The sequence below is a fragment of the Vigna unguiculata genome, chromosome 5, assembly GCF_037176805.1.
Source record: "Vigna unguiculata cultivar grain cowpea cultivar isolate G323 ecotype 2 chromosome 5, ASM3717680v1, whole genome shotgun sequence".
NCBI classification, from domain to species: domain Eukaryota; kingdom Viridiplantae; phylum Streptophyta; class Magnoliopsida; order Fabales; family Fabaceae; genus Vigna; species Vigna unguiculata.
In genome coordinates this window covers 19,961,323-20,033,411 of record NC_140796.1, presented here as the reverse complement: position 1 = coordinate 20,033,411, position 72,089 = coordinate 19,961,323, and the positions used below count along the sequence as shown (strand labels likewise).

The following is a 72,089-nucleotide window of genomic DNA, read 5'->3' as shown; positions in this document are numbered from 1 at the left end:
AAAAGTTGTGGCAGATTCATAATTAAAGAAAACTTTTTAATGACGATCGACAAAAAATCATCGTTAAAAGTTGAACATGGAGAAACGACGACTGTTGGTCTAGGAACCGTTATGGGAATTTTGAAATATGGCAACTGTTTGATTATGAATCGTCTTTAAAAAGGTTAAAAATATATAAATAACAATGATTGCGTGCAAGTACTATCGTTAAAAAGCTTTCTAGGATTAAAAGAGTTTCACCTTTTCACTTTCCTCGTGCGCACACAGTCTCTTCTTCTTATATTCCCACCGTCAAAGCACCATTGCACCGACACATTTGTCATTGTTCAAAGCATTTTTTGGAGCACCCTTAGTCGTCATTCTTCACAAGACCATCCACATTGGTGTTCATCACGCACGAAGGTGCCTTTCCCACTCGCGACAGCTTTCTCTATTCATCGCTTTGGAACGTCATCGTGGACACCCTTTGTCTCCATCGTCGATGTTGGATAGCGCCGATGTGTGCGGCCATTCGTTATCGGTCTTCTTCAACGATGTTAGACAACGTTTTGGTGGTGGTGGTTCTTGCATTGCAGTGGAGTCTTGGGGCTTATTCTCGCACTACACCGCATTCTTGTCCAATATGCATTCCACATTGTTTTTGCCCCCGTCTTCGCTGTTCATTCCAAGCAAGTTTGTTTTTATTTTGTTTTTATTGTTTTAATATGAGTATTATTTATAAAATTAGATATGATTTAGAGATATTTGATATTATTTAGAGATGTTTTTTTTTTTTAATGTATTGTTATATATGTTTTGTTGAAGGTGTTAACATTGAGTTCTAAAGTGTTTGACCTTTACAATTATTATTTATTGTTTTTTATCTGTTAGACTATTTCATCGAGTAATCTTTAGTTTTCCGTTTGAAATTTAATACATTGATTTGTGTAGTACGTTTCCATTTCTAAATCTTTTCGTATGTTAATTTAAACATTATATGAAAAGTAATGGAGGTTGTACTGATAATAAATGTATTGAATTTTGAATTGTCCAATTGGATAGTTTGAGAAGAGTAAGAACATTTTATTAATTGATTAGTACATAAATTATAATATATATTTCATATATTTTACTCTATTTTTGTGTATTGCATTTTGTGTTATTTTTCGGCTGCATATTATACTACAGAACTTTTCTGTCACCATTTTTATTTCGTGTCACTTGAAGACCAATGCGAAATGTGGTCAAAATTTTTTAAAATATAAGATTATTACAATTTATGTATTATTCAATTACAATAAAAGTGGATTTGATTGATAATGTTGTCGTTGACGTGATTAAATTAATACTACTAAACCATACCAACGTCAATATTGCAAAGATAGTAGCCATAAAAATAGACAAGGTAAAGTCAACACTAAGTTGTTTCTCAACTGGCGTTCTCACTATTAATCAATGTAAATTCTCAATTGGCGTTCCCACTATTAACCAAAATACATTCTCAATTAAAGGTAAGAACTTCGTAGATTAGTCATAGCAAATTTAACCAAAGTACATTCTCAATTAAATATTGTTATGCCTAATCATGTTTATTTGTTTACCTCTAAAATCAAGCAAAAAGTTAATTAAACAAAGTACATTTGTGATTAATTCTAGTTAAAGTTTTAACCTCTAATCAAAGTACATTCTCAATCATTGGCAAAAACACATTCAATCACATGAAAGTTTCTAACTTTAATCAAAGTACATTCTCAATTAAAATTAAAAACCCCTTGAACTGACATGATTGATATGTTATGTAGTTTTAAAATTGTGCTAACTTGCTACAATATAAAAATCATTATTTTTACTTGATTAAATTGGGTGCTTGTGTCTTTTGCTAGCATTTTCCAAGTAAGGGAAGTTATGATTCTTCAAGTTTTGTAGCATATTGTTGGTTTTGTTTGTGATTTGTGTTTCAAATGCCTAGTTGATGTTGTGCCTAAATGAAACTAAGCTGGATGTTCCTTGAACTATGTTTTTGGATGTTGCTCGTGTGAAAACAGGAGAGACCTGCTAAACTCGCCTAGGCGAGTGTTCTTTCACCCAAACGAGAAGCTCTTGCCTAAGCGGGGAGTTCTCGCCTAAGCGAGAATAGCAGTAGCTCGCTCTCTTCTCTATTTCGAGTTATCGCCTGAGCAAAGGCCTCTCGCCTAAGCGAGAGCAATCTCGCCTGAGCGAGATGGGCTAACTTGAGCCAGAACACAAAGTGCCATCTGTTTGAAATCTCGCCCAGCCGAGAGCTATTAGCTTGAGCGAGGCATTCCTTTCGCCTGAGCGAGAGCTGTCAGCTTGAGCGAGGGTGACAATAGTTTGCTTGAAGGCTTGTATTCTACCATGTTTTTAGTAGTTGGTTGGATGATTTGTTTGGATTGCCCTATTTAAAGCATGAAGTGTGTGAATATGCATGTATTATATAATTTATGGACTGGAATTGATGAGCTTGGTATGAATAAGTGCATGAATAAGGAATTGTTGATTGGTTGGATATTGGCATGAGTTTGTTATGCATGATAAATCTATGGTTGGTTGGTAAGACATGGTTGTGGTATGGGTTGGACGTAATCCCATGAACCTCTTGGTGAGATCTCATGGTAGTGCCTTATGTGATGGACGTAATTCCACGAATCTTTTAGTAAGGTTTGGTGGTGATGCCTCAATGTGTATAATTAGGTAAGGATTCAAGTAAGGATTGCATCCTAAAACTCTAAAGAGTCAGTTAGTCTCACGTAGAGCGGACTAACTCAAGTGGTGAGAGTAGCAAGAGGCCCTAGTCTTTGGCAGGATAATGGCCTTAGATGTTTGAAGGCTAACCTTGTGCGTGGTAGGGTGAAACCCATTGGCAATGGCTCTACAGAGTAGTAGAGGCAACCACAAGTGCAAGCATCCAGTGAATCTGACCGATTATATGTATCCAGATAATTAAGTCTTAGAGTCTTGCTTGTTTGTTATCACATGATTGTTTGCCTATCCTGTTGCACATTTATGATCTGTTTTAAGTATCTATGTGCCATAACATGTTAAATGATTTATACTCTAGCTTACCCTTTCTGTTTGCTTGTGGTTGTCTTGTGTGTGGTTTTTCCTCTTTGCAATGCTCATCAATTTATTGATGTGAGTAGATGTAGAAACCCCTAGTGGTCACTAGGGTGATGGAAACTCCGTAGTGTAGCTAATCTTGGGTTGGATATTCTTACTCTGAGTACTCTTTTAAGGCACTATGGCCTATGTACTATCTTGCTCTATGAGCAAGCGTTTTGGATAGCTGTCAAACTTTATTCTTGTTTTGTTCATGGCATCGTGGTGTGCCTTAGTTCCTCTTCGAGTACATTTTGGATGACTATAATGGTTGACACAAATATATTTTAGCTAGGTGACTCTTTATATTATATTGTATGTGATATCTCATTTAATTAAGTTTATTTATTAAATGGGACGTTATAAAATATGGTTAAGACTAAATTGGTTTAGTCCCTAACAAGTTTAGGAATACTAGATGATTATTCTTTTTCTATAGTTTTAAAAATGAATAGAACTATGTATTGAAAATGTAGATAGTAGCATAACTCTTTCTAGCATATACCAATTGAGGATTGTAGATGTCACCCATTGAAAAATATCAAATAATTGAATATGTTGTCTATTATTAATTTCAAATGACTCAAAAACTACAAAAATTATTTTTTATAACAGTATTTTATATTAGTTATAATCTATCATTCATATATACGATACATGTATTGAATACGACATATATTAGATACACCGAAATAATTATTTTAAAAATAATAGAATACAATACGTGATCTACATATTGAAAAATGTATAAAAATTCTTAAAAGCATGATAAATATATGATTATTGTAGTGTGAATGCAAATTCAAATCAAATGTATTAAATATTTTCAACATAAAATTTTATAAATTATCTTCATCATAAAAGTATTGGTTTATATATTAGATACTTCAATGATAAGTATCTGTAAAGTATCCTAAAGTATTAGATACAAATATGTGTTCGACACAAATACGTGTGATAAATGGAAATATTAGTGCATCATAGGTTATGATCTACTTTCTATAATAAATGAAATGGTGGTAAAAATGTAAATAAGTTAACATTTTTTTTTATCAATTGGAGTTATAATCAATATAAAAAATGGGCATGATGATATTTTTGTAATAAAAAAGAAAACCTTGTATATCGGTTCTAGTTATAACTAGTATAGAAAATGAACATGCTGAATTTTTTTTAAGAAGAATACAACTTTCTATATCAAAATTATAACCAATATAAAAAGTAGTTTCTTTCTTTTTATTTGTAAACAAAGACACACACAGAAGATGACATTTTTAGGGTTTTCGAAGCATAAACCATCTTACATTTCCAATACCATTCTCCACAAAATATTCGTATAAAAGCTAAATTTGTAAGAAGATGGATATATAACTTTTTTATGTTATAGAAGTTTGATGAAAAAAGAAATTTCAACCTCTACATAATCAAGATGAGGGCTATTCTTAACAAGTAATATAAGTGGACATTGATTTTGAAGAATATTTCCACTACAAGAAAATACTTCATTAATAACTAATTTTAGTGACCAAAAGTGGTTAGTCACTATAGTGACAAATTTAGATACTAATTTAAAAAATAAAAAATTATTGGTTACTAAAATAGTCACTATTATAAATAAAAAATTATAATTGGTCATTAATTAATCAAAGACCAATTTTGAAACTAAGTAATTTTGGTAGCCAAAACCTAAGTAGCTAATTTTTAGTGACCAATTTCCTTTGGTTGCCAAAACCATGGTAGCTAATTTTAAAGACAAATTTAGTGACCAATGATATTTTTTTTATTTATAATAGTGATGGTTTTAGTAACCAATAATTTTTTACTCTGTAAATTGGTATCAAAATTTGTCACTATAGTGACTAACAACTTTTAGTCACTAAAATTAGTTACTAATGAAGTATTTTCTTGTAGTGTTCACACATAAACAGGTTTGTTTCGAAGTATATGTGAGAAAATAATTGTTGATAATCTTTCTATTGTTATCGATATAAGGTCAATTATGAAGTTGTGAAGAATAGGACATTTCTTGACAAAGTCCATTTGTAATAACTTATTGTTGAAGAGAGTATGCATCAAACTATGTATGGAGGAACGTATGGCACTCAAACCTCACCTTAATGAGCTCAATTATATTTTGATGGACCTTTGAGAAATAAACATCCAAGTAGAAGATGAATATGAAATGATGATTCTTCTAGCCTTTTTCCCATCTTCATATGGAAACTTGGTAAACACATTATCTAAAAGATACACTAACACAAAAATTGTCATCCACATTATTGAATTTATGTCGAATGTGTAGGCAACAAACGTAAAAAATTTGTGGTGACGTTTTTGTAAATAAATGGTCAATATTTATGTATGACATGTAAGGGACAGACATAAAAGAGGATTTTCACGTCTGACCCTTATATGTCAAACATAAATTTACACTGGTAACAAATGTATGGATTTTTTGGGCCACAAACCATTCAAAGAACTAGTAACATAAAGCTTCAAATTGAACAATATATGAAAAAAACGATGACCACCTCATAGGGACGTGTTTACTTGACTCTGCAAATTGAAGCGTTAGTCTTAGTGAGTGTATCTTTCTTTTTTCTTTTTTGAAAGTTATGATAATTGTTCCACTAACCATTTCTCCTTCGTTATAGGTCTCACTAGCAATTAATAGTCCTTATTCTCAAACATTTCCTAATTGTTTGGTTCTAAACCTAACAATGAACTAAAGAACTTAATATAAGTGTAATATTATTACTTTCATATCATCAAATTAGTATATAACAATTATGACTAAAGTGTCTTCAATTTAACTAAAGTTGTGGCTGGAACAAACATTTTATGTTAAAGGAACGGACAAAGACAAGTTCAAATAATATATCCCATGGTTAGATATCATTTAATTGTTAAATTCATTATTTTTGTAGAAGTTGTATGATATTATTTTTCTTTCATTTGTTTTAGTGTAATAAGAAGATTAGTTCTTTGAAATTTGAGTCAACTTAGGTTGGCGTAAATTGACCTAGCCTCGATCCAGTAGAATCGACCTAGGTTGGTCTAGTTGAGTCAACCCTGACCTACGTTGGGTAGGGCCAATGCAGGTCCAAGTCAATCTAAGTCAGGGTGGGTTCACATTCAATCGAGTTAGGGTAGGCCCATGTTGAGTCAAGTTCGATTGAGTACAACTCGGGTCAAGTCTAGGTCAGGTTGGGTGTATGTAGGACCATAACATATTAGTCAGGATTGACCAAATCAAGTTAGGCCAAATCGAGTTAGGCCAAATTGAGTTGGGCCATATCAGGTCAAGACATTGAGTGATGGCCATGTCAAAATAAGTTGGGTCGATCAAGCGACAAGTTAAGTCGAGTTTAACCAAGCTTAGGTTAAGCCGAATCAACCCAAACTTAAGTCGGTCAAACTACAAAAACCAAAATATAAATTTAAAAATGTGAAGAATTTCAAATTTTTACATTTTACATGGGATTTGAAATTCTCTAATGTGAAGCAAACCAACTACTCTAATGAAACTCTAGGAATTCAATTCATTCGAAGTTCCTTATGATGGAAAAGAAATATAAGATCAAAAATAAAATATATTCAAGTATATCTTTAGAAAGAATTGTATACCAAGTATCAATAACGGATTCATCTGTCTAACATTTTCTTAGTACGTGAGACGATACTACTCTTTTTTTGGTACGGAATGCCAAAAACCTGAATACTCAAACAAAGAACGTATCTAACTATTTGTCTCATTTCTCTATTTAAAACTGGTTAAGGAGGTATCAATTTTGTATTCTTACGGGAGTGATCAGGGTTGTCTCGACATGTTACTAAAGAGTCAATTAATCATAAATCATTCACTACAAAAAAAAAAAAAAAGTATTTTAACAGGGCTTTTTTTTAGGGGTTATAACAACCTCCGGTAAAATCAACACGTAATTGAGGCTTTTCAAACCCCTGAGAAGTCCCAATATTATTTTAATGAAGTCCACCAAAGTTTTACATTTTGACTCATTTTCATCTTTTCATTTGCCCGTATTATATTTTCACTTTTCCTCCCGAGTGCTTATCTTCCGCGATGCTCGTAAAACCTAGAAAGCTTCAAATCTTCGTCTCGAATAAGAAAATACATTTTCACGCCGCGAATCTTCGTCTCAAACCAGTTTTGCTCTTCGATTGTGCATTTCTCAATCACAACGTTCAATTAGTAAGGTTTCTTTGCCCTTTTTGATTTTTGAATTTCTCATGCCTTAAATCTCTTATTCGCTCTAATCACATTCGTCTTGCTCTAAATCAGTTTTAAGAGGTTGAAGCATAATAAGAGTGTATTCTAGTTAAGTTCTTTAGGGTTATTATATCACTACATTAGTTTCTGCATTAGTTTGTCGATGTTTATTTGTTTTAACTTTTTTTCTACAATGACTTTTAATTGTTTTTTCACTTAGAAGTGTTCATGAGGAAAATTTTCTGAACAAATCCTTTTTGTCTTTTCTCATACTAATAATGTTTCGGAAACTATTTCTGTTTTGTTTAATTTTTGTGCCTAAGGCTGGTGCCTATTAATGTATGGAGCTGGAAGTGTTGCTTAAATATGATGCTCGTATACTCTAAGGGAATGAAATAGTCAATTGTTTGGCATCGGGGTGGTGTTTTGTGTGATAATGTTTGAAAGGTGTTCTTGTGGTTATGAATTTTATAAATACAAGGGATGAAAAACTTGAGTAAGCTTACTTATGGTTGGGGTTCTGAATGTTGGGTTCTGAAGTGTCACCATTGTAGTGGATGAGAAGTTGTGTAAGTGAATGAGCATGTTTAGTGGATGGTTGGAGTTACACCTATTGAGGATTAGATGACTAAATCTTGCCCGTGGTGGTTTGACTTTTATCTAAATGGTGTGTTTGAAAAATTTGTCATAACACAATGACATTATTTGGCTATCCTTATTGCTGGATGGGTAGATGAGTCATGCTGAGCACTATAAGCTCAAGCTCAATGCATAAGAAAATATGTTGGTCAAGCTTGGCTTTATTTCTTTGAAGAAGCCAAATATAAATATTCAGTTTGATTGGCTATGTTGTAATATCTAGCCTTGTAGAAGATGTGCAATCAATCATGCTTTCAACTATTGTTCACAACAAGAACTGACCTGCATAAGAAATATGTAGATTGCTGGAGTATACCACTAGAAGCATTGTCATAAGGTTGTTGGGGTATTCTGGCTTCAACAAGCCCAAGGTTCTATTTGTCTTGATATAATTTGAATCGTACATCTCATTAAATGTGCATATAATTCACATGAAAGTGTTTAAAGCACCAATTACTTGTACAACCTCTTCATTTTGGGAAATGAACTTGACTTGTTCCTTTGAAAAAATGCGTATACTGGCACATGTGGCCCTTCACGTTTTAGATATAACAAGACCTCCCTTGCCCAAGAGGCAGCCAACCTGTGGTGAACGCACAAGAAGCTTAGCAACAACTGCAGCACTTGGCTCAAACCCAATCTGTGTAAGTCGGCAATGAACACGAATGATAGCTTCTTGTGCAGGGGAATGCTTTTGCTCGAACACCTGCAGAAGATTATATCATGTTTAGTTTGTTTACTTGGCAAATATCATTGAAATTGTATATCAAGTTTTATAATTTTCTGCTACAACACTCTCATAAGCCCAAGATTCTATTTTCTTGTTTCCTTGACTTTGTCTAGTTATATATTATTTTCTTAGTTCTTGCATTTATTAAATATTATATAAATATCAGGTATAAGGATTTCAAGAAATCCCTTCGGGTGGAAAATCAACTGAGCTAGCTAGGCAAGTTGTAGGCTCCCTCATGCTGGTATTGCTCACACTTTTGTGATTACTTTCACTATGGTAAAATTGTGTGTTGATTGTACAATTTAGTCATTTTCACTTGTTATTATCTGATCTAGTTGGAAACTCCTTGTGATAAGCACCCAAGCACTTGGGAAATCCATCCTCAAAAGCTAGTTGTTAAGGATAATACACTCACTAGCTTATCATGTGAGCTGAAATTTAACTTTTTATCAGAAGAATGATTGTCTTATAGTAGTGATGTTTATATATATATATATATATATATATATATATATATATATATATATATATATATATATATATATATATATATATATATATATATATATATATATATATATATATATATATATATATATATATATATATATATAACAAGCTTTAATTATGATGTGCTTTGTTTGGCTCGAGTTACGTTGATACCAATGTCACAAGTTTTATGCTAGTTATTTCATAATATGAAACTAATTTCTTATTTTTTATGTTAAGTTATGGAGAAATAGTTGCTTTCTTTAGAGAAATTTGTGCGAGAACATTTTTTTTTTACTTAACACATGGTTGCTATTTAATTTATATTATAACATGATAGCCTCCAGGTTTCTTTGTTTCTTATTTTTGTTTTAGGATAAGCAATAGTAGTATATGTGGTTGAATTCCTCACGTGAATGATATTTGATTTTGGCTGTAAAAGCCTTCTAATGTTTATTCTAGAAAAATTCCTTTAGGGGGTACTTAATTTAATTTTTAATATATCAAATCCTAGATATTTGGTGTGAATACGGTTTTTCAACTATTACAGACAAATATGCTAGTAATTTTTCCATGGGGTACCAAATTCAAGTTTTAATATACATGAATGCGTAGATTTCTGATTTTTCAATTCTGAAGCTTCTGTAGAAAATGTCTACGATCTGCCTGCAGACAAGTGTAGCAAAAGTGCCCAAATGCAGGCAATTAATAAGGTGTTAGTCTATATTATATTTCTTTCACTTTACAAAAGTACATGTTTTAAATTACTTTCTGCCCCAGAAGCATTCTATTTCAGTAGCTTATATATATATAATCCCTCTTTATCAATTGCAGCAATGGACAACACAATCCTCTAGAACACAATCCAGCTCCTATTTCCCCAAGAAATTGAGGCAAGAAAAGTAGTTGGCTCCTTAAATAGTGAGCAAGAAGCTCAAAATCTGAGTCTTGAAACAATATTTTATGCTAACCTAAGGAATACAAGCATACAACCTTCTGGTGGGGCATTAAGCAGAAACAATTCAAGGATTGTGGCACTAACATCAACAACACAGGAGGACGAGGATGTTGCATTGACTAGAAGGTTAAGGTGAGAAATTGATGAACAAAGCCCAAGAACAACTTGAATGAGGACAAGAAGAATGAACAAAGTTGCTTATATTTTTTATTTTTTAATCGAGCAGTATCAGGCAATGAACCAACCTAATATTGGCAAGCCCAATACCAATAGGGATAATCCAGAAAACTGTTAGAAAGGTGAACTCCTTTATCTTAGTATTGTACAAGTCTTATTAACACACTTTGTAAAAACATAGTTTGTCATTAAATTTTAATTTTTTTAAGGTTAAAATACCTTTTTGGTCCTAATTTTCGTAAGTTTTTTCAAATAAGTCCTAATTTTGTTTGTGTTCAAATAAGTTTCAATTTTCATCAATTTTGTTCAATTGGGTTTTTTTTTGCTAACACTGTTTAAATCATTAACGACCATGAGCAGTGACTGTCATGTATCACTTTTTGGTATTTTTGAATTTTTTTGAATTTTTGTAAATGTACACGTGTCACCCCAATAGCATGTCGTGTGTCACTTCATGGTTTTTTTAAATTTTTCTTTTATTTTTTTTTTGAATTTTTTAAATGTCCACGTGTCAACCTATTAGCGTGTCATGTGTCAAAGTCAATGTTCTATATTCAATTTGGTCCCTATATTTATTATTTTTGTTCAATTTAGTCCCAATTTTTGTTAACATTAACCAATTTGGTCCCTATCAAAGATGAGACCAAATTTAATTTTTATATCAAAGTTATAACGATGTGAATTTTAATATATTATATAAAAATATTAAAACAAATGTGAATTTTAATATAAAAATTAAATTTGATTTCAATTTGGAGAGAGACCAAATTGGTTAATGTTAACAATAATTAGGACTAAATTGAACAAAAATAACAAATATAGGAACCAAATTGAATATAGAACATTGACTTTGACACGTGGCACGTTACTGGATTGACACGTGGACATTTAAAAAAAAATTAAAAAAAATAATAAAAAATTCAAAAAATATAAAAAGAATTCAAAAAAATCATGAAGTGATACGTGGCATGCCACTGGATTGACATGTGTACATTTAAAAAAATTAAAAATAATTAAAAAAACCACAAAGTGACATGTGACCGTCACTATTCATGGTCGTTAATAATTTAAGCAGTGTTAGAAAAAAAGGATTCAATTGAACAAAATTAACGAAAATTGGGACCTATTTGAATACAATTAAAATTAGGACTTATTTGAAAAATCTTAACGAAAATTAAGACCAAAAAGGTATTTTAACCTTTTTGTAACTATTATGAGCTTCTGGAGCATGCTAATTTCCAATATCTTTCTACGTATTAAAAGTTCTAAATATATAATATGTAATTATATATGAGCCCACTAGACCCAAAATATATGTAATTATATATTTTCAGTAGCTTTCGGGAAAAAAAAATCTTGTACTTACAATCAAGGGATGACTAGAGTCTGAATTGTAAAAAGTAAAAAGTTGTTGCTATCTAGTCATAAAAAGTAGCTGATATTTCTCATAGTAGGCTTGGGGAATACTTGGGTTTGAAACCTCTTGGTAATTTACGGGGTTTGTGAAACCCCTGGTAATTTACGGGGTTATGAAACCCCTGGTAATTTATGGGGGTTATAAAACCGTAGAGAAGTTTTGTTTTACTAGGGGTTACTTAAAATCGTCGATAATATGTTAGCGACGCTGGTTTTAGTCGGGAAAAGTTAAACCGCGGGTAACGTGTTTAGTGGGGGTTAAAACCCCCAGAAATGCCAAATATAACTTCCGTTAAAATTAATTTTTTTTGTAGTGATTAATTGAACGATCCAACATATCATGAATCATTCATCAGAAACCTAATATGTATTATTCATAAATTAGTAACAATGAACAATATAATTAATATTAACAAATAATAAAATTTATTGATTAATATATATTAAAATTATATAAATATAACACCTTACCCAAACAACATATTTTATCACCACCTTTAGCCCTATGGATTTTTGAAATATAAGAGTTTAAAGTCAATTTACCTCCTCTTGTTGTTTTTAAATTAAAATAATAATTTTATCAATTTTACTTTTTAAGTTACCATTTCTTTAAAAAAAAATTTCGATTTCACATATTAAACTTAACCATTTTGTTACAAAATAAATAAAAACTAATTATTACCAAAATTACTGTTACTTTAAAATTATAATAATAATAATATTTGATCATCTGGTCTTTTTTGGACAACGGTATATTATTATATATATTATAAGTCAAAACATATGGTATACATGTATAATTACTTTTCTTATTTAGGGTAATAAAAAATCATTTTTTTTTATCATGATTATTAAAAAATACATAAAATATTTATATTATAGATAATTAATTATATATAAAATATTTCAAATACATTATCGAGAATCTTGTCTCAGCCATATATAGACTTCTTCAACATGTAAATCAAGTGTTCTTTGCCTTTTCCAACAAAGCCATTAAGTTGAATCATATAAACTTCCTCATGTATTTCAACACCATCAGACACACCCTGTTTGAGTGCTCTTATTTCTCACAAAAGCTATCTAGACAGTAGTGGACTCAAGAGTGAGAGTTGGAGGCTCTTCCCCTCTAAAGAAAAAAGTCTATATTAGTAATTGTCAGATACAAGTCTAGAGATTCTTTCCGATCCTCAAAATTTGTCCCATTCAAAGTTTTGACTAAAGTCAATGGCAAAAAAGTCGATATCAAAACAACAAAGAAACATTTAATATGAATAGTTATTTTGCAATAAAAAATGAATGTTTTTTAATGCAAAACAAAACATGACTACAATACCAAATTTCCTATCCATTATGATCCCACCTAAGGTACTTAATGATAATAAATAAGAAATATAATTAAGAAATAAAATACAATACACAACTCATGTTATAAAGAAATCTGATACCGATAGGGTACATGACAAATAATTGACTTAAGATAAAATTCAAAGTACACTAAATCAAGAAATAAACAACCAAAAAACAAATATTTTTGAATACACAACCAAAAAGGCCTATAATACCAAATTTCTCATTCATTATGATCTCGCCTAAGAGCCTCGAATAATAATAAATAAAAAATATAATTAAGAAATAAAATACAATGCAAAACTCATGTCATTAAGAAATCTATTACAGATAAGGTACAAGACAAATAATTGACAAAATTCAAAGTACATTATATCAAGAAATAAAATAAAATTTATTAATAACAAAATACCGATAGGACATTATTAATATTAATGTAATATAAAATTAATTAACGAAATAATTAAATTATCTCATTCACGAAAAATTTCATACAATTGTATCTACGATAAGTGAGATCACAATCATATAAAATTATATTACTCATACTTAACAACATATAATAAAATTATATTATGCATGAACAACACATTAAATAATCACAAAAAATATAAACTTGATACAAATAAGGGTCAAAGAATTTAATTCAAGTATAAACAAGCTATCAGAGAAAGTACAACACGCTAACAAATCACCGAAATAACAAAAAACTTATACAAAAAATATTAGACCCAAAAGTTGATAGTACAATATATAAAATTAATTTTTATTCACGAAATAATTAAAATAAAATACCATCATGTATCCAAAAAATACAAAAAATATATCATCCTGACTAATTTGTTATGGTCCTGCGAGTGGGCATGCGCAATGCGCAGTATCCATTATCTCCTTCATGGAGACAAGTAAGAAAAACCACGACCTAAACCCATTTTGACTCGGTTTGATTCCGCCACTATACAGATCATAATGACCCAATTTTCCAGCCACAAAACTGTCATGATGTAGTGAGCAAAATTCCCAAATCAATTTTTGATTCAAAAGAGGAGGAAAAGAAATTGAAAAACAGTAAAAAAAAAAAGGGAAAAACGAGATCAAAATCTATTTGAAATACAAAACAATTCGCACCAAAAAATGGACCGTACAATCCTATTACATTTATAAACAAAATTCCTCTATAAATTTTTCAATCCAAAGGAGAAATTTTAGATCCCAATTTTTTATGCATAGACAGTGAACAAATATGAAATATAGGACACATCCTGGAAAAAAGTTGAACAACTATAATTTATATCTTAATTTAACTCTAATACCAATTGATAGAAAAAATAATTTAAGATACAAAAGTACAATATATTCAAGTATGTATTTAGAAATAATAATGTACCCGATATCAATGATAGATTTATCATTTTGTCGTTCTTTAAGCATGTGAGACGATAGGATATGTCAGAAAACTGAATGCTTAAACAAAGAATGTATTTAACTGTTTGTCTTATTTCTCTATTTAGAATTGATTAACGAGGTATCAATTTTATATCTTTATCAGCAGATACCAGAGACCTCTCAACATATTACTGAATAGTCAAGTTCATCACAGAGCATTCACTTGACAATCCAATGTATCACATGGCATTCATCAAAAGCTCAATACATATTGTTCATAAATTAATAACAATGTAAAATATAATTAATATTAATAAATAATTCAATTTATTAATTAATGTTAATCCATAATAATTATATAATAAAATTATATAAATATAAAACCTTACCCGATCAACACATTTTATGACCATATTTTATCACCACTAGTATATTATAGATTTTTGAAATATGAGATTTTAAAACCAATTCATGGCCTCTTAATTTTTTTTATATTAAAATCATTGTTTTATCAATTTTACATTTTAAGTGACCATTTCTTTAAATTTTACCGTTTTTTTTATTTGACATTTTTTAAACTTAACCATTTTATTACAAAATAAATAAAAACTACCAAAATTATTTTTATTTTATGATTGTAATAATAATTATAATATATTTTATTTATCATAAAAAATAACACACTACTTTATATAAAAATAGGTGATAATCTTATTGTAATTTCTACATAAAGATAATTGATTTTTTAACCACCTTATAATTGTTTTTGTTGCGCATATTTCATTACCAATTTTATCATTATTAAAATAAATTATTTTATTATATTACACTTCAAATTTTATAATTAATTTTATAAATATAATTAATTATCTATAATATAAATATTGTACCGATTTTTAATAATTATGACAAAAATTTTAAGATCCTAAAAAATAGTGTTTTAAAAGTGATAGTGGTTTAAAAATAGTGAGACTCAATTATTTTAATATTAGTTATGTCAGTTTTTATGCACTCTTTAGGCCAGCATAAATCTATTTGTCCCTTTGATCCTGTTCAGTCTTTTACAAATATTCATCAGCAAAAGTACAAGGTGTGAAAAATATGGTAGTTCAGAGAAATTATGATAGTTGTTTGGGATTAACTTGTTAACTACTTTTATTTTGTATTTCCAAGGTGTGAAAAGGTTGATTTCTGAATATGCAAGCAATGAGAGTATTCAGTGTTTTCTGCGTTGGAGGATGGCTTATGATTTACTTTGCTAAGGTTCTTACCACTAAACTTGTACCATGTTTTGCCATAATTGTTCTACAGGTCCTACCGCCTTTGGACATTTTGAGAATAGCAACAAGATATGGAATGGGAGTTTTTTCGTGTGTGGTTGGTTCTACTCACCCAAAACTAAATTTACAATTTTATTTCAGAACCAAAACTGAATCTACTCATGCTAAAGTTTGCATTTTAAAACTGTAAAAAAGGCTAGAGTTTATTTGCCTTACTAAAATGGGATGGGTATATGAAAGTTGTACATGAGTTCTTTTTTGTTTGCTATTATTTAAGCAATTTTTTTTATTTAGTTTATTCCTGTATCATCTGTGTTTCATTTTCTGATATAGGAATTCGTAATAACACATTCTAATATATATATATATATATATATATATATATATATATATATATATATATGTATATATATATATATATATATATACATATATATATATATATATATATATATATATATATATATATATATAAAACCGTGGAAGTATTCAAGTCCAACAAATTTTGTGTGGTGGATTCTGGCATGTCCCTGAAGTTATGCCATTAAAACTTGTCTTTGCTTCCTGTTGGCCGTTAGTACCATTAGTTACTCTAACATCCCGTCAGGATATTACTAATTTATAAATAAATAAAAGCAATAGTTTAAAATACGCAGCAGTTAATAATACCTCATTTTTCCAAAATGTGAGAAAATTTAAAATTTATTAAATAAGTAAACAATGTTCATAACCATCAGTCACCAAAACCAAAATCAATGTTATAATAGCACCCATCAGGGTTTACAATTGATCTGAAAACTAAAGAAAAATAAAACATAAGATTTCCCCGAATCTATCCCCTCTCCGCGACTAAGCTTCACCTGAGTCACCTGCATCAACAACATCTGCTCCCGTGTATCGCATACACGATCATCGCCAATCACAAGCAGATAGGGTGAGCTTAACAAATAATACATATAAAACCAATACATCATATAAACACATTTATATTCACTCATGTCCAAACATCCTTAAAATACCATATATTATAATCACACCATACTTTCGTGTTCTACCTCTCATAGTGATTACTTCAAGGTGTCTTGCTGTCATACCTATCGGCCACAATCGATAGAGCACGTGCGGGAAACAATGCTACGGATCATACACAGTAACGCCTGGTAGAGTTCCCATATACGAACATGGTTCGTATCGTCCTAAGACTACCAAACTCGTCAGCCAACAACTAAGGAGGGCAATCTATCTAGACCCATTCGTACTGGTCACAACCAGCACACTCATACCGGCAACACTCGCCAACTCGAGCCATAACTCAAGGGTTTCTCATGTTCATTCGACATCCCGAGCCACAACTCAAGGAACACCAGCAATCCCACCTTTAAAGCACCACTAGAAGCCTTGTAGACCACACATACGAAATAAAAATTCCAAGCTGTAGTAGTACAAATCGCCTAGCGGGGGACACGTGTCGCCAGGCGCTGCCAGCTCCCAGACCGCCTGGCGGGTGCCGCGTACCGCCAGGTGCACAACGCCTCAAGATCATCCTCCATTTAGGTTCCGCTAGGGTTCCACCTAGCGGAACGCCACTTGTTGCCAGGCGCACGCGGTTCAGTAGTTCCTCTGTTGGGAGGCCATCGCCTGGCGGTACCACTCATGCTGCCAGGCGCACACGAACCAGCTGCCCCTGTATACCCATCCCTCACCTGGCGAATTTGTCCTGTTGCCAGGCGCTGTATCAGTACAGCAACACCCCATTTGGGTTCCCTATCACGAATTTTCAAGGTTCACAGATTTTAGCACCCACTGCACTTCTCACTAAATGTAACGCAACAATTCTAATAGACTTGGCTAGTCACAATGTACCTGCATTCCTTGGAATACCTTACTTGAAACCATTTTCACTTTCTAGACTCACTTAAGTTTCCCCTACTCACAACTCCAATCCTGTATTAGTATTCCTACTACTATTCAGTATAATCCATCTTTTCCCTAAACAGTACCTATGCTCATACGAGACTTGTCCCCATTTTCTTCCCCTTTATAGCTTACTTAACTATACAAGTTTATCCTGATATCTTTTATATACTTATTTCCACTAATCTTAGATGTTCCTTACTGCATTCCAAATAGACCCCTCAAGATCACGTATTACACTTACACTATTTTATCACTCATACCAGAATCTCAATTACTTTTATTCCTTATTATTCTCATGTACTCATCTTCGCATAACCTATCCACCATTTAGGCAGTTTCATTTCATAGACTCTCAATCCCATGACTCCAAGCTCTATCCTAATGAACTCATTCTCACACAAAACATCCTCAGACCCTCAATTCCCTCTCAACCAAGCAAAATGCCGCCTCTGCACTATTGCCTGGCGGCGCTCCGCGCCGCCAGGCAATGCATCAGTTCCGGGAATTTCCAGATTTCTGCACTGCACCAACCGGACTCCAAATCTCGCCCAGTTCACACAATTTCACATACAAAAAGTCCCTTATATGACTGTACCTACTCCACAAATTTTCCTTTCAGAATTTCCACACAAATGCACTTTACAGTACCAAATTTCCAAATTACACGACAATCAATAGTATTTTCAACATCTGATCATAACTCAATATAGATTTTTCCCCGATTGGAAATCATCCAAAACCCTAAAAAAACATAAAAATCAGGACCTGCCGCTCGCGTCGCCTGGCGGCTAGGTTAGCCCCGCCAGGCCCTTCATCCAGAAACCTAGAAACTGATGTAACCCAAGCGTCGCGTGGCGGCTGGGAGTGTGCCGCTAGGCGGTTCCCTTCCCAGAACCCCAAAACCAACTTAAAATAAATGAGTCGCCTGGTGGTGGTTCATCACCTGCTAGGCAGTTTTTGGAAATTTTTCAGAAACGCAGAATTTCGTGAATACAATAGCATATAGGCATCCAAGTTATCATACATCACATGTTATTATTATTTAAAATAAAACAGCGAAGTCCAGCTCCCCTAACCTGGATCCTTTTTCTTATAATTGGTTTGCTTGAGATACTCCAATGATCACCACGTCTCCCCCTTCTTGGTATTTTCGTGCTCTAATTCAGGTTGCTATTTCAGCAAAACGAAATTTACATAATGATAATGTTAATTACCATTTATTTGGCCTTTATGATCTGTTTTTCAGCTACCCACGGCCCCTTAATCATCTAGGGTTTTTCCCCCAACCTTTGATATTGAATTCAAAGCCAAAATACCAAAAATAAAAGTTTTAGTTTGGGTTCTCCAAGGTTTGAATCCATGATCACTCAATCACAATTCAAGAGCACAACCAATTCAACTAATCATATTTCATGCTTAACAAATCCAATTCAGACATCATACTAGTCCAGAACATGATTACATAGATTTAAATTATAAAAACAATAACACAAAAGTTAGCATACATAGGACTCGAACCCAAATCCTCACACACAATCAAAGTACTCTCAACCATTTGAGCTAGTACTTTTCCGCGTCATACTAACCATAATTTAATGTCATAAATGATTTGTCCACCCGCATTTATTAATTAATTATTTATTTAATTAATTAAATTTCACGGGTCTTACAGTTACCAAGATCACATTGCTTTAACGAAGACTTTTTTTTTTCTCAAGACCACATTTATACATTTTTTCAGCATTTAATACTCTACTGAACATTTATAAAATTTAGTACTTTACTTAATAAATTAAATTAGTTTATTACAATAAATATTGAAATTAAATAACTTACAAGTTTTATTTTTAATTTCAGGTACCGGATGTTGGAAGGTGGTGTTCCATCACTGATTGGTGTAAAAAGATCAAGTGAGGGAAACAAGACTAGCTAAGAACGTAGCTATTGAAATTTAGGATTTTTTTTAGTGTGTGAGCAACATCAATGTGTATTATAGTGATGAAAGAATTTTTAATTTTTTGGTTTTTAACATGCAAACCTTTGGATGATGTTGGATAAATAACTTTTGTTTTATATGAATTATGAATGAAAATATGTGATTGAAAAAATTGTCTATCTGATATTTTTTTTTTAACTTTTTTTGATTTTACGAAAAAAAGGGTTAAATAAATAATGAATTGAAAATATAATTTTACATTCAAATTATACAATTTGAAACATTGTATTTCATTTATGTACAGTGCAAACAATGACGTTTTTATGTGTCATTTTTGGCATTAATTCTTTTTAAATAAACAAATTATGGCAGTTTTACCTACCATTATCTGCGCATCAAATTCTTTTAAAATAAACAAATTACGGTAGTTTCACTTGTCATTATTTGCGTATTGAATATGGCGGTCTGAAATGCCATTATTTGCGTAGTGCATAAAATGGCGGGTGTTGTGGTGCTTCGCGTGAAATCGCCACATTATACCTTGTGGCGGCAGGATATATGGCGGTACTTGAACCCGTCGCAGTTGCAAAATATGAAGGTCATAAGCGTCATTTTATATCACAAATAATTGCCGTAATTAACAAGATTTTTTGTAGTGTTTTCTGATTTCTGTTGCATGCGAGCCTTCTTTTGCTTGCATGTGACGTTTTAATCATCAATATGAGTCTCTATTGATCAATGATCATAACGGTATGTCCTGATCGTTCTTGTGATGTTTCTATGTGTAGATAGAGTATCCTGTGGAGTTAGAGGTGTTGACGTTTTAAGGCGTTGACGTTTATAAAGTTGTCTAAACAGGATAACAGGTAAGGGAAGCTAACTATTTTGCTTGAATTTCGTATAGAAATCATTCTGATGACTTTGAATTGCATGATTAAGTGTTGTATGAGTGCTTAAACTGTGTAATTGAGTGTATGATTCGATTGTGCTAGATTTCTGGACTGTTGCATGTGAGAACAAATTAGGAATCTGGTATTTTCGCCTAAGCGAGCAGCTCTCGCCTAAGCGAAAACACCAGAAACTCATCCCTTTCTCTGCGCGAGATCTCGCCAAGGCGAGCTAGTCTCGCTTGAGCGAGAGTCACTCTCGTCTAAGCGAGACAGCTTAGCCTGAGTGAGAATTCGCCCAGAGTTTGGGTTGTTCTCTGTTTCGAGCTTCGCTTAGGATAAAATGAGTCGCCTAAGCGAGAGAACCCTTTTCGCCTAGGCGAGACCTTCTAGCTTGGGCGAGAACCTCTGCAGCTGAGTGTTATTTATCTATTTCTAATGGATGAAGCTATGTTTAAATGTTAAAAATGTGAACTTAGTTATGATATGCATGAATTGTTATGACTGATAATATGTGAGGTGAAATTGCATGAAGTTGGAATATGAGAAGAAGTGGTTAAACTAGGATTTCAAGGGAAATTCTAAGGGGAATGTTTTAGTGTATGTAAGGACATAAGGACTCCATATTGATTGGTATCCTGAAACTCCAATAATCATTCACGCTCAGATAGAACAGAATGGATTATGTCGTGAGGAGTAGCAGGAGGTTCTAGTCTTTGGACTTGATCAAGTCTTAGACGCGAAAGGGACTTACCCTGAGAGTGGTTGGGTGATAACCCCTTGTGTCCAAACTCTACAGAGTTTGGGAACCTTCACAAGAGCAAGCCACCAAGAGATCCGATGTCGCTTACATAATCCGGATATCGAGTCTAGAGTAATATATTTGTACTGTGTTTGTGGTGGCCTATTTGATTCTGGTAAAAGTGATAAAGATTGCATGATTTGTTTATAATTGAATTGCATGATTTTTTTCTTATCAGATTAGCTTACCTTTGCTTTTTGTGTGTTTGTCTCGTGTTGTATGTTTTCCTTTTGCGATGATCACCTATTCGGTGGGAGCAGATGTGATTGCAGTGTCAAAAGTGCTTCTGGAGGATGAATAGCCATTGTTTTAGTGTTGAGGAGGAGGTTTTCAGTGGGAGCTTTAGCAATGGTCAATTTAAATATAATGTTTATTAGTTTAGTTTGAGTGTATAAGTGATATATTTTTATAGTCACATCTTTTGTAAGACTGTATTAATATGTATTGTGTACACCAGACTATATGTTTTGGAACTATGATGAAACTCCCTATTTTTATTAGTTTTAAGCTGTTAAAATTGGGATGTTACAAAAATAATTTCTTTATTACCGTAAATAAGAAAAGTAAACTACCAAAATTATTTTTATTTTATTATTATAATAATAATTATAATATATTTTATTTCTCATAAAAAATAACACACTATTTATATAAAAGTAGGTGATAATCTTATTGTAATTTCTACATAAAGATAATTGATTTTTCTATCCACCTTATAATTGTTTTTGTTGCCCATATTTCATTACCAATTTTATCACTATTAAAATAAATTATTTTATTATATTACACTTTAAATTTATAATTAATTTTTTAAATATAATTAATTGTCTATAATATAAATATTTTATCGATTTTTAATAACTATGATAAAAAATAATTTCTTTATTACCCTAACAAGAAAAGTAAATATACATGTAATATATATATATATATATATATATATGTGCTTTTGGCTAATAATGTTATAATATACATCTGAGAAAATAAGATAATTTAATAAGTTTAGTATTATTATATTAGTTATACGTGAGAAAAAAAAGTTGTTTTGTGATGAGGTAATGAAAGACGTAAACCAGAATACATAAGCTTTGGATTATTTATTTAGTGTTGGGTAGTTAATTACATCCAAAGCATATCGTAGACACGTCTCTCACATGGAGAAAGTGTACGATTTTTCATGGATAGTGCTTCATTTAGATGCAACAGACGAACCTGGCGCAAGAACAAACTCGAATGGGGTTTCTTGATTGGTGGCCAAAAGCCTGTTCCCTGCATCATCCCTAACGATCCCAACATTACTGCAGGAGGTGGCGTCGTCATTTGAACAGAACTGAAATTTATAGCTATTGACTGAGGAAGTTCTGTGAATAGTGAAGAAGCCTGGGAGGGAATTTGGGTACCCCACTTTAACGACGGTTTTTTCAGCCTCACCCTCAACGGCGGTCCAGTAGTTAGAGGGAACACCGGGTTGTTGAACATAGTCGTAGCTAATGTAGATTCTGCCTTCAGGAATAAAAGCGGAAGCGAATAAGGATTGAAGACGCCATGCTTGCCCTGGATCGGCCGTAAAGGGAGATTGAACAACAGAGAGAGGGGAAGTTTCGTCTCCAGTTATGGCTCGTTTAATTCCACCGCCGCCGCCTCCCCAAAAGCGTGGCAATATATAGTATGTGCCACCATTTCTAACGCTGTTACCATTGGCGTCCAAGACAGGTTGAGCGGTGGTTGAAGGAGGGTAGAAGCTTAGGGCAGAGAAAAGGAAGAGAGCAAAGAGCGTTGCACTCCTCATTTCTTTGGCTGGCTATGAAACAGATTAAGCTTTTTCTCTTCTTTGTTGAGTTCGGTTGTGTGAATAAGCCAACATGTGAGAACCCATTTATACAGCTACGTCCTGGTGATAAGGTGAACTCTTTTGTGGATGGAAATGAATATAATATCTTTACAACTTTTAAACATGTGAAAAAGATGAAAGACGGACAATAATAGTAGTTAGATTTATATATATGTTTCGATTTATTTTAACACAAGTTTTTTTACAACTTTGCTTCGTTAAAAATATATATTTTAGATATATGTCTATCAATTTTTTTATATATTTTTCAATTTTTATAAAATGACCATTTTTTTATTTTATTGCGTAAAAATAATGTTTTAGTTCTTTTAAAGTAAGTAAATAAAATTTATTTTAAACCTTTATCACAACAAAAAAACAATTTTTATCAGAAGATATTTTTTGCACTTTTGGGATTTTAACCCTCATTAAAGAAGTTACCGTGATTTATTTATTTTTATTTAGAAATTATCCCTAGTATTTACCATGGCTATAGAACTAGCTTAAATTAATTTTTTAGCAACATCTGTTCCACAAACAATCCCATAAAAATAATATTTGACTTGTGTAGTATTTATATGTTATACAAGTTGATATATAGTACTTAATGAACTTCATTGGATATCTAATACAATCCTCAAATACTTTTCTTGTTATCATCCTCTGACATGTTACTATTAGAGCTTTATCCCTGATCCTGCATTTGTCTCTTCTGCATCTTTCCTATTGTTGTCATGTTTCTCATTCTTCTTGCACTATGTATTGTTCTTCATACATCATTTCACCTGATATGGAAACACAAAAAGATTGTTATCAATGTGTTTACACTCGTACTTGGATACAATTTCTCACTATCCTTGGTTGCAATGTTAACAAGCAATGGAGCAAAAGGGGCAAAATGTTTCTCATCCAAGGAATATACACATACATTATTTGTCAACATATGATTAGGGTAACTAAAAATAATAGTTTGAGCTACCCGGATTGGCAATAAAGACAATGTCATCACCACTATAATTGCTATTGTTACTATAGCTACTTTCCTGAGAAATATACTGTGAAGAATTTGAGTTGTGAGCATCTAAAGAATAAAACATGTGAGCTCATATTCACCACCTTCAGGACCAACACAGAAAAAGGCTTGCTGTGTCACAATGTTCAGTTGATCGCCCCCACCAAGCAGAAGAGGAAATTCTTGTGTGAAATCATGCTCATGATCAAACTTAATGACCTATACACAAAGAGAATATAAATACTAGATAACAACATACTAATAACAGTTATAACTACATACTAAGTTGTTTTCACCAAGTACCTTTGGTTGATTGCTTTCGTGAACCAACCCATTTAAAGCTTCCTTCTCTTTAAGTGTAGCACTAGTCACACTCTCGCCAAGATTAGCAATCTAAGCAGCTAGTACACATATAATTGCTTCATGTGAACCAACCTGTTTAACAATAAAAACACAGAAGCAAATCAAAAAAAGAATTTAAATTCATATATAAAGTCATCACCAACTGGCCATAAAAGAATAAATACACACGTAAAGATTCTTCTATACTTGTAGTAGAGGTGATTTAAATGGGAGTCAAGCTATGTTCCCTAAACTTGTAGGGCCATGATGTTTAGTCGCATAATAAACCCGTAAACAATAATGTTCAATATTAAAAACAACTGTATTAATTTGAGTCAAGCACATGAAACCCTTGATAAAAATGCACACAATTTGAGTATATTTGACTAGAGGTAGTCATATTAAAAAAACAGAGTAAAAGTATTTCATAGCAAGAAGTACTGTATCAATTTTAACTATGAATCTAGAAAGAAAAACTTTAACTAGGTTTGTGCTACCAGAAACAAAAAAATTGATGAAGAATAAATTTGACCCCAGTTTAGTAATTGTTGGAATTGCAAGATTGAAACTCTACTGTTAGTCTACATGCCCAAATCAAAGTTAAATTGTTAAAGTTGTTTACCAACATAGTTTTATATACTATCTGAAGTGAAGTCCTCCACAATATTTAGGTTCTGGAGTGAAGTCCTTAGTTGACTGGAGATTGATGCCCGTAATGCCTCCTACCAATCGAGATGCATTAGGCTGAAGAAAATAAAATAGAAGTAGTCTAAACGCATATAACCCTAAAAGAATTAGCTAACTTTTAAGCAACATAATAGATATCATATTTAAGGGCATTACCTTGCAAGTTACATGAGCCAAGACCATTAAGTGTGCTGCATTAAATAAGTGTGTCTGATCAGATTCCATGGTATTATCCTGCAAATGATTCACACAAAGTAAATTCAAGCAAAAAATCTACAAAATTTGTTTTGTATAGAAATTTAATCAATAGTTAAAAAGATATTAACAGAATTAAAAAAGGTGGCGTTTTAAATCATAACATCTTCTATTTATATATATATATATATATATATATATATATATATATATATATATATATATATATATATATATATATATATATATATATATATATATATATATATATATATATATATATATATATATATATATATATATCCAAATGGAATTAAATTCTGAATTACAAAAAATCCAGTTAGAAGCTAGGCATCACAAATATGTAAACTTTTAAAACAAGCTCCTTTGCAGTTTGTATTGTTATAGAAACACTACGCTACACATACTAGTCATCATCTCTTTGATACCTCTATCCACTGCAGGGGTACCAAATTGTAATAAAAAATAGTATCCAAGTCGTGCATAAATTCAAACAAGAAGAATATAGCGATATCACCATACCTTTGAAAAGCATTTGTAAACCAAAACCAGTGAGCTTTAAATTAATAATAACATGTATCCCAATATTAGGTATTTGTGGTTGCATCTGGTAACCACAAGAAGCAACAACTAGCGATGCTTAAAAATAACCTAATATTAATCTATAAATAGTCCATCAAAAAAGGGAAACAAAATTTTGGTTCCAAACCTGGCTAAGAGAAAACGGTGTTGTGGCAGAAGTTGCTTAAGTAGAGGGAAGTTGATCAGACCATCCCAAAGATGTTACTTTTTCATCATCTATTAATGCAGTCAAGGACATATGAAGAAGACCAACATACTATCTGTTCCTGCAGAAGAACAAATAAGATAAGTTAGGCACGAGTATCACCTTACCCTGTAGTCCGTTATCTCTTCAGTAGGCCTCTTCCCATTCGATACATGTCGGCTTGAACCTAGGAGGGATTACCTGCAGAAGAATCTCCGAAGCTCAAGTAAGTCAAAGCTCTCAAAGAGTCAAATCAGCAATTAATGAATGTGTACCTTTAAATGATGGGGTCCACGTGTATTTATAGAATATTAATGACGTTTGACCATTGCATGGGCTGGGTTTTGACTTGGGCCCCAACTTGGGCCATGAGTGGGCCTAGGCCCCAAAACAGGCCCTGGAGGCCTATTGAAGGCGGGGTATTGATGTTAGTTGACCTTCTAGACAAGTAGTCGGTTTCGACCGGCTACCTGGCTAGATGGCTTTGTGCTGGTGGTATCCGGGTACTAGATGCTAGGCGGTTTTGGTATGTATATTATTTACTTGATTGAGTTCGGCTAGGTACGGTACACCAGCCCCCCAGCCTTGTCCGATATGGGTTGTCGGTCAAGGATTACATGTGTTGGTGAACTAGCAAAACCGGCTAGGTGTGATACACCAGTCCCCCAGCCTTTAAGTGTGGTGAACAGTGTTAAGGCTTAGGACTTACAGGTGTCAGAAGGTAGGTGCAATGGTGTCAGGTGGTCACATCGTTAACTTTTGGCGCCGTCGTTTTTATCCTTCATAATGATGGTGTCGATTGGTATGGGTTTTATTTTGGCGGGAAGAATTTTAGTCGTTTGGGATCGTGGACTATAAATATGGGTTTGAAAGCAATGGGGGGTTTACTTGGTTCATTTGCGAGAGTTTCGAATTCAGGGATCTTTTGCGCATCATACTGTCTGACTAGTTCCCAAATTCAGCCGCCATCTTTCCGTTAAAACGATAACAGGTATGTCTAGTAGCGATAGCACATCGTTATCTGCGTCTAGTAGTAGTCGAAGTACTGAGTCAGATAGGATTAGGGATGACCGACTTGGCGGAGAAGGTATGAGTGCTGGAGTTGGCACAAGCGGAATGCCGATGGAGGTGGTGAGGGAGGTTCGAGAGGATCCTCCTGAGGAACTGGAGGAGAGTAACTGGCCGCCCAAGGGTGGTTATGCATGGGTGGCTGCTGACGTTCGTGACCAGTCATCGCTGTTTAGGTGGTCTCGCCTGTTAAAGTCTTGGCTAAACTGTACACCTGTCATGTCTAGGGGGGTCAGCAGAGATATTGTTTCGCTGGAAAGGGTGAGCGCCATCGATCGTGTATGCCACGGGCAAGAAGGTGCTACCGAGAAGTTCTTTTATATGTACATGTATCATTTTTCTCAGCTTCACGTACGACTACCCTTCGACGACTTTACTATGGGGGTGCTGCGGGCGTTGAATGTGGCGCCTACTCAGCTACATCCTAACAGTTGGGCTTACTTACAGGCCTTCCGCATCCTATGCGAGTCATTGTACTTGGAGCCTTCCCCTTATGCATTCTTGTATTTTTATGACACCAGACCCCGGAGGCCGGCTACTTGGCTTTCATTAATCAGTCGTCCTAGCATTAGCAGGTTGGATGCGTTCTCCCAGTCTTTCAAGCACTTCAAAGACGGGTACTTCAAGGTCGTAGTGAAGGATGGAGGTGAGCCGCATTTTCTTAATGCGGATGGGAGTACCAAGTTCCCTTTTAGCTGGACCAACAATCCTTCGCGTTACAAAGACATGGGTGTAGAGGAGTTGTCGGCTGGAGACAAGGAGGTGGTGGGGATGTTGTTGAGATTTGTGGATAAATTGCCCACTAAGGGCTTAGTTAGGGTTTATAATTCGGTGCATCCGATAATAGATATTGAAGGTATCTGTTTATTACTTAAGCTGTGTTAATGATGCTAAGTTGTTTTGATCCGATTTGTGATATGTTATTGCAGGGAACATGGCACAATCTGGGAAGAAGAACTTGGCGCTCTTTTAATCGCTAAGGAAGGAGATGGCCGCCAAGGCCAAGGAGGCTGGGAAAGTTGGTGTTCCCAATTTGCAGGAATCCGTTGTGGAAGTTCATGTACATGGCGGAACGAAGAGGAAAGCTGAGCTACCGCCTCGTCCTGGGAAAGGTAAGGACGTGAAGAAGATAAGGGCGGCTATTCTTGGGTCAGGTAGTGGGGCTGGATCGGCTAGTGGGGAGAAGTTGCCGGAGGCCGGCTTGATTGAGTTGCCCGAGATATCAGTGAGGAAGGACATCGCGATAAACCTCCCGGACACTGTTGTGAACTCTATTGATAACATGGAGGTTGATCACATCGTGAGGACAATGGTTGAATTTGGAAGTAAGGCATTAGTCTTGGGTCGACGGGTGGGGTCCCTTTACCGAAGGGAAGTGAAGGAGGTGGCAGAGTTACAAGGTAAGGTGGACAAGCTTGCGGAGGAGAAGGCAGCGCTGGAGAAGGAGAAGGAAGGATGGGAAGCTGAGAGGAAAAGGTTGGCGTCATGGAGGGTGCGTTGCTTAGATTCCGAGGAGAAGCTGAACAAGCGTATAGGGGAGCTGGAGGAAGACTATGAGGACTTGAAGGACAAATATGACGGAGCTGTTGGGGAGTTGGATGACTTGAAGAACAGCGTTATCCAGGAGCATATAAATGGGTTCGAGAAGGGGTTGCGGCAGGCGGCTTTCTTCTATAATGACGTGGATGCCCTGGATTCGAGGTTCGATGTGGATAAAGATGTGGTTGGCGGAAAGTTGGTAGGGGAAGATGAAGAGGGTGGGGAAGAGGTTGGGAATGAGGCGGCCGAAGAGGAGAAGGATGTGGACGCGACCGTGGAGGGTGATGATAACAATGCAGCTTAGGATGTAGTTTTTATGATGTTATATTTCGCATTAAATCCTAAGTCTGTAATAACTCGTACAATATTTTAACTTTGTTTTTAATGTGATGCACATTGTGGATATATATGTTTTGTGGTTGTTGACGATAACATATGTGATAAGAGCGTGTTTGTTGGATATTGATGTTATGTATGTGATATGTTATGTTGTATGCGTATCTTCCTATGGGAGTATTGTTGATGTTTGTATGCTAAATTAGAGTACTCGATCCTGACCGCTTACGTGTGGGGGAGGTGATGAACTAAAAAGATTTCGATTTAAGTGAAGGGTGTTCGACCCAGGCCGCTTACTTGTGGTAAAGGTGGGGAATTTAAACGAATTAACCACGAGTAAAGGGTGTTCGACCCAGGCCGCTTACTTGTGGTAAGGGTGGGGAACTCAAACGAATTAACCACGAGTAAAAGGGTGTTCGACCCAGGCCGCTTACTTGTGGTAAGGGTGGGGAACTTAAACGAATTAACCACGAGTAAAGGGTGTTCGACCCAGGCCGCTTACTTGTGGTAAGGGTGGGGAACTTAAACGAATTAACCACGAGTAAAGGGTGTTCGACCCAGGCCCCTTACTTGTGGTAAGGGTGGGGAACTTAAACGAATTAACCACGAGTAAAGGGTGTTCGACCCAGGCCGCTTACTTGTGGTAAGGGTGGGGAACTTAAACGAATTAACCACGAGTAAAGGGTGTTCGACCCAGGCCGCTTACTTGTGGTAAGGGTGGGGAACCTAAACGAATTAACCACGAGTAAAGGGTGTTCGACCCAGGCCGCTTACTTGTGGTAAGGGTGGGGAACCTAAACGAATTAACCACGAGTAAAGGATGTTCGACCCAGGCCGCTTACTTGTGGTAAGGGTGGGGAACCTAAATGAATTAACCACGAGTAAAGGGTGTTCGACCCAGGCCGCTTACTTGTGGTAAGGGTGGGGAACTTAAACGAATTAACCACGAGTAAAGGGTGTTCGACCCAGGCCGCTTACTTGTGGTAAGGGTGGGGAACTTAAACGAATTAACCACGAGTAAAGGGTGTTCGACCCAGGCCGCTTACTTGTGGTAAGGGTGGGGAACTTAAACGAATTAACCACGAGTAAACTAGTATAGAGTCATAAAGTAGAGAACCACTCATTTTATTTATTCAAATGGGGGTGCCTCGTTAAAACCTCCCTGGCCAAAACCCTCCTTAGGGAAAAAAGACCAAGTGAGGAAAAAGAGTACACCCGTGGTTACAAGTTTGAGTCCGCTTATAGTGTATGTTCAACTGAAATAGAACTTGAGATGGGATACATTCCATGTGTTGGGGATTTCCTCCCCAGATAGTTGTTCCAGGCGATAAGCCCCACCTCCTGTGTCTTCTCGTATGCGGTATGGGCCGTCCCAATTGGCGGAGAACTTGCCATCCTTCTTTCTAGCACTGCTAGCCATTCTCCATACTAGGTCTCCAATGACAAACGATCGTGGGTGCAGGTTTGCGTTATATTTCCTGGCAGCTCGCTGTTTGGCGGCGAGATTGCGTATTTGGGCTTTCTCTCTGAGTTCGGGAAGGAGGTTGAGATGTAAGGTCATGTTTTGGTGGTTGTGAGTTGGGTCGTGTAGTTCTCGGCGCAGGGATGGTTCGCCAATTTCTACTGGTATCATGGCGTCTGCACCGTAGACCAGGCTGAAGGGGGGTTCATTTGTTGATGATTGAGGTGTGCATCTGTAGGCCCATAGTACTTCAATTAACTCTTCTGGCCATCGGCCTTTAGCGGTATCCAATCTTTTACGCAGCTCCACGAGGATAACTTTGTTTGCCGCTTCCGCCTGCCCATTGGTCTGTGGGTGTTCTACAGAACTTGTGATATGTTTGATTCCTAAGCCGGTGTAGAATTTTGCTAACTCCTTGTCAATGAATTATCGGCCGTTATCTGTTATGATGGTATGTGGTATACCATATCTGCATATGATGTCCTTCCACACAAACTGCTGGACTTGCTGGGCCGTGATGGTGGTCAATGGCTTGGCTTCAATCCATTTGGTGAAGTAGTCAACGGCTACGATTAGGAACTTAACCTGTCCTTTGCCGGGTGTGAAGGGGCCTAGGATGTCCATTCCCCATTTAGCGAACGGCCAGGGGGACAATATGTGGTGTAGCTGTTCTTGTTTTTGATGTATAAGATTGCCGTGCTTCTGACATGGTTTGCATTTTTTGACGTAGTCTTGGCAGTCCGCCTCTATTGTGGGCCAGAAGTACCCGGCTCTGAGTATTCTTGTGGCCATGGTGCGCGCGCCTGAATGGTAACCACAGATACCTTCGTGTAGTTCCTTAATGACGTACTGGGCTTGCTCAGGCGTGACACATTTAAGTAGGGGTTGGCCGTATCCGCGTTTATAAAGGTCGTCGCCTACCATAGTGTACCTGGCGGCCTTGGCCAGCCAAGTTTTGTCCGCGTCGGCAGGGGGGTTGCCGGTTTTGAGGTACTGAATGTAAGGGGTGGTCCAGTTTGTGTTTTGGGTGGGGGTGAAACTGTTTGATGGTGTGTGGGTTAACGTTTGGCAAGTGTGTGTGACGGAGGGTGTGGATAGTGTTTGCTGTAGCAAGGACCGATTACGGTTTTTTAGTTTGGTACTGGCTAATTTGGAAAGGATGTCGGCTCTGACATTGTCGGTTCTGGGTATGTGTTCGACGCGGACTTGTTCAAAGGCGGATTGGATGGTTGCGCGGACCAGATGGTAATATTGTTGGAGGATGGGGTCTTTGATTTGGAACTCGTCGTTCAGATGACCTACTGTGAGTTTGGAGTCGGTTTTACATGTTAACTTTTTGACGCCGACTTCACGGGCTAGAGAGAGCCCGGCCAGGATAGCTTCGTATTCAGCTTGATTATTCGACGTTTTGAAATCGAAATGAAGGGATTTCTCAATTAGGATTTCGTTGGGGCCTTCCAGTACGATGCCGGCACCGGCACCCCTTGGGTTTGAGGAACCATCTACATGAAGCGTCCATTGGTCCTCAGTAGGTGTTTGCTGTAGGTCGTTGACGAAGTCCAAGAGACATTGGGCTTTGATGGGGCCGTGTGGTTCATAGCGGATGTTAAATTCGGAGAGTTCCACGGCCCATGATGACATGCGCCCGGCTAAATCCGGCTTTTGCAGTATTTTTTGGATTGGGTAATCGGTCTTGACGATTATGGTGTGGTTTTGGAAGTACGGGCGTAAGAGGCGTGCGGCGTGGACCAAAGACAGGGCTAGTTTTTCTACCATTTGGTATCTGGTTTCAGGATCTTGGAGTGTCCTGCTTACAAAGTAAACGGGATGCTGGGTGCCCTCTGCTTCTTGGACAAGGGCAGCGCTGACGGTGTGATCGGTGGCCGTGATGTATACTAGCAGGGGTTGGCTGATGTCTGGTTTGTGAAGGATGGGAGGTGAGGTTAGGGATGCTTTGAGCTTGAGGAAGATTTGTTCACAATCTTCAGTCCACGTGAACCGGGCGGCTGAATTATGGGTTGAGTTTGTTCTGCTAGTTTTGGTAGGAAGCGAGATATAGCCGTGAGGCGGCCAATTAATCGCTGGACTTCCTTGATGGTGGCGTGGCTACGCATCTCGATGATGGCCTTACATTTTTCGGGGTTAACTTCTATGCCACGCTGGGTTAACATGAAACCGAGGAATTTACCCCGGTCTACTCCGAATACGCACTTTTCGGGGTTTAGGCGGAGGTTGTATTGGCGCAATGCGGAGAAAACTGCCTCTAAATCTATAGCGTGTTGATGATGGCTTGGGGACTTGACGACCATGTCCTCAACGTAGACTTCGACACAGTGTCCTGTGAGGTGGCTGAAGACTTTGTCCATTAGCCGCTGGTAGGTTGCCCCAGCGTTTTTGAGGCCAAAGGGCATGACTCTGTAGAAGTAGTTGGCATCATCTGTGATGAAGGCGGTCTTGTGCATGTCTGCTGTGGCCATGGGTATTTGGTTATAACCTGAGTATGCATCCAAAAAGCTAAGTACTTTATTTCCTGCAGCGCCGTCTACTAGGCGGTCGATGTTGGGTAGGGGGTAGGCGTCGCGGGGGCACGCCTTGTTTAGGTCTGTGTAGTCCACGCACATCCGCCATTTACCATTGGCTTTCTTCACCAAGACAACGTTAGAAAGCCATGTGGTGTACTGCACTTCATCTATGAATCCTGCGCTCAGCAACTTCTCGGCCTCTATCTTGGCTGCCTGTCTGCGTTCTTCACCAAGTTTGCGTTTTTTCTGGGATACATAGCGGGCTTCTTTGTATACTGAGAGCTTGTGGGATGCGACGTTAGGGTCTACCCCAGGGAGGTCGGCGGCTGACCAAGTGAAGAGATCCGTGTTGTTTGTAAGGATGAGTGTAATTGTGGCACGCTCATCAAGACTTAACCCAGTGCCCAAGTTGATGGAATGGCCGTTGGGGAGTTCCAGGGAGGTTGTGTCTTCGACTGGTTCGAGGCGGGCATCCCGGCCTATTCTGGGGTCAAGGTCCTCGCCGGATAAGGCTATGCGTGAATTAGGTGGTCGTTCGATGTGGTTTGTCTGTTGGATTGGGAGTTGGGACCTTAAGCTCGCCATGTAGCATTCGCGTGCCAAACGTTGGTCACAGTGGATGGTTAGGATGTCACCGGATGGTGCTGGGAACTTCATGGCCAAGTGCGGGGTGGAGACGACTGCACCAAGGGCTACTGTGAGTGGAGCGTATCTGGTGAAACGTGGTTGGCGGGGTTCATGTGGACGGGTATCAGGGCGAGGGTGAGGCTGTGAGATGGGATTGGGATTGGGGTTGGGATTAGGAGTGGAGGTGTTGGCAGCGTAGTCGTTACAGAATTTGGTGTGAAGAGTTTGCATTTCTTCCATGCGAACGTAGTCAGCTGCACGCAGCTTGAGTTCGTGCATGGAGGTGGGTGGATGGAGGTAGACATTGTTGGCGAAGGGTCCGGGTTGTAGGGTGAGGGTCATACATTGAAGTATCATTTCCTGGTTAAGATGTGGTGTACGAAGGGCTGCTTTACTGAAGCGATCGATGAATGTTCTGAGTGGTTCATTGGGCTCCTGTCTGATACCCAGTAAGGACATGGTGGTGGTTTGGTGTGGGCGGCTGCCGGCGAAATGTGTGGAAAACATTGGGAAAGGGTGTCGAAGTTATCAATGGAGTAGGGTGGGAGGGTGGTGAACCATTCTAGGGCGGGGCCTTTGAGTGTTGTGGGGAAAGCTTTGCAGAAGACTGCGTCTTGGGATGTATACAAGGCAACGTGTGTGATGTAAACTTTCAGGTGTTCATCGGGGTCGATCTCGCCAGTGTAGCGGTCGAGGTTGAATGGTTCCTACTGGGCTGGGAGAGGGGTGTTAGCGATAAAATCTGTGAATGGGTGGCGGCGTCTGGGCTGGGGCGGGGGGAGTATGTGGGGTGGGGGTGGGTGGTTGATCATGGTAGGAAAGGTGGAGGTGATGTTATGAGGAGGGATGTGGGTTGTGGGAAGATACGGGGGGTTGTAGGGTGGGACGTATGCGGTGTGGAGAGTATTGGGTATGGTGTGGGGAACGTGGGTGGCTGAGGGTGCTGTAAGTCCTGGGTGACCGGGTGGGAAATGTTGAGGGTGTGTGGTGGTAAGGGGGGTTTGTTGGGTGGAGGTGAAGGTGTGGGGGGTGGGGTTGTATTCACTTTCTTCCTCCGTAGGTTGGAAGGCCGGAGACTTCACAGCTTCAGAAGTCTCTTTGGCTTTTCCCTTCAGGTTGGCGTCGGCCTCAATCTTTCTCCTGAGGCGGGAGTTTTCTTGTTTAAGCGCTTCCATTTCTTCAGCACTGCGCTTCTTCAGGTATGCCAGCTCCTGTTGCATCTTCACCTGGCCGTCTAAGATGGCGGCCAAGTCAGGGGTGATGCCGGAAGGTCCAGAGGGACCAGCATCCACTTGCTTGCTAGCTCCAGCTTTGCTACGGGTAGAAACCATCTTCAGAGAAAAACGGGTACTAAAGGTGTTCGTCTCGTGTCCCACGGTGGGCGCCAATTGTTCCTGCAGAAGAACAAATAAGATAAGTTAGGCACGAGTATCACCTTACCCTGTAGTCCGTTATCTCTTCAGTAGGCCTCTTCCCATTCGATACATGTCGGCTTGAACCTAGGAGGGGTTACCTGCAGAAGAATCTCCGAAGCTCAAGTAAGTCAAAGCTCTCAAAGAGTCAAATCAGCAATTAATGAATGCGTACCTTTAAATGATGGGGTCCACGTGTATTTATAGAATATTAATGACGTTTGACCATTGCATGGGCTGGGTTTTGACTTGGGCCCCAACTTGGGCCATGAGTGGGCCTAGGCCCCAAAACAGGCCCTGGAGGCCTATTGAAGGCGGGGTATTGATGTTAGTTGACCTTCTAGACAAGTAGTCGGTTTCGACCGGCTACCTGGCTAGATGGCTTTGTGCTGGTGGTATCCGGGTACTAGATGCTAGGCGGTTTTGGTATGTATATTATTTACTTGATTGAGTTTGGCTAGGTACGGTACACCAGCCCCCCAGCCTTGTCCGATATGGGTTGTCGGTCAAGGATTACATGTGTTGGTGAACTAGCAAAATCGGCTAGGTGTGATACACTATCCACCCAAAAATATTTAAAGAAATAGTTAGAAATCAATAGACCATAGCACTCCATAACACTGATGCACCTAAAGAAATCACAAATAGACCATATGCATACACAACAATTGTTCACTTGTTGTAATAGCTTTAGGTCAGGTCAAGTAGTAAACCTGTGAAGCAACTACAAACACGTGAAGCAACTGTGAAGCAACACGAACCACCAAACCTGCAACGCACAAACTAGAGCCACTGAACCTCTAATCGCACAATGCAAAAAAAAAATGGATGAAAGAGGTAAAAGGGTCCGGGTTGTAGGGTGAAAAAGTCTGTATTGATTATCCTAATGTAGGTAAAATATATACAACGTGAAAGCAAATAAAATAACAGATTATTGTTACAATCCTAAGACCATCTAGAAGCTACTGATATTTATAATAAACATAACATAAAAGATGCTAAGGATATACTGAGGTGGTTCAAGAAATGGATTGGGTTAAGAAAGCATTGGGCTTCTTCCCTTTTACCCCCTACAAGCTGGAGGTGAATGAATTTCGAACAACTCCAGTTTGGATAAATTAATAGTGAATAAGCGAGGAGGAAGGACTTTGGTAAACATGTTAGCAAGTTGGTTGGAGGATGAAACAGGTAGCAATCACATGAGACCTGACTTAGTTTTCTCACGAACGAGATGACAATCAATATCCAGATGTTTTGTGCATTCATGAAAAACATTATTGGCAGCAATGTGGAGGGCGCTTTGATTATCACAATACAAGACAAGTGGCTTTGAACATGAAATTCCCATATCAGACAGTAAATAAATGAGCCATTGCAATTCACATGTGGTGGAAGCAAGTGCCTCTCTGTATTCAACTTCAGAAGAAGATATGGATATTGTGTTTTATTTCTTAGTTTTCCAAGAAACCAAAGAACTACCAATGAAGATGCAATATCCTGTAACAGACCAACGAGAATCAACGTAGTTTGCCCAATCTGCATCGCCGAAACTCGCAATATGAATTGGCGAATCACGCCTAAACAGAAGGCCTTTGCCAGGGCTGCCTTTAAGATATTTAAGAACCTGCATGGCAGCCTAGAAGTGAGTTTGAGTTGGATTAGACATAAATTGGCTTAGTTGCTGAACAGAAAAAGTAATGTCGGAACACGTGCTTGTAAGATAGATCAATCTACCAATTAAACGTCTATAAGAGAGGGGATCGAACAATGGTGCACTTGAATCTTTATGAAGGCGTAATAGACAATCCATAGGTGTGGTGGATGGTTTGCATCCCAACATACCAGAATCTGATAACAAATCCAAGCAATATTTTTGTTGACAAATTGAAATGCCAGTATCTGAAACATTTACTTCTAAACCCAAGAAACATTTAAGATTTCCCAAATCCTTTATGTGAAAATTAGAATTTAGGATATGCTTAACAATATCTATTTCGTGTAGACAATTGCCTGCCAAAACTATATCATCAACATAAATTATCAAGGTCATGAAATCAATTCCATGATTTTTAATAAAGAGGCTATGATCTGCCTAGGCTTGCTGATATCCACAAGATAAAAGAAGAAGATAAAATTTCTTATACCAACAATGACTAGCTTACTTTAGCCCATACAGAGATTTGCGAAGTTTGCAACAATGGGAATGAGGGTAGTCCTGAATACTAGGAGGAATAGTCATATAAACATCTTCAGTCAAATCTCCGTGCAAGAAGGCGTTGCTAACATCTTATTGCTGCAAGTGCCAACGATTGAGTGATGCTAAGGCCAAAACAACACGAATTGGGAGAACCTTTTGGCAACAAAACGTGCTTTGTAGCGCTCGATACTACCGTCGACTTTGCGATTAATCTTGTAGACCCATTTATATCTTGTGGGTTTAACATTAGGAGGAGGAACAACAATATCCCAGGTTTATTTAGATTCAGAGCATCAATCTTAGCATTCATTGCCTCAATCCGACAAGGTTTGTGAATCGCCTCTTTGTATATAGAAGGTTCAATTTCAAAGAAAAGAGACATGATAAATTTGTGATCAGAAGGAGGTAGTTGAAAGTAAGGAAGTACCTTTTGAAGAGAATATTCACACTTTGAGGATGGTTGGTCTAACGAAGCAGTAAAGGTACTACAGATAAAGTCATGAAGCCAAGTTGATGGCTGAGAAATTCGAGTTAAACGACATGGATGGAAAATGGGTTGTGTGGTGGTCGTAGGCAAATTAGATGTGGATGGTGATGACGATGATGAGTTGAGGTGGGTGGTTGATAGTGATGGGTTAGGTGAAGGCAAGGAAGGGGACGTGTTGGGTGTTGAAGCATTAGGAAAAGGTGAGGTGTTTAGTGTTGAAGCATTGGGAGAGGGAAAGGGTAAAATGGGGTCCACATGAGTGTATTGTTGGGAAAAGGGTATGGGTAGCAGTAGCAGAAGTTGTGTGTTAGTGTTAAAAGCAATAATAATAATAATAATAATAATAATAATAATAATAATAATAATATTTGATCATGTGGTCTTTTTTAGACAATGGTATATTATTATATTATAAGTCAAAACATATGGTATACATGTATCATTACTTTTCTTATTTAGGGTAATAAAAAAATCATTTTTATCATAATTATTAAAAAATAGATAAAATATTTAAATTATAAATCAAGGGCTCTTTGCCTTTTCAAACAAAGCCATCAAGTTGAATCATATAAGCTTCCTCATGTATTTCAACACCATCAGACACACCATGTTTGAGTGCTCTCATTTCTCACGAAAAGCTATCTCGATAGTAGTGAACTTAGGAGTAAGAGCTAGAGGTTTTTCCCCTCTAAAAAAAGTCCATATTGGTAATTGTCAGATACAAGTCTAGAGATTCTTTCCAGTCCTCAAAATTTGTCTCATTCAAAGTTTTGACTGAAGTCAATGAAAAAAAGTCGATATAAAAACAACAAAGAAACATTCAATATGAACAATTATTGTGCAATAAAAAATGAATGTTTTTTAATGCAAAACAAAACATGCCTATAATACCAAATTTCCCATCCATTATGATCCCACCTAAAGTTGTTTTGTGTTGAGGTAATGAAAGACGTAAACCAGAATACATACATAAGCTTTGGATTATTTATTTAGTGTTGGGTGGTTAATTACATCCAAAGCATATCGTAGACACGTCTCTCACATGGAGAAAGTGTACGATTTTTCATGGACGGTGCTTCATTTAGATGCATCAGACGAAAGTGGCACAAGAATAAACTTGAATGTGTTTTCCGGATTGATGGCCAAAAGCCTGTTCCCTGCATCATCCCTAATGATCCCAACATTACTGCAGGAGGTGGCGTCGTCATTTGAACAGAACTGAAATTTATAGCTATTGACTGAGGAAGTTCTGTAAATAGTGAAGAAGCCTTGGAGGGAATTTGGGTACCCCACTTTAACGACGGTTCTTTCAGCCTCACCCTCAACGGCGGTCCAGTAGTTAGAGGGAACACCGGGTTGTGGAACATAGTCGTAGCTAATGTAGATTCTGCCTTCAGGAATAAAAGCGGAAGCGAATAAGGATTGAAGACGCCATCCTTGTTGGTAGATGTCAAAAGCCAAACTATATTCTATTGTTTCTGTTATTTTCGGGTATAACAGTTACTCGTTTTCTGTATAAAATACTCTCTGCATTTCACGTAATAAACAAGCTTCATATCTTTTAGTCAAACTCTGTGACCTCTCTCACTTTCTCTTTCCTTACGTAAAAGTCCCCATTACGTTGCCAGCTCTGTGTTTAATATGGTATCAAGAGCATAGGTTCGTCGGTGTGGAAGAAGAAACGAAGCTTTGTAGATCGTGTAAAGAGGAGTATGTAGAAGTGGTGTGGTGCGTGGCCAGGAAGCTAGTGCAATCTTCAAAGATACCAAGAAAATAAAAGGTGTCAAGAAGTGTGCAATATTCTGAGGAGTTTTCAGGATCAAGATGGCCGGAAGTGGAAGCATCATACAAAGAGGCTTACCAATCTTTGATGGTAAGATGTTTGATGATTGGAAGATAAAGATGAAGGCTGTGTTTCAGTTCCAAGATGTGGCAGAAATAATTGAAACGGGTTTTGGAGAACTGAGTAGTAAAGCTACAGACGAAGACAAAAAGAATTATAGGCTGCAGCAGAAATTGGATGGCAAAGCAAGATTCTTGTTATACCAATGCGTAGATTCACAAATCTTCAACAAGATTTCACAAGCTGAAACAGCGAAAGAGGCTTGGAAAATATTGATCAAGACATATGGTGATGATAAGCACAAAATAGTGAAGCTACAAGCGTTAAAGAGGAAGTTTGAATTCCTGATGATGGAAGACAGCGAGACAGTGGCTCAATACTTGAATAAAATTCAAGAGCTGGTGAATGCGATGAAATGCTGTGGTGATAAAGTGTCAGAACAACACGTGGTACACAAGGTACTAAGGTCACTTCCTCCTAAATTTGATCATTTAGTAATAACTATAGAGGAGACAAAGAATCTTGCGACATTAAAGATAGAGGAACTCCAACACTCTCTGGAAGCACACGAGTTTAGGATGGATGATCGCAAACACTGTCAAGAACAGGCGTTACAGGTCAGAACAACTTACAAGACAAAGGCCAAAAGCTTCAAGAAAGAAGGAAAGCACCGTAAGAAGCAAGAAGAGAAATCAGAAGATGAATCCAAGGCTGGAAAAGATCAGAAGAAACAAGGAAAAGATGACAAGGAGTGGAAGAAGAAATTGAAGTGTTACAACTGTCAGAAGCTTGGGCACTTTGCTCGTGAATGTTGGTATGGTGAAGGTGCCAAGAATAGGCCAAAGAACCAAGCTAATCTGGCCCAAGACGCAGCCTCTTCTGATTCTGATGTGGTGTTACTTATGGCCAAAACCAGTAGCGCAAAACCAGAGGAAATAACCTCCTGGTATCTAGACTCGGGGTGCTCCACTCATATGACAGGTAGACGTGATTGGTTTATCAAACTTGATGATTCTTCGCAGGGAAAGATTAGATTCGCTGATGATAGCAGTCTAAATTCAGAAGGCAGTGGTCATGTGGTATTAAGGGATTCAGGTGGCAGAGAAGTGGTGATTGATGGTGTTCTGTATGTACCAGGTTTAAAGACAAACCTGATCAGCCTTGGACAACTATTGCAGAAAGGCTTTATGATGGAAATGAAGAAGAATGGTCTAAATGTTTACGATCAATCAAAGAAACTGGTTATTCATGCAGATCTCTCTGAAAATAGAACTTTTCGTATTGCTATGATCACCCGAAAGCATCAATGTCTAGCCACAGCAGTAAACAAGGATGAGTGGATATGGCACAACAGATTTGGACACCTGAACTTTCAGCACTTATCGAATCTACAAACTAAGAATATGGTAAAGGGGCTTCCACCAATAAAGATTCCAGAAGAAGTGTGTAGAGAATGCATACAGTGCAAACAATCCAGGCCCAAATTCAAAGAATTCATCCCTACAAAGGCCACTGAAAAACTAGGAGTTATCTACTCGGATGTTTGTGGTCCCATGCAAGTGGAAACTCCTAGTGGGAACAGGTACATCCTCACTTTCATAGACGATCTGACTAGGAAAATGTGGATTTATCTGATCAAAAGGAAGAATGAAGTGTTGTCAGTATTCAAGAAGTTCAAAAGCTTGGTGGAACGACAGAGTGGCAGTAAGATCAAAGTTCTAAGGTCTGATGGTGGAGGGGAATATGCAGCATCAGAATTCAGTGACTTCTGTGAGAAAGAAGGTATTGTTCATGAGTTCACTCCTCCATACACTCCTCAACATAATGGGGCTGCAGAAAGAAGAAATAGAACTCTGCTCAACATGATTAGATGTATGCTGAAAACCAAAAAGATGCCAAATTTCCTTTGGGGTGAAGCTGCAAATGCAGCAACATATGTGTTGAACATGTCACCAACAAGAAGATTGAAGTTGATGACGCCTGAGGAAGCATGGACAGGTGTCAAACCTGACGTTTCACACCTCAGGATTTTTGGGTCCATATGTTACAAACACGTCCCTGATGCGTTGAGAAGAAAGCTGGATGATAAAAGCACACCCCAAGTGTTGATAGGCTATCATGAAACAGGTGGCTACAAATTATATGACCCAAATACAGAGCACGTGTCAACCAGCAGAGATGTGTATGTGGATGAGTCATCTAGTTGGGACTGGACAATGGCAAGCATAGAAGCCACCACTTACGCTCCTAAGATAGCATTAGGAGAAGAAGAATCTGCAGATAAAGCCATCACCGAATTAGCCGTAAGGAAATCAGGTCGAAGATCACAACTCCCATCCTATCTTCAAGACTATGATATCACCCATGATGCGATCGTAACATCTGACGGGAATCTAGTGCATTCTGCACTAATTGCTGAGTCAGAACCAATTACGTTTGAGGAGGCAGCCAGGGATGGGCATTGGTGGCAAGCAATGGACGAGGAGATTGACTCCATCAAACGAAACAACACCTGGGAATTGGTAGAGTTACCTTTGAACAAAAAGCCCATTGCTCTCAAGTGGATCTATAAAGTCAAGGTGAACGCTAATGGTGAAATCGTGAGGCACAAGGCAAGGCTCGTGGCCAAAGGTTTCCTGCAAAAGGCTGGCATAGACTATGGAGAGGTTTATGCACCAGTGGCACGGATCGAAACTGTCAGGTTAGTGGTGGCTTTGGCAACGAACAAGGACTGGAGTTTGCATCAACTTGATGTAAAATCTGCGTTCTTGAATGGTCCGTTAGAAGAGGAAGTATATGTGTAGCAGCCCATTGGTTTTGTTCAGGAGACTGATAAGTACAAGGTGTATAAGCTCAATAAGGCTTTATACGGGTTAAAGCAAGCTCCAAGAGCTTGGAACAAACGAATTGACCAATTCTTTGAAGGAATTGGATTCATGAAATGCATATCAGAACATGGAGTATATGTGAAGAATGCTGAAGGCAGCAGAATCATCATATGTTTATATGTTGATGATCTCTTGATCACTGGTAACAGCGAGAAGAGCATTGAGTCATGCAAAGCAGAACTGATGAAGGAGTTTGAAATGAATGATCTCGGAAAGCTGCGTTATTTTCTTGGCATTGAGTTTACACAAACAGTATCTGGGGTAATCATGCACCAAACGAAATACACTCGTGATTTACTAAAGAAGTTCAGTATGGAGCAAAGCAATCCAACCACCACTCTTGCTGAAACTGGTATGAAGCTGGAACACAACCCTGATGAAGAAGGAGTAAATCCTGTAGTTTATAGAAGCATTGTAGGAAGCCTGAGATATCTGTGTAACACTCGTCCAGATTTGAGTTTCAGTGTAGGGGTTGTCAGTAGACACATGCAAGACCCCAAAGTAACACACCTATTGGCCGTAAAACGCATCATGAGATACTTGCATGGGACTGAACAGTTTGGGGTACTTCTGTGCAGAGGAACTGAAGAGCTGGTAGGATACTCAGATGCAGATTGGTGCGGGGATAAAACTGATCGGAGAAGCACAGCTGGATACGTATTTTTCTTGGGAAGGACCCCAATCTCTTGGAGTTCCACCAAGGAACCAGTAGTGGCACTCTCATCATGTGAAGCTGAATATATAGCAGCCTCTGAAGCTGCATGCCAAGCAATCTGGCTGGGTTCTCTGTTAAGAGAACTGGGAGTAAATCAGAGGTGCAAGCTGAGATTATTAGTTGACAATCAATCAGCCATAAACTTGACAAAACATCCTACCTCTCACGGAAGAAGTAAACACATAGAGACAAGATTTCATTTTATCAGAGAGCAAGTTTCAAAAGAGAAGCTGGTAGTAGAACATTGCAAGTCAGAAGTGCAGTTTGCTGATATTCTGACAAAAGCCTTGAAACATACGAGGTTCAAGTTTCTTAAAGAAAGTATTGGAGTTGTAGATATATCCAGTTTGGTTTGTATCTAGTTTAGTTTTGAGGGGGAATGTTGGCAGATGTCAAAAGCCAAACTATATTCTGTTGTTTCTGTTATTTTCGGGTATAACAGTTACTCGTTTTCTGTATAAAATACTTTCTGCATTTCACGTAATAAACAAGCTTCATATCTTTCAGTCAAACTCTGACCTCTCTCACTTTCTCTTTCCTTACGTAAAAGTTCCCATTACGTTGCCAGCTCTGTGTTTAATAATCCTTGCCCTGGATCGGTCTCGAAGGGAGATTGAACAACAGAGAGAGGGGAAGTTTCGTCTCCAGTTATGGCTCGTTTAATTCCACCGCCGCCGCCTCCCCAAAAGCGTGGCAATATATAGTATACGCCACCATTTTTAACGATGGTACCATTTGCGTCCTTGACAGGTTGAGCGGTGGTTGAAGGAGGGTAGAAGGTTAGCGCAGAAAGAAGGAAGAGAGCAACAAGCGTTGGACTCGCCATTTCTTTGACTGGCTATGGAACAGATTAAGCTTTTTCTCTTCTTTGTTCTGTTTAGTTGTGTGAATAAGCGAAGTTGGGAGAATCCATTTATAGAGCTACGTTTTGCAGATAAGCTGAACTCTTTTTGTGGATATAAATGAATAAAATATTTTTACAACTTTTAAACATGCGAAAAAGATGAAAGAAGGACAATAGTAGTTAGATTTAGATATATGTTTCGATTTATTTTAACATAAGTCTTTTACAACTTTGTTTCGTTAAAAATATATATATTTTTGCTTTTTATGTCTATCAACTTTTTTTTATATTTTTCAATTTTTATAAAATGACCAATTTTTTATTTTATTCTGTAAAAATAACGTTTTAGTTCTTTTAAAATAAGTAAATAAAATTTATTTTAAACCTTTATGAATATTTTATTGGTTGTAATCATAATTTTTCTTTTGGTACTTCTTCAATAACTTCTTTTTTTCATTTACAACTCATTTATTCATATTAAAGATATTAGTCTATTTTATTGTGATTTTTGTGGTGACAAAATTTGATGGCAAAATTTATGGTGAAAGTTTTTTTTTTTACTTGGTTATTACCAACAGGAAAAAATTATTACAAATTTGCATGCAAACTTATTGATGGAATTGTGATCATGTAACTTACCCACAAATTATTCCTCCAGTAATTGGAGTTCACCATGGTTGTGTACCTGCAAAATAGTATGGATAGCTTAATGACAATTTATTTGGTGGATAGTATATGTACAAACCGGTCTAATCATAGTTAAGTTTATTACTCATGTTTACATTTTTACTAGAAAGTCTGATTCTTGACTAAAATATAAATTAAGAATATTTGTCTTAACATTTTTCATTTTAAATTGGATTATTAAGTTATTAGTCTAAGCTGATTAATTTATTTTTGTCCAAAACTATGACCATGTTTGGTCTATTCTTACCAAGACTTGTAGAGTAAGTGGTTTGATAATTAATTCTTTATGAGTATATGAATGAATATGAGAGAGTGTATCATTTCCTTACCGAATAAGATGTAATGTATTCATAGGATTTCTCGACCCTTGGAAAATCAATTATAAAATTTGGAATATCAATAATAATAAAAATGTACTATATATGTAAAATTAATATAATAAAGATAATACAAACCAATCAAATATACCATATATTATGTTGATATATGATATTAAGGGATATATGGAATATAGTTGAATTATCGAGATTTTACTAGTAACTACTCTAGAAAATATCTTTGTGAATATTATTCAGTCACTTTAGACTAATAACGCTGATTGGACTTTGTTGGACCAAACTCTTTAGTATATGTGTTGGCCAAGTATTCACAAATTTCTATACTTTAAAAATGAATAAATGAGCACTACAAGAAATAGGCCTTTTAGCGACCAAAATAAATAAATTGTTATTTGTGTTCAAAATAGCCACAAAATAACATTTGTCACAAATTTGTGACCAAAATAGTGATTGATTACATTTTTAGATAAAACAATATATTTAGTGACTAAAAAGTAACTAACTTTTAGTCAATAAATCAATTGCTATTAACATAAAAATGTTGGAAGCAATGTTTTAGCAACCAAAATGAGTTTTGCATTAGCTATTGCAAATTTGGTAGTCAATAAATATGTAATATGATGATTTGCGACCAAAAATATTTGGTTGCTAAATAGAATATTTTTAGTCATTGAAATAATGACCAAATTAAATATTGTATTAGCGATAAAAAATTTGGTGGCCATTAAATATTTATAATATGGTAATTAGTGGTCAAAATTTTTTTATTACTAAATATAATACTTTTAACTACCAAATTATCGCCTAAATTAAATATTGTATTAGTGTTTTAAAATTCATTAGTGCAGGGAAGAGATTATGTCGCGGTTATTTTGACTTTTTGACTTCGATTTTACACCTGAGGCATATGTTGGCGAGGTAAAAAAATATATGTTTATGTCTCGGTTATGAAACGAGGCATATGCAAGGGTTATTGCCTCGGTTCTAGAGCGAACGAAGCCTAATGTGCATCGTAGATTTTAAAAAAAAAGTATTTTCTGACCCAATAACAGCATCACACGTAGCCATGATCCTTGTACACACACCTACACCAATCACAGTGTGCCACATCATTATCTTCAACCTTCTCCCAAATCAGAAACCCTAGCCACCATTCAAACCCTAAATGCCGCCAGTGTGTCGTGACCACCATCTTCGACCACCGCATCACGCTGGAACAGCTTCACGACGCCTTCATTCATTTCGTCGGCGACGCATAATAACCTCTCTTCACCATCATATATGAACGGAAACATCCCACGACTAACCATCGTGAGCCAAATCACGACTTCGACACACACATCGACGTTCGAACCCCATATAAGAGTTTTACGATTTGAAAAAGGAGAAGCACATACCTATAAGCGAGATTGAATGACGACAATGGTGGTGGCTTCGCAACCTCTGCGATGACAACAATGGAGGACGCCCGCGCGACAGAGGAGGATCATTCAATGGTGGACCGGTGGTGGAGAGACGAAACTGCTGCCACGTGGAAGAAGGAACCTTTGCGATCTGCAACAATGGTGTTCGGAAATGGAAGAGAGAAAAATGTCCGCTGCTCCACGTGAAGAAGATGAACAGTGGCACGATTTATTTTAAACCCTTAGAAGGCTTACACTACTGCAAAATAAGCTTTTTATACCTACATTATTATACCTGTTCAAATCCACCAGGTATAAAACAAGAGGCGGATGACAATTTTGTAAATAATGTGAGATCTTTTATGCCAATTATACTTTCAACCGGTATAAAAATTAATGCGGTGGCATTTTTGCAATATTGAAAAAAAAAATTTATACCAGTTATAGCTAAAATTGGTATAAATTTCGTGTATATATATATATATATATATATATATTATTTTTTTTTTAATTTTTAAAAAAGATATTATACTCGTTGAACTTTAACCGACGGATAATGTTCTCGTATACCATTTATTTCGTTCATTCATTTTCCTTAACACATTCCTCGTTTCGAACATAGTTGATTTTGTCGCTCCCACTTCCTAACCTTCACCGTCATGCTCCCACTTCCTAACCTTCACCATCACTGTGCGAAGAGTCTACGAAGTTGTCGTCACCGTGCGAAGTCGTCGTCACCGTGCGAAGTCACCGCCGTCACCGTGCGAAGTCGCCTCGTCACCGTCGCGTGTTGTTTCTGCGCTCTTCGTCTGCTAGCATCACCGTGCGAAGTCGCCTACGAAGTCACTCCTAGTCTGTGTCGCCCTCACTGTCCATCTCTTATACGCTTTCTCCATCTGAAGGTCAGCATTTGAACCCTAACCACACATTACTGTTGTTTTGTTGAATGAGTGAAATTGGTAGTTGTTCTTTTGCAGGAGTTAAGTGTGATTGATGTTGGAGTGAAAACGGCCGAGGTTAGTTTTTGGTTCTCGTTAATCCCTTCACGAATTTTGTCTTACACTAAAACAGTACATGCCTCTCATTCCTTTGATGTGATGACCAACTAGTTTTAGAAATTAGACATTCCTAGGGTCAATTTTAATTTGTCTGAAAGCATGAAGGGTCTATAATCTGGTTAAGTGATGACATCAATTATAAAAGGCACTTATGCCAGGTGTTTTCTATGCGCAATGATAAACTTAAAATCAATAATTTTGATCTTTGAGTTTTTGGCTGTTCTAAAGCACTGAAAATTGTTTTTATGATGTTGGGATAGCTATAACAGGAACTTTTGTTGTGAGGTTAGAGGTGATGCGATGCTGGTAAGTATTGGAGAGAGAAACAAAAGGGAAAGAGTGAATGATCCAAAACATGGTTGTGAACTTAACAATGAATAATGATGGAAGCAAACTACACCTACAATGGAGTTCTGTTGAAATAGAGAATGAAAAAACTTATTTAAACTCAATATAGTATGCATGATGTTGCTATAGCCATGGTAACTCCATGGAAACAAAGATTGTGAACCCCATTAGTACCAGTGTTACGTCTTTGGTTACCCTCACCAACGGTTCAAAAGAGGCCACCTCCTGCTATTTCTTTGTCTCACTTGCCAATTTTTGCTGCTTGGGCTGATACTTAAGAAAGATAGATCCTTTTCACTTTTCACTTTTCACATTTGTGGAAAAAACTGATTTGACTATGGTGCCATTTTCATAATTTGTCAGCTACTTTAGAAAGCAGAGGTTGTGGGAGATATTACATATATTACAACTGATTTATGGGAAAGGAAAATAGTTCCAAAAATTATGATCTATACATGATAATAAATTAACACAGCTGTAAAGAGTTGAAGGACACATGATTAAACAAGTAAGCCTAGATGGCATTAAAATATTGCTGATCCGTTGAGCCCCGGAGTAGAAATGTATTGATTTGTGTGTAGAATTTGTATAATGTTTGTCCAGGACTTTTACAGCTACATGTTGGTTTGAATGGTTTTATGTCTATTCTGCAGGTGTTAGCATTCTTTGCAGGAGCTCTACTGGAGAAGCAGATAGTTTTTGTCTGTTCTAATTTGGTATGTCTTGTGGCTCAACTTAAGTCAGTAATGATATTGTGAATATTGTTTATTTTCTCTATTCAATTTTATATTAATGCTAATGTTATCTGAGCCATTGGTTGGATACCTGTATATGCCTTTTTCTCTCCCCTGCACTGTTAGAAACAATACTAACTATATTTGTACTTAAGTTACCCTTGCTCTGTTATTTATATTTAGATTTGAATTATGATGTGCCCATTTTGGCCTTGCTGACATGCTCACGCGTTAATGGTCAGCTATTTTGCTACTTATTCTGTAATGTACAGAGAACATCAGGAGTTATGTTAATTATCTTTGGATCTTGCAAATGTGCATATCCTCTGTTTACAAATTTATTATATGGACATTGAATATGGTTAGCTATATGTGGTTTTGACCCAACCCAATCTTGGATTGGCTGATTTAGAGACTTTAATTGTCAGAAATAAGCATCTCACTTGAATTGTTGACATTTCATAATAATCCTTAATGGAAGCAATTTGATTCTTTTATGACCAGTGAATCCTATTTACGTCAGTTTTATCAGTTATTTCACTAATTAGCCATGTTATGTTATATCATGCATGCAGTGGCAAAGAAATGGTTGATGAAAGGATAAGTGGGTTTTGAGGTGAGTAGAGGAATTTGGGGGAATTTGAGGAAAGGTAAATTATTTCAATTTTATACAAAGAAATGCAGGTAAATATTCAGTCTCACCTCACATTGGTACCTATGTTTATCCCACACAGAGTAAGATGTTATCCTTTGTTAAATAAAATTCAAAGGTTAAATCCAAATTTTGGGCCTTGTAGTTTCCTTTCAATTTTCAGTGCCTCGGCTTAAACTTAAGTATTTTCAAAACAACTACATTATTTTAACACCATTGTTAGTTAGTTAATTGAGTTTTTCTTTATACAATAATTTTCTTTTACCACCAAGGATGTAAATCAACTAGCACGGGGATGTTCTAGCTTAATCGATAGTCTCAAATTTGAGTCCTACATATGCAACTGCATTAAATACTAAAAGGGATAGCTTTGTTGTCGTAGTGGTCCTACTTAATTCAAACGGGATTACCCTTTGTGGAGTATATCAGTGCTCTATATAAAAAATAGATGTTTCTTTATGTGTTTTTTTCCTATAAGTCATCCTCTACAGATGCTCTGTCATATTCTGGTCAGAGCTCCTGCAGATTATCAACTCTACTGATTGTCTTCTTAATATTCATTGGGAACACATCTAGATGCTTCTTTTTTTTAATGTTAATATATTTAGCAGGGACCAAATTGATTTCGTTTAAGATGAAAATGGGGGAAAGAACTATGGGAAATTATTTGTAAGTGTGAGATCAATTTTATAAAGTTAAATTTGAAAATTGATGGAAATTATACGAGCTAAAGTTTTCATTTGAGATTTTGACCATTCACGACTGTAACCTTCCACGGATAAGAAATTCACTTTAGAAACATGGTGGCGCCAAAGTTAGGCACAATAAGAAGTGTCATATATGGATTGCCAAATTTAGGTCCCACACTCTGCAGCACTTCACTCGGTCTTTTTGGCCAACCCTTCCAAGGCAGTCCTTTCTAAGACACTGGCAACCAAACCGATAACCACCCAAACACTAGGAGAACGCTCCCTTAAAAGCTAGCCGTCAAGGGTGAGAACCAAATCCAAGTCACTTAATTATTTCGCCAAGCCATTCATACTCCTTAATGCAGGACTGAGGCACCCCATAATACCCAAGTCCCTGTCAGATTTTCTCGAACATTTAACAAAATCTCTCTTTGCCACTTTGATGTTGTTGGTGTGCTGGACTTAGGTGGTCTTGTTCTCTCTTTTTATTCATACTCTCATGTTCTCCCTAGACACCAGTTGGTTGCCTATGCTGAAGCAAATTCTGCGTTGTTTAAATGGATGTACAAGACCTTTGGCTGTCATTTTCTAATTGGGTCATATTTCTCATTTTAGAAGCAGTTTAGGATTAAAAATTTCTGAAGACAATATAGGCTAGATGAAAAGCATTCTATAATGCTTTCATCGTTATTATTAAAATTAGTCAACTGATTGTGAAAAAACCTATATCTCTATATATGGATGGATGGTGCATACCTTCGTGATTTTCAAATTTGCTTCAGTTAGAAGTGAAATGTTTGCATCTGATATCTTGACTTTCTTTTTGAATGGGGTGCATTCTTTCTCTGTTGGTTGGTGCATTTCTTAATTGATATTTCCAATCTTGTTAAATTTAACATGCAAACAGATTCCACATATTTTATGATTGCATTATTAATCATAGGAAGCTTGTTATGAGAAATTCTGAAGCTTTACTTCATTAACTTTTAAATATGGCAGGGTTGTTGTCTGTGATGCTCCGACACGGTGGTTGGACGACGCTTCCCACTCCCAAAGCGGACACGGACACGGAGGCGCGGCGGACACCTGCACGACACGGTGTTGGAAGCTTTTTCCTGAATCGGACACGGCAAGCTCTGAGACACGCGCCGACAGACACCTGTAGCTGCTCGGATGCGCGGCGGACACCTCTGATAATGTTTTTGTGTATGCGAGGGAAAATGGTTCTATTTTCTTCTGTTCACGCCCTTTTCTTTTAATGTCACTGTAATATTTTATTTGATTGTCCTTTTCTTTTAATGTTACTCAAATATTTTATTTGATTGGTATGATATTTTTTTTCTCTATTTTTCAGAGAATAAAGGGAAATCTAAAAAATTTAAAATAAGAAAAAAATAAAAAGAATAAAAAATAATCTTTTATACCTTTTATTAAAATAAATCCAAAAAATTTAAAATAAAAAGGGAAATAAAAAATAAAAAATAATCTTTCATATCTTCTATTAAAATAAATCAAAAAAATTTAAAATAAAAAGGAAATAAAAAATAAAAAATAATCTTTCATACCTTCTATTAAAATAAATCCAAAAAATTTAAAATAAAAAGAGAAATAAAAAATTAAAAAATAATCTTCCATGCATTCTATTAAAATAAACCCAAAAAAAATAAAAATAAAAATCGAAATAAAAGGATAAAAAATAATCTTCCATACATTTTATTAAAATAAACCTAAAAAAATTAAAATGGAAATGGAAATAAAAGGATTAAAATAATCTTTTATACCTTCTATTAAAATAAATCCAAAAAAATTTAAATAAAAATGGAAATAAAAAGATAAAAAATAATCTTCCTGAATACAACTAGCCTGTGGGATATTGCTGGAGATGATTTTTCAATGGATGATAATGAAATTCTTGATATTGCTAGCCTATCTCTCGATGAACCAGAATTAGAAGTTGTTTTGACGAAGATTAACATATATAAGACTCAAACATTATGATATTTTAAATGTTTTTTTTATTATGAAATAAAATTATTAGATTTTAATATGTATATTGCCGTGTCCGTGTCTTATACTTTTTCAATTTTACCGTATTTTCTTATTCGTGTCTGTGTCGTGTCCGTATCCGTATCCGTATCCGGGCATCATAGGTTGTTGTTGGCTTTAAAAGCATATCTGACAAGGATCTGGGAGCTCTTGTAGAAGCATTTTTTTTGTAAGGAATGATATTTGTATGTCCCTTTTTGCCTTTCACGGGCATTAATTAATTTGAACGCCCAGATAATTAATTAGAGAATCGTGTCGATTCTCCTCTTTATGGCATTGATTACCCAATCGAAAGATCCACTAGCCGTTTCTCTAATGGCCGGAACATTCCTGACTTCATCAGTTCCGTTTTTAAACTTCTTTTTCTTAATTATTGCTTCAATCTTACTAGTACTAGTACTGTGTTTGTGTGTGTACATGTATAATATAATGTACTAGTTATTGTTCTAATATTTTATTTATGTGTAGGTGAAGCTATTGGCGCCTATGATGCCCGGATACGGATACGGACACGACACGGACACGGATACGGAGATACGCCAAAATTGAAAAAGTATAAGACACGAACACGACAATATACATATTAAAATCTAATAATTTTATTTCATAATAAAAAAAACATTTAAAATATCATAATGTTTGAGTCTTATATATGTTAATCTTCGTCAAAACAACTTCTAATTCTGGTTCATCGAGAGATAGGCTAGTAATATCAAGAATTTCATTATCATCCATTGAAAAATCATCTCCAGCAATATCCCACAGGCTAGTTGTATTCAAGAAGATTATTTTTTATCTTTTTATTTCCATTTTTATTTAAATTTTGTTGGATTTATTTTAGTAGAAGGTATAAAAGATTATTTTTATCCTTTTATTTCCATTTTTATTTTTATTTTTTTAGGTTTATTTTAATAAAATGTATGGAAGATTATTTTTTATCCTTTTATTTCCATTTTTATTTTAATTTTTTTTGGGTTTATTTTAATAGAATGTATGGAAGATTATTATTTTTTTATTTCTCTTTTTTATTTTAAATTTTTTGGATTTATTTTAATAGAAGGTATGAAAGATTATTTTTTTTTATTTCCTTTTTATTTTAAATTTTTTGGATTTATTTTAATAGAAGGTATGAAAGATTATTTTTTATTTTTTATTTCCCTTTTTATTTTAAATTTTTTGGATTTGTTTTAATAAAAGGTATACAAGATTATTTTTTATTATTTTTATTTTTTTTTATTTTAAATTTGTTAGATTTCCCTTTATTCTCTGAAAAACAGAGAAAAAAAATATCATACCAATCAAATAAAATATTTGAGTAACATTAAAAGAAAAGGACAATCAAATAAAATATTATAGTGACATTAAAAGAAAAGGGCGTGAACAAAAGAAAACAAAACCATTTTCCCTCGCATACGCAAAAACATTATCAGAGGTGTCCGCCGCGCATTAGAGTAGCTACAGGTGTCTGTCGGCGCGTGTCTCAGAGCTGGCCGTGTCCGATTCAGGGAAAAGCTTCCGACACCGAGTCGTGCAGGTGTGCGCTGCGCTCCGCGTCCGTGTCCGCTTCGGGAGTGGGAAGCGCCGTCCAACCACCGTGTCAGAACATCACAGATAGGCGCGCGCGAATCAACATTGCCATATTTAGATCCCGAGCTCAACGGGGAAAGATTGCTTGTCGGTGCCAACTTTGCTTCTGCTGGAATTGGAATTCTCAATGACACTGGAATCCAGTTTGTAAGTCACATCACTTGCTATTCTGTGTTGAAAATCCATCCAGTTTCTCGGTCCTTACTTCATTCTAGCATCGTATACCAATATGTGTGCATGTGGTTTTTGAGTTTTCTAGGTTGTTGTTGGGTGGTATTAAAACTAACAAGTGAAATTTCTGAGATTTTTCAGTGAAGTGTGAAAACAATAAAGTATTGTTAGCTTCTATAACCGGAGTTTTAAATGAGAATTGGACTGAATTTCTTTTTTTTATTGATTTAATTAGTGTTTGCTTCCTTTTTATGTTTTTAAGATTTGAGCCGAACTCTTGAACCTAGATATGGTTGTTAATTTTATGTTTTTATAGTTTTGAATTTCTTTGTTATAGGTCACGATCACATGATGGTATCTGATTTTGCAATGCTTATTTTTTAATTAATTTACTATGGAAGTAGTTACGGTTGATTTTCTAACAAGGAAACCATTGTTATGAGTAATTTTAAATTAAGAGTGTATAGTCGTGAAATAATACTAAGAGCTATAGTAACTTCTATATTATATTTAATATGAAAGAAGAAATGGGGTTAATATAATAACTTAAAATAAATTACATTTGATGAAAATATGTGATTATTGTTGGGATTAAATTTTATTAAATATTTTTTTCATTGTTATAATTTTTATTTTTAATATTTATATTTCAACTTCTCCTATAAGTAAATTTTATTGAATCATAATATCTTCCTAAAATTAATAGAATAATCATATTTTTAGTTCAAAGATCTAAGAGGATATTAAATCGTTCTAATTTTTTATATAAATTATTTATTGACTGTTTTTTCAGGTTAATAACTTATCTTTTCAATCTCTTACAATAGAAGAATATCATATAAAACAATGTTCAGTAAAGCTTGTTGGGTGAGAATTTACTTACTCTCTTTAATTTTTGTAGTAAAAAATTGACTCACTAAATACATTATCATTGCTGAGCTCATATATTAGATCATAATACTATGACTTGGGTCATAGGAAGATTTTTCCATTGAAATATGCTGAGATGACACAAAAAAGATAAGATTGAGAGTCTTTAAGACCCTGAGTCATAAGAATAAAAAAATATCCAGTGTGCCAATTTTGTCCTTCCTTATCTCCATATAACCCTCTTTAGCATCTTTATTTTTAAGATTGAGGTTAATTTTTATCTACTATAAAATTAAAACATTATCCATAAATTAATTTCAGTTGCATAAATTAGTATCTCCAAATTCTTGCATCTTAACTAAATTTTAGTTGTGGAATTATGATGTCTACTATCAATAAAAACTGTTGTTGAACTGTTTGAGATAGGGGTGGACATGGATTGGATATTTAGATATCCGCTCCACATCCAATTTGAATCTAAATATATGGTTCAGATTTTGATCCATATCCATTTTTTTTTGAAAAAACAATTTGGATATATTAAAATCTATATCCAAATATTAGGATCAAGTTAGATATCCATATCTAAATATTTGGATCAATTAAAAATCTAGATTCATTTCTAAATCCATTTTTAATGAAACTTAACTTTTTATAAATTTAATTTTAATTTTAAATTTATATTTTAAAAATAAAATAATTATTTCATCCAATACATAAATATTTTTTAAAAAAGTAAAATAATATATAAAATAATAAAATATAAAAATATTATAAATTTAATAGTATTAAAGATTAAACATAATATATTATTTAAATTCTTAACATTAAAAAAAATTAAAATCATATAATTGTCCATATAAAGTCATTTAATCTTTTAGTAATGAAAATGATTATAAAGTCTTACATCCTCATACAATATCACTAACATTAAAAAATAACAAATCCAAAACATTCTAGAGTTCATGGCAATTTAAAGAGTCTCTTCAAATAGAATGCACTAGCACCCATTCGATTACAAAGTTCAAAATCTCTTCCATGGCTCATTAACTCAAACTCATTAGCAATATCTTCACAACCATCTATATATGAAGTAGCTAAAGTTGGCATCAATCCACTTGTGATTTATCTGAAACATGAACAAATTATTAAAGAAATTTAAATAATCTATTCTAATGATAGATATAATAACAAATCCATATTAATAAAATCATGTTTTAATTGTCATTAACAACTTAAAGTTTTAAGAAAATCACTAAACAATAGAATACAAAGAAAGAGAAGTTATTCACATGAAAAGGGAAGTCCATTCATTACTTACTAATTGCAAGAGGCATTGGGCGTGAGCTTTAACTCAAAGAAATTATATTCTGGTCATCATCTTGTTCAGAAACCAACTCTTTAAGAAAGAAAAAAAATTATCATTAGTTAATACATATTTAATTATAATATTATTACATAATTTAAACATCAACATACCTTGGTCAACATATTGAAGCTCTTCAAAATCATAGTCTAACAATGATGGTGAATGTGTGTCTTTCAACCAATCCTGTGTACAAATAAGTGCCTCTACCTTTTGTTGTGATAAAGAACTTCGATATGGATCAAACACTCTTCCTCCCGTGCTAAATGCAGACTCAGATGCTACCGTAGAAACAGGCATAGCTAATAGCTCTCGTGTTATGTTTGACAAGATTGGAAATCTACATGAATTCATTTTCCACCAATCAAGAATGTTCAAAGTTGTTTCACCAAGCTCTTCCTCTAAATACTTTTGAAGTTCAGATTTGTTTAAAGAGGTTAATCCTGTTGTTTGCAAAAACTTATTCCGACCATATGGATCATGCTTATAATTGGGTACATCAACATATGTTTGTTGTTTGTCATTTTCAGCTCCCCCATTTTGACTTTTATATTCATCAAACAACAACTTTAAGGAAGTATCGAGCCGTGACTTTAACACCCATCCATCATTTGTCTTTTCAGGATCAAAAAGTTGATCAATTGCCCAATTCATATAACTCATCTTGTATCTAGGATCTAAGACAACAACAATTAACAACAATATATTGAACTTGTTAGGTTCACCCCAATATTTCTCATATTTTTTTCTCATTTTTTCAGCCATCTTATATGTAGCACTGCTTGTAGCATTGGACTTGAGGAGATGATTGATCCCATTCCAAATTCCTACCACTTCTAACATGTATATATTACTAGTAACATAAGAGTTACCTGAGATGCGCAAAGTAGCTTCATAAAAAATGCTCAAGAAAGGTAGAATAGACTTAACATACTCCCAATCTTCATAAGAAGGCAATCCAATCCCCTTTCCCAACTCATTAGAATATTTTGTATCATAAAACTCAAGCTCATCAAATGCAATTTTATGCTTGAAAGCAGCATCTAACATCAAATATGTTGAGTTCCACCTTGTTTCAACATCCAAGCAAATATGACCTTTATATTCAATCTTTTGGCTTTCAACACACTCTTTGAATTTCATAAATCTAGAAGGAGATAATCTAATATATTTCACTGCAGCACGAATTCTTAAAACAGAGTTATCAATCTCTTTTAGACCACTACTCACAATTAAGTTCAAAATATGTGCACAACAACGCATATGAGTATAGTCACCTTTCAAAACCGAGTTATTCCAAGACAATAGTCTTTTCTTCAAGTGTTGAACTCCCGTGTCATTTGATGTAGCATTATCTACTGTCAAGGTTAAAACACGACTCAACCCCCATTCATGCAAGCATGACTCAACAAATTTAGCCATGGCCTCTCCGGTATGACTTATTACTTGACGGAAATTCAAAATCCTTTTATGCAAATTCCAATAATTGTCGATGAAGTGGCCTGTTAAACACATATAATTTTGATTTTGAGGTGAAGTCCATGCATCAGTAGTGAGACAAACTCTTTGACAATGTTGAGAAAGAAAATCCTTCAAATATATCTGTTTTGCATTCCATAATGTCACAATATTCCGTGATATGGTATAACGTGATGGGATCTTAAATCTTGGTTGCAAAGCATTTGAATACCTCCTAAAAGCAACATGCTCTACAAATCGAAAGGGGAGTTCAACTTCCACAAACATTTTTACCAGTTCTTCTTGAAAAAGTTCTTGGTCAAATCTACCATAAGAAGGAGAGTTAATATTTCCATCAATTGTTGAAGATGAACCTACTTTTTGTCTCTTATTGGGGTTATTTGGACATCTCAACACATGATTACGCATTGCAGTTGTTCCTTTCTCATATCAAATAAGGATATCACAATACTTGCATTGAGCCCTTTTATCCGATTTTGGTTCTATTTGAATGAAATGATTCCAAGCTTCTGATTGATTTTTCCGTCCCTCATGAGAAGGGGGTCCCATATTTGTAGAGCCACTAACAATTGATGGAGTAGAAAGTGCATGCTCAATTGGTTTTGAGACGGAACAATCATCTTCATGTATTAATGACATTTTTAGAACAATGTTGCCATATTGACTAACCAAGAACACAACCTGGAAGATATCATATCATATCAACATAGCATTTTAAACACAACATGTCAAAACTTTCAATTCCAAAAATCTGCCATTAATTGAGATTTGGTCTGAATATACACTTCTTTAAGGAAGTCAGTTTATAACCAAATACACGGTTGAGGAGTTTATGGTTAGGAGGGAGAAACTTGTAAGAAAGTGTGAGATGATGGAGAAGGACAAGAAGTTCGAGCTTGGCTAGCTCACAGCCTGGAAAAGAGTGGACACCATTTCCAAAAGGCATGTATGTGTTTGGTCTCGGTGGCACCTGCATCATCACATAAAACCAAACTCAAAATCTCTCAAACCCTGTTGAGCATTTCAGGAAACAAAAAAACAGTATTATTATCACACCACTCTATATAAAGAGGTCACTCCCATACACCAACCACACCATCTCATACAAAACTCTGTCACCAACCCTTTATTTAGCACACTATGGAGAAGATAATTGTGGTGGATGAAGGACAAGAAAAAGGAAGTAACATACAATTGGATGAGCTAGATGAAGAAACTGAACAATTGGATGTAGGTGAAGAAGAGCAAGTTAAAGGGTCAGAAATTGATTACATTCTGATTGAAGAGGGCGTAAAAGAGGAAGAAGAAAATGTAGAAGAAGAAAGCAGCATGCTGAGCACAGAGGAGTTGAATAAAAAGTTTGAAGATTTCATTAGAAAGATGAAGGAAGATCTAAGAATTGAAGCTTAACGGCAATTAGTCATGGTTTAACTTAGTAACAAAAAATAGTGATCTTCTTCTTTTCATTCTTAGAGAGGCCTAGTTATCATTTGTGAGATCTTTATCCTTTTCACCTCTAGTTGTATGTAATATATGTATCTCCTGAAATTTTGCACAATTATTTCTCTTCTTATGCAAGCTCTGAATATGAATTCCTGTCATAGGATTTAACAAAATGATGTGATACACCAGAATAGAAATAAATTTGGACAATGTTGTATTCTGGAATATAGGATATGGTCTTAATTGGGTGAAAAGGAAACAATCTTTTATCATGCGACAACTCACATCAAATGATTGATAGCAAAAGTATTTGACGTATCGAAGAGAATTAATGCAGAGTAGATGTGATAGTTCCTATTGTTTTATTAAAGAAAAGATTAGTGATATGAATGCAAACACACAAGTGATTTAAGAATAAAGATTCTTCATATTAAGAAGAATGTCAGTACTATGTTTAAGCAACATGTTTAATTAATTGTTTGTTATCATTATTTATATCATTGTCTGTTATCAGTATTTATTAGTAATTAATTGTCTGTTATCAATATTTATATCAGTGGTAAGAAAACATGTTCAACTGTGGTAAGAAAAAGAATGAAGAAATGCTTACCAATATACAGCAAATCAACAAAGCTGAAGTAGCTTCCAATCACCAACAAAATATAGAGGGACACAATGTTCTGAAAATTTTTTGAGAAGTGAATTCCGAAAAAAAATGTTGCCGTCAATGTTCAACATATTCAACAGATCCACCAATAAAGGAGAGAAGAAAAAGGAAAATAGACCTTGAATCGCAGATCGCAGCAGTGTTGAAGCAACAGTGTCGAACGCAGCAGAACCCAATGTGGAAGAGAAAAATAGACCTTGAATCGCAAATCGCAGCAGTGTTGAAGCAACAGTGTCGAACGCAGCAGAACCCAGTGTGGAAGAGAGAAGAAATTTAGGGTTCAAGAATTGAAATCAAGAATAGGGAATACGGTTCAGATAGTTTGGATAAAATTCTGATCCAATATTAAAATTTAGATTTCCCATATTTTGAAATCTGTAAAAATAATATAAAAAACTGATCTAAAAAATATATAAAAAAATGGATATAAAGTAAAAAGCAGAATCTATAAAGTAGTTTTATAATGGACCGGTTCAGTTTAAAATTGGATCAGATTGGGTAAACCAATTTTTTTGCCCACCCTTAGTTTGAGAGATTCTTTTGTTCTATCTTCATTAGTGAGTTATATAGCTTGTGCTCATAGAATTTCTGTTGCTTAGAATTCCTTTGTGTGAACTGTTCCAAAGTCAAATGAGTTGTTATGTTATATTAAATGGTGCTAGTGTTGAGTTCACAAATTGGACTACGTGTTTGGTTGTTTCTGAGCTCTAACCAAAAGCAGTGGTTATAATTTATACACACAACAATGGATCAGAGTTGGATAAATTTTTTATGCACAACAAATGAATATGAGAATGGAGTAGAAGAATTTTTTGAATTTGCAAATATGAATGTTCCGGATAATAATGGAAAATTCTATTGCCTGTGTGTTAATTGTTTGAATGAGAGAAAACTACCAACTAACGTTATTCGGGAGCATGTTCTTTGTGATGGTTTCTTAAAGAGCTACACAAAGTGGATATGGCATGGTGAATTAATAGACATGCCAAGTGTAGATGTGTCTGAAGCAGGAGAAGTTGATTTAGAGATGGATGATCGAATGGAGGAAATGATTCGTGATATTGGACATCATTCCTTTCAACGTGCGAATGTGTATGACAATTTGTGTAATGACGCAGAAAAACCTCTGTACGCAGAATGCACTAAGTATACTCGATTGTCAGCGGTATTAAAATTGTTCAATGTGAAGGAAAGAAATGGGTGGACTGATAAAAGCTTCACGGAATTACTTGAGTTGTTGAGTGACATGCTTCCTAAAGCTAACACATTGCCAACACACAATTATGATGCGAAGAAGATATTGTGTCCGATGGGTATGGAGTATCAAAAAATTCATGCATGCCCAAACGAATGTGTCTTGTACAGGAAGGAGTTAGCCATGTTACATCAATGTCCACAATGTGGGGTGTCACGATACAAACAGAAACATAGTGAGTTTGAATCTGATAGTAAGGGTCCTTCGGCGAAAGTTTTGTGGTATCTTCCTATAGTTCCACGATTGAAACGTTTATTCAGCAATGCAAATGATGTAAAAGTCATGAGATGGCATGCAGATGGACGTACAACAGATGGCCATTTGAGACATCTGGCAGATGGTTTGCAATGGAAGAAAATTGATTCCATGTTCCCAAATTTCTCCAATGATTCAAGGAACATTAGATTTGGACTTGCTACAGATGGAATGAATCCATATGGTAACTTGAGTAGTAAACATAGTTCATGGCCTGTTCTATTAGTGATTTACAATTTACCTCCTTGGTTGTGCATGAAACGCAAATATGTTATGTTATCCTTGATGATCTCAGGTCCAAGACAACCAGGAAACGACATTGATATTTATTTAACCCCATTAGTTGAAGATTTGAAGATGTTATGGGAGGAGGGTGTTGATATGTTTGATGGGTACACTAGTGATTCATTCAAGTTGCATGCCATGTTATTTTATACAATCAATGATTTTCCAGCATATGGTAATTTAACTAGATATAGCACTAAGGGTCACAACTTTGGTTGTTGTAAGTAAACTTTTATTACTTTTATGAAGTTTGAATATATTCAATATGTTATTCTTATATTATTTATTTTCAATGTTTAAGGTATTTACATCATAGATGCACTGAGAAGAAGAATGATCCCATATATGGATTTATTGATCCTATTGCCATTCAAGGCGTTGGGAATAAAAGTGAAGAGGTTCAAAAGTACCTATTAGAGACATTTGATGTTGAGAAAAAAGAAGTGTACTTAGTGCCTTATTTGTAGCAGTAAGAATGTCTTTTATACATTAAATTATATTTATGTAAAACTTAATTGTATATAATGGTATTTGAATCTGTAGGGGTCATTGGCAGTTGCTGGTAATTGTTCCTGAGAAGTTTGTTGTGGTTCTTTTGTGTTCATTACACAAGAAGCCTAACACTTTGAAAATTAAAAGTACATTACAAGCGTAAGTTTTTTTTTATTAACTTATTTTGTGTTATATAATTTCATTTTACTAAGTTCCATATTAGGCACAATTTCAATATACATTAAATTTTACAGAGCGGTTGAGGCTCATTCCAGGTTGCAGGGACAACAAATCACTTCTAGAAAGAAGTTGCAGTTCATTGCGCCAACTGTAAGTAGTTAATCTTCAAACTATTGAAATACAATTATCAAATTTATGATATTATATGAATTTAACTTGTAGTGCTCACGTCAATCGGGAAGTTATGAGTGTGGATATTATACCATGACGCACATGCATAGAATCATATCCGCAAACATTGTTGACTCATGGGATATGGTAATATGTACAATTTATAAATCACATCTTAAGTATTTATCCCTAAAAGATTGTTGACTCAACTATTCATTGTGTAGATTTTCAATGACACATCTCCAATGGATCAAGGAGTCTTGAAGGAAGTTCGTGAGCAGTGGGCTTCATTTCTTTTAAGTGTTTATATGAGATGATGTTAGGTGTTTTATGACTTATATAGTAATTCGTTTTGGAGTAGTATTATATTTCATATAAACATTAGATTCCATTCCATGCAAATATTATATTGAATGAGATTTGTTTTCTGGATGTTTTGGGTAATTATATACAGGTTTGGTATATGGTAGGAAGCATAAACGAATTTTCCATAAAAAAATAATAAATTACTTTTTATACCGGTTGAGGTCATAGTTGGTGTAAAATATGTAATTTTTTATACCGGTTGGAACTATAATCGGTATAGTAAGTCATTTTTTTCTTACATAACTTTCCATTTTCAAGAGGTATAGAAGGTTGGAACTGTAATTTTTTCTATACCGGTTTTAGAAATGGTATAAAAAATAATTTTTTATACCTGTCATGGAACCGATGTAGAAAGATCAAACCTTCTATACCGCCTGCATCTATACCTATGCTAGAACCGGTATAAAAAGCCTTTTTTAACCGGTATAAAAATCCTATTTTACACTAGTGTTATTGCCTCGGTTGATTTTAAACTGAGGCATAAGCATCTATCTACCTCGGTTAGATGTGACCCGAGGCGTATTCCACTCGAAAAACAATCAAATATGCCTCGGTTAAAATAGACCAGAGGCATAAACATCTTTCTGCCTCGGTTAGAATTGACCCGAGACATAAAAGTTTGCCACCAGTTTAAAAATATCAATGTAGCGAGAAAAATATAAATTTTAGGGGGTTTATGCCTCGGTTCTAAGTACAACCGAGGCATAAAAGTTTGAAAAAATTTACAAAAGTGCCACCGCATTTTCATATGCCTCGTTTGCATGTGAACTGAGACATATAGGGCGTTGTAAAAAACCCATTATGCACTAGTGATTTGATGGTCACTAAATATGTATAATATGGTAAGTAGCGGTAAAAAATAAAACAAAAAGTCCTTAATTAGAAACCAATTTTATAAAGCAAAAGTAGCTAGTCATTATACTGATAAATTTAGATACCAATTACAAAATTAAAAATTATTGGTTACTAAAATAGTCATTATTATAAATAAAAATTTATAATTAGTCACTAATTAATTAAAGATTAATTTAGAAACTAATTCATTCTGGTAGCTAAAACTTTTGTAGCTAAATATGGTAGTCAATAAACATATATAATATGGTGATTTGCCACCAAAAATTGTTGGTTGCTAAATATAAAATTTTAGCCACCAAACTAATAACAAAAATAAATATTGTATTAGCGACAAAAAATTGGTGATCGTTAAATATGTATAATAGGGTAATTAGTGGTCGGAAATTTTTTATTGTTAAATATAATACTTTTAGCTACTCAATTATCGATTGAATTAAATATTGTGTTAGTGTTTGAAAATTTGATGGTCACAAAATATGTATAATATTGTAATTAGCGGTAAAAAAAATTAATCACTAAATGTAGTTTTTTTGTGACTAAATTAGCGACTAGATTAAATGTTGTATTAACAACCGAAAAGTTAGTGATTGTTAAATGTTGTATAGAAACAAAAATAGTTAGACACTATAATAACCAATTTAAATACTAATTTATAAAATTAAAAATTATTGATTACTAAAAAAGTCGCTATTATAAATAAAAAATTATAAGTGATCACTGATTAATTTAAGATTAATTTAGAAACTAGTTCATTTTGGTAGCTAAAACCTAGGTAGCTAATTTTTAATGACCAATTTTCTTTGGTAGCTAAATGCATGATAACTAATTTTAAAAATCAATTTAGTGATCAATTATAATTTTTTATATATAATAGTAACTATTTTAGTAACTAATAACGTTTAATTTTGTAAATTGGTATCTAAATCAGTCACTTTAGTTACTAATAATTATTGATCTCTAAAATTAGTCATTATTTAGAAATTTTCTTCTGGTATATAATATGATCATTAGTGACAAAAATTTGGTTATCGTCTAATGTTTTCTTCGAAAATAGTTTTTAGTACTATCAATTTATTCCAATGATTAAGTTTCAGTCAATAAAGGGAATGGAATTATAAACAAACTTTTGTTTCTAATTATCATGCTATTAACTACTTCAATTTTTAGTATTATTAAAGTTAAAAATTGAAAACAATTCTTTTATCTCTATTACAAATTATTTTCCATTATAAATTAATTTAGTGGCCATTTTTTATATAAAATGTAATTTATTCACAAAATATATAAAGAAGAAAAATTAATCCTTAAGTAATGAATATTTATTATTAAATATTATTTATTTAACCATTTGATTTTTTGTATTTAAAATTTGTAAATAACAAAATTAAAAATTAATTTAATGTGTCATTGATATATATATATATATATATATATATATATATATATATATATATATATATATATATATGACATAAAATCAGCTAAATAAAATAGAAAAATATTAATAATAATGATTTTAACTAGATAAAATAAATAATTTAAAAATATCAATAATTTAAAATTTTATAATTAATTAGCACATAATTCATATAAATTTTTGAATAAAATATCTTTTAATAATGTTTTGTTCAGAATTTAATTTTTTGTTATAAATCATGTAAAATAAAATCTTAACAAATTTAAGGCTAGGGCTGATGAAACTGCATTCCTTAGTTATTGATCTCATAGTAAATAATTGTTTACTTATGTCATATAAATAGTTCTCTAGAACAATTAACTAGAATAATGTTGAGTAAAACTGATTTACCAAATAACTGGGATGATGTACTGAGTATTACATGTTATGTTCTTATTAAAATTTTTATTAAGTCTGTTTGGAAACTCACTCCATATAAGTTTTTTCAAAGTAACAAAGCCTAATATTTCTCTTTTAAAATATTTTGGTTGTAAATGGTTTGTTCTGAATAATTGAAAAAGAAAATAGTAGCAAATTTGACACCACGTGGATAAAACTAAATTCCTTGGTTTTTTATCTCATAGTAAAAAAGCATGTAGAGTTTTTAATACAATAACTTTAGTCGGGGAAGAATCTATTCATTTTGTCTTTAACGAAACAAACCAATAGACAAAATCTATTGAGTCAGAGAAATCTTCTCCTTATCTTGATGATGGAAGAAAAATAAATAGAGAAAATGATTCCTTCTCAATTATTGAAGAAATAATTGGATATATATGTTTAGTGAAATCACAAGAAGGCAGAGAAGGTAAGTACTTTTTTGTTTGTAGGTGCCTATGTATTTAAAATAGAAAATAGACATGTAAATGAAGCTTTGAAGGACGAGAAATAGTTTTTGGCAATGCAAGAAGATCTACATCAGTTTGAAAGAAATCTAGAAATTGATCTTGTACAGCATTCAACAATGTCTGCAAACCAAACCGCTTAATCCTACTTAAATGAGTTACAACCTAATTCTGCACTCTTATCTTTGATATCTATGTCCAACTTCTTCAATAGGAATTTTAATTCTTCATTGTCGGAATATACAAAAAATTCTTGGAGCCAAGCAATTACGAGTGAATTTTTTTTTCTAATGTCAACATAGTAACCAAAATCTATTTCTCAATTTTGAACTATCAACGGACTTAAAAACTTTGGAATGGAATATTCTAAGCCTAATAACAACATGAAGATCTTCAACGGTCTACCAAGAGTTTGGCAAGAAAAAAGAATAAAAATAGCTAAAGAAAAACCATGACATTATTACATGAGCTTTGTGGAGCATTATTGAGAGTTCATGAAAAACAAGTTCTATAATGTGACAAAAACGATTCTTACTTTCTTCACTAAACAAAAACAAATAAGCAAGTAAGAATTTTAAACCTTTATCATTCTAAAATTCTGCTCAAAATATTTAAAGGTGTAGAAGGTGAAATGACAAATGAAGTGTCAAATAGCTCAGATGATAAAATAGTGAGCATGACCAAGAAAACCAAGTTAATGTTAAAAGGAAAAAACACTTATTGATAGAAAGCACCTTCTTGCCTCAAAATATCAATAAAAAACTTGAACTTTTCCAAGTTTTAAAAAAGAAACATAGAACTTTGTTCCTCTTTGAGGAAAGTTTCTTGATGAAGAACTTAGGAGAAGATTACTTTCATGTATGACTTCAAAAATAAGAAGACAAGCATTTAATCAAATAAATTCTCATTCCTAAAAAGATAACTTTTACAAAACGCAAAGGGTTCTATATATAGATATCTAGCCCTCGTGCACTTCATTTCATAAAAAATATAGGACTAATTAAGCTACACTCAAGAAAAACTTACATAACTCCATGGCTGTATGGAGCATCCAAATTGGCCTCCATTAACATAGTAAGTTCCTTTTAGGTAAATTATTTTGTACTTTTTATATTATTTTCAGGTTTGTTGTCGTTGAATGACACACAAATTTATGTCTCATAAAAAACAAACGACGTAAATTTATGTCGGACTTATAATAGTGTTTGATGTAAATTTACATAGGACTTTCTAGTGTTTGACGTAAATTTACATCAAATATCATTATAGATTCGACGTAAATGTGTCAATTTACATTGAGCACTACTAGGTTCAACGTAAAAGGTTTCATTGCCAATAAAAAAACTACAATAAAATGAGTATTTATGAGTTTGTTTCAGTTTAGTATGTTACATGTCAAGTGAAGGATTTTGATAAAATTGAAGAAGAGTTGGTGAATAAAAAAAGGAAACTTAGGAGAGAGGTTGGGTCACACATTAAGAAGATTGAGCTAGATAGGTTCAAGGGTATTTAATACCCCTAAAACCTGCATACCTTTAAACATGTTCAACTCAATCCCTTTTATACGCAACACTCTAAATTGAAACAAGTTCAGAAATACACATTTCATTGTAGCTTTTTCTATTGGTTGTAGAAATGAATCAAGTTGAAAATCGAGGTTCGATTTTGATTTTAATTGTCATGAAAAAACAATAAAATGCAAACTTTTTTCCATAGCACTGTATTCTTACAATGACAAAGAAAAAAAAACAAAACAAGGGAAAATTTATGGAAGACAACTGAGTTCCCCATAAATAGTCACATTGACAAATAACAATGCAAAGATTAACAAAAAAAAAACTCCAATGGTGAAGGAAAGCAAACGACGATGCATAAGTGAACCCCAAAACCACCATCATTTTGTCATCGGAGAACAAACCCTAATTCGCAAGAGCATTTTTGATGTTTTGGTATATAGAGAAATAAGGAGGAGAATCCTAGGTATGATATATAAAAAGAAATTTATGTCAGATTTCTTGTTGTCCAAAATAAAATAGACCAAATATTTACATCGGACTATGTAGTGTCCTATTTAAATAATCTATTTTACATCTGATAATAAAAGGTCAGACGTAAATTACTTTTAATTATTTACAAAAATGCTAACCCACTTTTTTTATGTGAATTTCTTTATTGTTAGACGTAAATTAGGCCACATCAATGACTATTTTTGTGCTAATGCTCTCCCAAGTTATATAGGACTCCAAGCTTCTAAAATCCTTCTTTTATGCCTAGGATGAATTTATTATAGTTTCTCCATTGTCTTGGGCATGCAATCAAGTTCCTATTGAAGGCTCCAATTAAGACTCAAAATGTGACCCACTTATATCTAAAAAAAAAATACAAGAAGACAATACACCTACATACTTGTACAAAGATTAAATGTCCTAACAATCTATCATCTTTTGTAGAAAAACCTTCTTTTAAGACATAGTTTTCTTCAATAATCCTCCTAATCATAGACCTTTTCATGAGACCAATGTGATGTCTCTTCAAACCTACTTCGACATATTACATATTAGAGCATGATGCCCTCAAGCCATAAGGGAGTGCAACAAAAAAGTGAGAGAAAAATAAGATATTTTGCAACCTAGAAAGATCTAAATAATAATAATAGCAACTTTGATAAGGAAGACACAAATATTTGTCTTTGTCGATATAGATCCAAATATAACTGGATCTATTTCCTCCAACTTGTTCAATTCCATTCCATCAAACATATCTAAATCAAATGATGATGAAATTTTTTTATGATGAATTTCTTGTTAACGTTAATAAAATATACCTTGAGTGGAAAATCATGGAATGAAAATACACAGAGATTGAAGTCAAGGATAGTTTAAGAGAAGCTGAAAAACATGAAATTAAATTATTCAAAACTCAAATAAAGAGATTGAAAAACATAAAAGATAAACATTTTTCTCTAAATAAAGATCTAAAAATGTTTAAGGATGGATCTTCTAAATTACATATGATTTTGAAACATGAAATTTGACAAAAAAATGTTTAGAATTCCATAAGATTAAGGAGATGATACATTCACCTATGCCAAAACAAGCCACATTACTCGTTTTATTAAGGTTAAATTATCCTTTTGGTTCCTCTATTTGTCACGAAATTTCAGTTTGGTCCTCAAGTTTTTCGTTGTCTCAATTTGATCATCATTTTCTTAAAAATGACTCAATTTGGTTCTCACCGTTAACTTTGATCAGACTGTGTTAAAGTCAACGCCACGTGTCAATTTCTGGTTTTTTTATTTTATTTTTTTAATATTTTTTAATTTTTTTAAAAAAATTTAAAATGTACTTGTCTGTCTTTACATTTCTTTATGATTCCAGTAAACTGTGTAACGTGTTCCCTTTATTTTTGGTGGCATCCTGGGATGCCTTGGTTTGTAAGGCGTTATGAGTAAACTCTAATACTGCATTGTTATATTATAATTGTGTGACGCTTCTTTTAATTATACTCATTATTTAAATGGGACGTTACACCAAAACAAGTCACACTACTCATTTTATTAAAAACTCACTCAGTAAACACATGTTTTCACAAGATGAAGCGAAGAACTCAATGACATAGGGAACTAATGCTCCAGAACTTAATACGAGTACCGAATCTAGAAGTGTTTTAGTTACAAATGTTGTAAATAGAATAATTATCTATATTTCAAGCAGAAGTTTTCAAAAAAAAAATCAAATAAAAATGATCAAATTTATATACTTACTAAATGATTTAAGCTTGAAAATCACCAATTTATAAAAGAAAAAAAGAAATTGTTAATGTGATAATTTTTTTAAGCCGTGCCTGTTACTTTCCTGATGTTTCTTTCTCTCTTCTTTGGTGAAATCAATTAACTCAGATTTAAAAAATAGTGTTCCAAATATCCCTTCAAGAACATCCGACAAAACTGAAATGATTGCAACATTAGCCTTCACGTGGCTAAATTGTGTGTATGTAATTATTGCAGAACGATAGATGATGTTTGGGACCAAGACATTATCCATCGTTTCGCCGCACATTACAGTAAACTTGGCACCTATTCAATGTTTGAGGACCATCATAGCCTTGTATGCCAAAAGCGTCTTGTCTTGGTCTTCCTGCGTAAAGTATATTATTCACCACAAAATATATTTCTACTATATTTGATTGATTTAATTATCAGACAAAAATATTTATTAATTTGCAGGCTGATAATTTAAAGCTGAAAAGTTATTTATCTAAACTAATTTAGAGAAAAATATTTAATCATTATATTAATTAAGTAATTATAGTCTATTTTACAAATTAAAAATTATTTAATTCTAGTGTACGATTTTCTTTTTATCAGAAAAAACATAAAAACTTATAACATAAATACAAACGATATTTTTGTTGATTAATGGTCACAAGAAAATATTTATTTATTCAAAAAAAGATTATAGTCTGAATTTAGATACTGTCGAGCCCTGAATAGCTTATTTCCTAGGTAGCCTTGGAATAATAGAGGATTCTTGTTTGGTTTATATTAATAATAAATAGAAGGAAAATGATACTCTAACCTGGTTTATTTTACCTGGCTTTTACTCGCCTACGTGGCACTCACACGTGGAAAAAAAGTTATTGTTTTTGAAAAAAGAAACTGAAGGGACGAGGTGACGGTTCTGACGGTTTCTGAGACAACTGCGGAAGAAAGGGCAACGTCTTGCGAACGCGCTCTCTATCTCAGTTACCCAAAGTTTTCATTTTTTTCACTCAACCCTCACTGAACGCTTAACTCTCAACCCTTATTTTTTCGTACCAAGCGGCGCCTTCAGTGTTGATCAAGCGGTGATATTTTCACTAAACCGACCCTGAATGCTGTACAAAAATTCGAAGTTGGTAGCGGAAGCAGCACGAAAAGAAAACACCACTAGCGGAAGAAGAGGTAGAACGAGGAGGGTTGGTGCAAAAAATTTAATTCATCGACATTTGCGCGTTGTTCGTGTGCCTGCTCATAGGTGGAGGAAGGAACCCCTAAAAAAATCCGAACTTGGCAAGGGAAGAAGCGGTAGAACGAGGTTGACGTCCGCGGTTCGTTTTGAAGGTTGTGTTTTCTTTTCGCCCAAAGCATTCGCGTTCGTGCATTATCTGATTTCGTTAAATGAGTGTTATATTGTGAATCTAGGGTTTTGAGGAATAATTTTGCGTGTCCAAAACTGATGGTTGTGTTTTTGTTATGAATGCAAACCATTCACCCGGAAGGTGGAACGATACATAATTTGTTTCGTCGGTGTTCATTTGTTCGTTGTGGTCCCGTTGCATTCATTTAGGTATATCTGTAGTTGTTTTATTGTTGGTTGGTTGTGTGTTGTAATGGTTGATTTAATTGGACGCATTTGTCGTTGGAGTGAAGATTAATTGGAGGTGTGTTGTAATGTTTTGATTTGATACCTTTCATTAGTTTCGTTCTTATTTTTTTTACAAGACATGAGTGAAGATAGTGGTCCAAGTAAACATAACAATGGTAGTGATGATAGTGAAGGGAGTGAAGGTGGTGATGTGGGAGAGTTCAGTGATAGTACCGAGGTAAGTTGTTCAGATACAACAATGGTAACAATGTTTATTCATATTGATTTGAAAAAATATGTTGTTAATTGTGGTCTTATGTTGTTTTTATTCTGCAGATTATGTTCAGGCATTCTTGTAGGACCACATATTTATCGTTATTGAATAAGAACTTAAGTGAGGACCAAAAGCTTTGTATTCAAAGAACACCATTTTGGTGGTTCACTTTGTTGAATGATTCTGTTAAGATAAGTAGAAATGTTCTTGGTGTTTTGTGCAATTTGTGGGTAGAAAGAAGAGATGGTTTTTTACTTAACTCTATAATTGTGCCATTTAAGTTATTAGATGTTTGTTTAGGCTTAGGATTGAGGATTGTCGGAGATGTAGTGGATTTGGATGAAGTCATTATTGAAAGTGTATGTAGGAACACTTTTAGTCAGAAGAAGGTTACTGTTGAGGTGATATATAACTATCTTTTGAACCACTCGGAATGTGTTGGAGTAGATGATTTTTGCAGGTTATACATCTTAATAGGCATATTCGAGTTTCTTTTGCCTAATAGAAATGCAACCGTATTCCCCATACTTTTCAATATCGTTGATGACTTGAAAAGTTTATGCCAATATAACTGGGGTCGTGTAGTTTACGAGTACCTGGTTGGGAGTTTGTGCAATGCTTCATTAGTTTTGAAGATGGAAAGACATAGGAAACACTTTCATGTTGTGGGTTGTGTTTATTTAT

General features: G+C 34.9%; 4 protein-coding genes, 1 long non-coding RNA gene and 3 pseudogenes across 10 annotated transcripts; 4 read left to right on the top strand and 4 right to left on the bottom strand.

The window, feature by feature from the left end:
• The first annotated feature begins 7,095 nt into the window (after nucleotides 1-7,095).
• On the top strand, nucleotides 7,096-10,538 carry LOC114185446 (uncharacterized). 3 transcript variants are annotated; one of them, XR_003604794.1, is made up of 5 exons: nucleotides 7,096-7,306; nucleotides 8,265-8,607; nucleotides 8,860-8,937; nucleotides 9,825-9,898; nucleotides 10,020-10,538. It is a non-coding gene; the product is annotated as an uncharacterized LOC114185446 (long non-coding RNA). The 3 variants fall into 3 exon arrangements; XR_003604795.1 differs by having other exon boundaries at nucleotides 7,098-8,334; nucleotides 8,510-8,607; XR_003604793.2 differs by having other exon boundaries at nucleotides 7,103-8,607.
• Nucleotides 10,539-22,362: 11,824 nt separating this feature from the next.
• On the bottom strand, nucleotides 22,363-23,151 carry LOC114184171 (trypsin inhibitor DE-3-like). Its single transcript, XM_028071437.2, has one exon. The coding sequence runs from the start codon at nucleotides 23,081-23,083 to the stop codon at nucleotides 22,484-22,486; it is 600 nt and encodes a 199-aa protein (XP_027927238.1). The 5' UTR covers nucleotides 23,084-23,151; the 3' UTR covers nucleotides 22,363-22,483.
• A 611-nt stretch (nucleotides 23,152-23,762) lies between these two features.
• LOC146886198 (uncharacterized) lies at nucleotides 23,763-25,391 on the bottom strand (annotated as a pseudogene).
• A 13,373-nt stretch (nucleotides 25,392-38,764) lies between these two features.
• On the bottom strand, nucleotides 38,765-44,126 carry LOC114184454 (trypsin inhibitor DE-3-like). The gene is made up of 2 exons (XM_085673540.1): nucleotides 43,835-44,126; nucleotides 38,765-39,239 (listed from the first exon to the last, which is right to left on the bottom strand). The coding sequence occupies exons 1-2, from the start codon at nucleotides 44,068-44,070 to the stop codon at nucleotides 38,876-38,878; spliced, it is 600 nt and encodes a 199-aa protein (XP_085529666.1). The 5' UTR covers nucleotides 44,071-44,126; the 3' UTR covers nucleotides 38,765-38,875.
• Nucleotides 44,127-47,088: 2,962 nt separating this feature from the next.
• Nucleotides 47,089-51,343, top strand: LOC114183877 (uncharacterized). Of its 4 annotated transcripts, none has more exons than XR_003604524.2 (5): nucleotides 47,089-47,418; nucleotides 47,494-47,532; nucleotides 48,576-48,638; nucleotides 49,232-49,306; nucleotides 50,997-51,343. XR_003604524.2 is itself a non-coding variant. In XM_028071040.2 (5 exons), exons 1-4 carry the CDS (start codon nucleotides 47,176-47,178, stop codon nucleotides 49,247-49,249), a joined length of 363 nt encoding a protein of 120 aa, XP_027926841.1. In that variant the 5' UTR covers nucleotides 47,089-47,175; the 3' UTR covers nucleotides 49,250-49,272; nucleotides 50,997-51,343. The 4 variants fall into 4 exon arrangements, 3 of the variants coding, with proteins under 3 accessions (XP_027926841.1, XP_027926843.1, XP_027926840.1); XM_028071040.2 differs by having other exon boundaries at nucleotides 49,232-49,272; XM_028071042.2 differs by lacking the exon at nucleotides 49,232-49,306.
• A 2,061-nt stretch (nucleotides 51,344-53,404) lies between these two features.
• LOC114184453 (zinc finger BED domain-containing protein RICESLEEPER 2-like) lies at nucleotides 53,405-58,462 on the bottom strand (annotated as a pseudogene).
• A 1,990-nt stretch (nucleotides 58,463-60,452) lies between these two features.
• Nucleotides 60,453-61,649, top strand: LOC146886197 (uncharacterized). Its single transcript, XM_085673331.1, has one exon. The coding sequence runs from the start codon at nucleotides 60,453-60,455 to the stop codon at nucleotides 61,647-61,649; it is 1,197 nt and encodes a 398-aa protein (XP_085529457.1).
• A 15-nt stretch (nucleotides 61,650-61,664) lies between these two features.
• LOC146886196 (uncharacterized) lies at nucleotides 61,665-62,638 on the top strand (annotated as a pseudogene).
• Nucleotides 62,639-72,089: the final 9,451 nt, after the last annotated feature.

Bases quoted from the DNA above. Each gene is read 5' to 3' on its own strand.
- LOC114183877 (XM_028071040.2), top strand. From the start codon at position 47,176: ATGCTCCCACTTCCTAACCTTCACCATCACTGTGCGAAGAGTCTACGA. The intron at 47,419-47,493 runs GTCAGCATTTGA...GTTCTTTTGCAG, and splicing joins TACGCTTTCTCCATCTGAAG to GAGTTAAGTGTGATTGATGT. The intron at 47,533-48,575 runs GTTAGTTTTTGG...TCTATTCTGCAG, and splicing joins TTGGAGTGAAAACGGCCGAG to GTGTTAGCATTCTTTGCAGG.
- LOC146886197 (XM_085673331.1), top strand. From the start codon at position 60,453: ATGAATGTTCCGGATAATAATGGAAAATTCTATTGCCTGTGTGTTAAT.
- LOC114184454 (XM_085673540.1), bottom strand. From the start codon at position 44,070: ATGGCGAGTCCAACGCTTGTTGCTCTCTTCCTTCTTTCTGCGCTAACC. The intron at 39,240-43,834 runs GCAAGGATTATT...TGACATCTACCA, and splicing joins CCCTTCGAGACCGATCCAGG to ACAAGGATGGCGTCTTCAAT.
- LOC114184171 (XM_028071437.2), bottom strand. From the start codon at position 23,083: ATGAGGAGTGCAACGCTCTTTGCTCTCTTCCTTTTCTCTGCCCTAAGC.